The sequence below is a fragment of the Saccostrea cucullata genome, unplaced genomic scaffold (assembly GCF_032062105.1).
Source record: "Saccostrea cucullata isolate Sc308-1 unplaced genomic scaffold, CSIRO_AGI_Scuc_v1 ctg49, whole genome shotgun sequence".
NCBI lineage: Eukaryota > Metazoa > Mollusca > Bivalvia > Ostreida > Ostreidae > Saccostrea > Saccostrea cuccullata.
The window spans coordinates 351,927-423,306 of NW_026925976.1; the positions used below are offsets into that span (position 1 = coordinate 351,927).

At 35.4% G+C, this 71,380-nt stretch overlaps 2 protein-coding genes across 3 annotated transcripts in view; both read left to right on the forward strand.

The window, feature by feature from the left end:
* Positions 1-24,407: 24,407 nt before the first annotated feature.
* On the forward strand, positions 24,408-50,324 carry LOC134270217 (uncharacterized). The gene is made up of 24 exons (XM_062752407.1): positions 24,408-24,563; positions 24,673-24,758; positions 25,763-25,945; positions 26,245-26,484; positions 26,597-26,749; positions 27,370-27,785; positions 28,267-28,384; positions 28,531-28,610; positions 28,896-28,940; positions 37,225-37,314; positions 39,017-39,044; positions 39,194-39,259; positions 39,876-40,181; positions 42,741-42,806; positions 42,887-42,967; positions 43,158-43,409; positions 43,657-43,902; positions 44,152-44,346; positions 44,520-44,750; positions 45,029-45,196; positions 45,465-45,877; positions 49,592-49,709; positions 49,925-50,004; positions 50,132-50,324. The coding sequence occupies exons 1-24, from the start codon at positions 24,541-24,543 to the stop codon at positions 50,156-50,158; spliced, it is 3,711 nt and encodes a 1,236-aa protein (XP_062608391.1). The 5' UTR covers positions 24,408-24,540; the 3' UTR covers positions 50,159-50,324.
* Positions 50,325-66,961: 16,637 nt separating this feature from the next.
* Positions 66,962-71,380, forward strand: part of LOC134270235 (uncharacterized) — a 5,409-nt gene continuing 990 nt past the window's right edge. Inside the window, exons 1-8 of one of the 2 annotated variants that reach the window (XM_062752427.1) lie at positions 66,962-67,100; positions 67,784-67,883; positions 68,497-68,685; positions 69,122-69,334; positions 69,587-69,724; positions 70,071-70,223; positions 70,386-70,807; positions 71,285-71,380. The exon at positions 71,285-71,380 is cut by the window's right edge and continues 19 nt beyond it. In XM_062752427.1, coding sequence (XP_062608411.1) covers positions 67,784-67,883; positions 68,497-68,685; positions 69,122-69,334; positions 69,587-69,724; positions 70,071-70,223; positions 70,386-70,807; positions 71,285-71,380 — 1,311 coding nt within the window. In that variant the 5' untranslated portion in view covers positions 66,962-67,100. Of the gene's footprint in view, positions 67,101-67,596; positions 67,667-67,783; positions 67,884-68,496; positions 68,686-69,121; positions 69,335-69,586; positions 69,725-70,070; positions 70,224-70,385; positions 70,808-71,284 lie in introns of those variants that run through there. The other variant, XM_062752428.1, reaches the window with a different exon arrangement.

A 71,380-nucleotide genomic window follows, 5' to 3' on the forward strand; every position in this document is an offset into this window, starting at 1 on the left:
TCACTTTGAACATTCATAATATATAGTGATTAGCTTAACCCACTCTTGTACATGTAGCATGATGGATTTATTTCCGATTTCATTTTTTTCATCTGGAAACCATTACTAAGTAGTCTAATGTCATCTGTCATAGAACTTTGGTGTGACACCGGGTTTGACAGACTTTACGATAACTAGATTAATTATTTATTACTTTAATAGAATTATACTTGGTTCGGGTTTTAATATTGTTTTCTACCAAGCATGAGTCAATTGAATATTAATGTTTATATTGCTCAAAGAAAAATATTTTTAAGATGGACCACTTCTTGTTCCACTAGACACCTACGTATTACACTGCTTAAAGTATCAGAGGCGGGTGTGTCAAGATAAAATCAAGAAAGCTAACGAATACAGCTATCAATCTCATAATTCATGTACTCAACTAAATTGTAAAAACGGCTAAAACACTTGGACCTTTGAAAAGCCAAATGTGCTTTGAAAGAGTAAGCATCCCCTAAAAATCGACCAGACACATTTGTGGTAAACCTTCTATATAGATCAATAAAGTTATTAAAGACTTACTTGTGATAAGTTTGTATACAGTGGTCTATCAGCTTCTATGGTGTCAACTTTGCGGTTAACCTTTTGTATAAATCAATGAAGATAAATAAAGTTGTTAAAGACGTACATGTGGTAAGTTTGAATACAATGCCCAAACGACTGCAATGCATGAAGCATGTCAGCAAAAATTAACCCAACGATAGGTAATATTTCCAATAAACATTTTCGCCCCCCATTATCAATACCGTTTTAGAAGAAGAATGTTGCTGAAAGCCCGTTGATAACATATCAATTGTTAGTGCCCTACTCCAATTTAAATTAATAGTATTCCAATTCAAATATGTTTTTACAGACAAATTAGTTAGACGTCGTTGATAAGGCTAAAACTATTCATTCGCCATCATGATGTTGTTTGAAATTGATGTCATTTGTAAAATATATGATAACCAACGATGATGTCTTTGAAAAAATTGTTGCGTCGCCCAGTAGGCGCAGTTGTAAGAGTTTTTTTTCAGAGTCCCAGAATAGGGAGTTGATTCTTACGGTTCAAATTCATGACGGGACGTGGAGACCGGTCCGTCAAATGGGACTGAATAAACCGAGGTCCTGTGTCGCAGTAGGACTGGCACAAAAAAGATTCCTTTCTGCTTAATAGTCCTCCTCAGTACCGAGTATACGCATAAATTTGCAGCCCTCCAACAGCAAGTGGTGGCGTCTCAATATCAGTAAAAAAAAAGTCTCAAGAGGACTTTAAAAACAATAAAAATATGATGCAATTTTTGTCTAGGATTAAATGAATGTATTTTCTTCATATATGGATTTAGATGTAATTGTATTTTTACGTCAACTTTTCAACAAAATTAAAATCATGATCTTTCAAAGCTTCACGGAGGAAAGGTGGGAAAGACAAACTCTTATTAGCTTCAGATTCCGTTCATATTAATATTACTTAATATATCTATGTTTAAGAAAAGTACTTGGATACACCTTAATACATGTACAATTCTTGCTTTTTCCTTCATTTTATTTTGATAGCTCTATCTTAGAGTCGCAGCACATCGCAAGGTAATATTTTATAATTTTGCCGGCGTCAAATGATTCGATGATATTTAGTAGTTTTATAAAACTTGGGCTCAAATTTTGACATACAGCCTTACAGTTTGTTGGAATAATTTCATGCAGAGCTTATCCACAATAAGATGTTGTAAACATCCCAAGATTTAAGTACGATAAAAAGAAGATTTCTTCTTGTTACATTTCCTAATAAAATGAGAAGATAACGAACAGTAGTTAGAATCAAAGGACAATTTGATCATTGCAATGGAGATCAAACCAAGGCCATCAGAGATGGGATCCGTTCCATGGAGAAGTAAGCATTCCTTAAATTGTTTCAATTCATCGACAGCCCTTAATCTTAAAAAGATGGGCGTAGTCCCTAGAAATTACAGTATTCTTATTTGCCTATCATTCTTTTAAATAATTAAGTAATTTGATTAATTTTTATAACAATTGCAAAAAAAGTTGTTGAATCAGTCAAATAGTGTTGTGTCTTCACACTAGAATGTAAATCCTGAAAATTGTGTTGTTCATCAATTTATTTTGCACAAACTGTTTGTTATTACAATGCAAAGAGTTTTATAGTTTGATTCCATGAGTCAAGAGATTTCATTCAAATATATAAACTAATTTCAAAGTACACGATTATGGGTGTGAAATTTACGTAGAAGGTTTATTAGTCATTGTAGACATTCAAAAACTTGAGTGCTCCAGGAATTAAGAAAAGAAAATTTCGAAAATATTCAGCTTTTTTTTAATTTATGGCAAAAGTAGTCCCGCCCTTGATTTGTTACAAATTTTACAAAACCAAGAAAAGTAATCATTGCTAGTCATAATTGTGCAAACGGTTTGACTGCTCAAAGGCTAGAATTCTCTCAAAATGTACTGTTATTTGTTTGAGGATAAGTATGAGGTGTAAATCATATTGCAGTACGTGTGTGCTATAACCATTTCCAAAAATAGTAATGATTGATATTTCAGTATGTAAATTTTGAATTTTTTTTTCTTAATGTCAAGTTTGCAATGTATATCATTTTGTAGAGGTTTGTAAGCGTATGTTTTTAAAGTCATAATGAAAATTCATTCTGTTTTACTTGTAAACATTTAAAAGTTCCTCTTGATATGTTTTAGTTGTGACTCAGGAAATATGAGTTTTTGTAACTATAAGATTCTTGAAGTCGTAAACGCAGCCAAAATATTTATTACTTTGATATGAAGCATTGGTAGAACAAATAATTAAACAAAAATAGGGCTTATTCAGCTTAAAAGTAAGAGTATAAAAATTGCTGATAATTAAAGTGTAAAAAAATATCTTTCCAGTTAAATGATATGCATAGTCATGTAAAGGATTGTAAGCGTTTTTACTATAAGCATAATTTTAAAAATGTCAATTTTGGATGTTATTTGCATGTATAATGTCTAATTGAGAATGAAAACAGAGTATCAAAGGATATAAGGAAGTTTTTGATCCTTTGAAAATGTATATTTTAGTATTTTATTAAATATGTCCAAGTGAGTAAATCTAAACATTATGGAACTATCCATATCTACCCACAAAAGTGATCAGTACTTGATCAAGTTCTCCTAACAGAGCGAATTTACGAATTTCGTACACTTTTTCAATCCTAGATTTTATTATATTACTGGACGGTATTTTGTAGTTTGATGTAACGATGGACATCAGTTTTCTTAAATCCTTTGCCTTCAACCAGTTGTATTGGCATGTAATCAAACACAATCATATCAACAATAGCACATGTAATGTCATCCGCTCTTTTCCCGAGAATTTACGGCTTCTCGGAGAATTGACAATATTATCTAATTTATTTAAACATAATAGACCTTAAACGATGTTCATTGAAAACAAATAATTAAAGCCAAAGAAAAAATAAGGGTAGAAGACAGCCGAAGGTGAGAAAAGTCAGGTACCCCAGCTGCTTGGTCACGATAATTGCTGTATAAACACTGCCACAGGTGATAACGGTCATTTAGAGTCGTAGTAAACCCTAATTACTGTATGTACAAGTGCAACGAGCATTTTACGTTTTAAAACAAATTGTTTAATGCATTGATAAATAAGCTTAGAAACATGTAAAAATATACATCCGAGTAACCGAGTACCGATTTTAGTATTCGATACTCGGACGTTCGATCGAGTACCCCGTTAACCGGGTACTCGTTGACATCCCTACCATTTTCACATGCATACGGTGAAATATATATCAGTTGATTCAATATGCAAGACCATGATAAACATGAACAGATTTTACGTTGGGGCAAGGTTAAGACAAATAAGTTGGTGGTACAAGCATCGAAAGTGTAAAATTGCCACCCACACAGTAATGATTAAAATTTCATGCGCGAATAGCACCGAAAACTCTGTGAGGAGCAAAAAATCAGGAACAAAAATTCCCTCTTACCGAAACTTTATCTAAATCTCTCGTTTTTACAATGTAAATGCAAAGTACTTCATAAACTCTTACTTTAGACCCATTGTCGGCCTTCAACTCGCATTGTCAATTACTTGTATGTCCTAAACCATCGATGGACCTTTGTGCGTGAATGAACAGAGAAATACAATCTGTTTTCACGCTCCAATTTAATTTAAAAAGTTTTTAACATTTAACACTGATTAATGATATGTATCAAGAACAACAAATCTAAAACCTTATTACTGCGAGTTAGACAATTTGTTATCATTTATGTAATATTGAAGAATTAAAGGCATTTTTATTATACTCAAGGTTTTTATTTTAATTCAAAAGCTTCAAGTGGCCAAAGTAGTTTACAATTTTAATTGTTAGGATGGTAATAAGTTTCCTTCTGTGACAAACCATAATCTCTTCTGCAATGTTCTTCTACAATATGAATTACAAGTATATTAAAATATCAGGGTTAAAGTTACATTTATGTGTTTGGTTGGGAAGAAGGGAGAGGTACAGATGGGCTGTAGCCATAATTTTCCATTGGATACAATACATCTTAATCATTTTTTAAAGTATTCATCAAAATGAATATATACAATCAGAACATTTGTGATTCCAGGTAGTGATGCAAAACTTTTTGAAAAAGTGGTCACTGCAAATGTTGCAAATATTTATGAATCGGTAAAAGTTTGAGACGCAGCAAGATTTTAATTGACGAAGAACCCTTATCAAGAATCTTTTTAAGGACAGATGATACAAACAAAAAATGGATGCCTAGATTGGTATATACTTTTTGACCTACCGGTAATTTCATTGCAAATGGTACAAATAATAAATTTTTGGAATATAAAGAAATTGTAAACCTTCTGTGATGTCAAAATTCTAGCCTTCTGGAACCACCCTTATTATTCTTTACAAATATTTTTCACTTCATTTCCATTTTTGTGCAATTTTGAATAAAAAAAAAATAAAAACTACGCTATGAAATCTTTTGATTTTATTCATCAAAAAATCGCCCATGTTGTTATTTTCTAAATTTTTACAAAAGTTTTTTTTGTATCATCTGTCCTCAAATTTAAAAAAAATGCAGACTTATAGGTCTTCCAACTGTCTTCGGATTTTTTTTCGTTTGTTCAATCATGATAAGGAGCACATGGTGCGTGTGACTGGCTGACAGGGGATACTTACACCTCCTTGACCCCTGATCCTGTCTCTGATGTTTTGGAGGTCCATGTTTGCTGTGTTCCCAGTCGGTTTTGTATCAACGGATGTTCGAGTTTGATTACTGTTTGTTATATCCATACTTCATTAGTTGCATGGAAAGTGTAAAGATGACAAACTACAATAATCCACGTAAAACCCATTTATAGAAATCAAATAGAACGACTGTCATTGTGTAATGATATCGTTGATTGATAAAACATCGTTGATTTTACAATTTTAATGTTCGATTTGCTTCTTGAAAAAATATTTACATTTGCAAATGTTTTCCTTTACATAACACTACTGAAAGCAAGCGTATTTATAACTGTATAAATACAGGTACGGGGTCAAGAGGTCATAGATGTGCGTATGGATAAACGTTCGACGTAATTTCTCAGTGACGTCATAAAGGGTCGACGCGCTTTCAGTGGATTACATACATGCCGTTGGGTTTGAAAAATAATGCATTTCACACGTTAAAAGTCACAATCAGGCAAATTTAAAGTATGAATAAGTCACAAATTTAAATATAAGTAATAAGGTATCTTTTTTTTTAGTTTTATTGGGATGTAAAACGGGTTGGTCACATGATCAAATCTTCCTGTTGGTCACGTGATCAAATCCCATAAAGCCCGAAGGGCTTTATGGAAGATTTGATCATGTGACCAACCCGTTTTACATTCCAATAAAACTCAAAAAACGATACCTTATTTCTTAAATAAATTGCCCTTTTCCGAGGCATTTTAAGTAACCCTAGTTATTATATCCCCCGCTTAAAAAGTGTGACGGTATAAAGTGATCGGGATGTCCGTCCGTCCATCTGTCTATACGTCCCTCCGTCTATTACACTTTGGGGTACCCATCTCTTATCCTTAACTTTTCTCATACAAATGAATGAATTTTAATGAGACTTTCACTGAATCTTTGTTACATAGCACAACTATGCACCTTTTATTTCACTTTTTCATCGGACATATATTTTTAAAATGTTTTTGATAAACATTGATCAGTTTTTTTCGACGCTTTTTTAAAGATAAATTTGATTAATTGTTTTTATATAAACTTTTATAGCATTTATTTGTGAAAAAAAATTCAAAACATTGCAAACTATAATTTTATTACTATACATAATAATTTAATCAAATTTTAGACAAACATTCCATGTTACTTAACATGATATTTTGCAAAATTTTAGCACACATCATTAATATTTCAAAACCGATGCCAATCATTACTATTGACAGTATGTGCATGAAAAAAAATCATTTCCATTTTATTGACAATTGACGTATTTTGTGTAAAGTAGAAACTTGAAGTCATTCGGTAAATGTATGATCTGATGAATGGTCCTTTTTCTTTTCTATTCATGTGCTAAAATTCTACTAATTTTCCTGTACATGAAAAATCATTGACAGGATAACTGTGATATGATTTTAAAAAGTCATTCGGTAAATGTATGATCTTATGAATGGTCCTTTTTCTTTTCTATACATGTGCTAAAATTCTACTTCTTTTACTGTACATGAAAATTCATCGACAGGATAACTGTGATATGAGTTAGGAAAAAAAACAGTTCATTTTTTTAATTCTTACATGCTTGTGTAAACTTATTATATTAACATTTATGGCGGAAGAAAACAATCAAAATCACCTGTAAAACAAGACATGTGAATTACATTCCAGTGGAAATGGTACTCGATTCCCGAAACGTTTCAAAACGAACATAATTTAGAGAAAACCTGACGAAATTAAGACTATAACTCTGGCAAGGTGGGGGAATATTATAATTTTGATAAAACTGCAAAAATAGTCACAAATAGTGTTTGCGTCTTTGTAAAATAGAAGTATAATTATTTAAGATAATGTATGTATTTAAGTATTTACAAAGGCATGTTAAATGTAGGTTAAATGACCTTATTTAAATAATGAATCTGTCATGTTTAATTGTTTGCATTTTAATATTTAATAAAGAGACAAAGTGAGTCATATATATATTTTTCGTTATTTTATCTTTGTATCATAAATCGAAATATTATAAAAAGCATTACAAAATAAATTTAACAAACTCAACCGCACAGTAAAACAAGTAAATTGTCCAATACTAAAACACTTGAAAACAAAGGTTAATCTAGTTAATTCGTTGAAATTGTCTCTTTCTACGTCACGTCACTTTAATTTATGTAATCATTGAAAAAATTATGAAAAATTGAATTCAAAAAATGCAAAGTTGAAACAATCTTTTTTTTTTATTGCAGGTTCTATCCACATTTTCCATTTGCCTACATTCCTCCTTCGGATTATGACCTGATATCTGCAGACTATTAGAATAAAAAGAAGTGAGTGCTGTAATACTTTCGTGCGCTTAAGACAAGAACCTTTCTTCTGTAATTTTTAAAGGTCCTGAAACCTATAATTTTATGAAACATATAGAGATAACAAACCGAATTCAAGATCAAAACTCCATAAACAATACAAAATATGAGCAGAGCAAACGCGGACCTTCAAAACATCGAAGGTGGGATCGGGTGCCATGGAGGAATAAGCATCCCCTGCCGACCGGTCACACCCGTCGTGTGCTCCTTGTCATGATCGGGAGATAACGGAAAATTCCGTCTTCAATTCAGTGTATAAACTAGTTCTAATTGTAACGGGGACCGTTACAGATGTTCCCCAAACGCTCCCCAAGTCCCTTTTTGTGCCAATTTTCTTTAAAACGTTTTTCAATATGCTTAGTATCGCAGGATTTCATAAAAGAATTTTAAAAGCTACAATGATATCAACTTTTTGTCATTTAACGCATTGCACGCAAACGCACGTGCATGCACATGCAAGGTGATCATGGCATGTTGTCTAAACGATTAACATATCTATATTCCAAGAATCAATAAAAAGTCATAAAAATATTAATGTAACCGTTTTTCAAATACATTGTACATTTTCCGCATTGCGCATACGCAAATACATGCAAGCACGTCTTTGCATTCAATTCTGATAGTAGTATCATGTAGGAGTCCATTATACCTATTCATATTCTAAATTTCATCCTGTTCTGTTGAGAAACAAGAAAGTTATAGGCATTTAAAGTTTCAGCCAATCAGAATGAAGCACATGTAAATTTACGTGCTTTTATGATAATTCTTGTATATCATGCTGTAGATCTTCATAATGTATGACTATGTTCAAAATTTCAAAGGATTATGACGTAAAACAAGAAAGATATTCAGACTTTAGTTTTAGCCGATCAGAGCGAAGCGCACGTGCATGCGCGTAAGATCTTGCTTTTCTGACCATGTCATCTTGTTGATATTACTACATGTAATATATTCATGCATTGTGAGTTTCAAAAAATTCCATCAAGAAATAGAAAAGTTAACGCTTCATCCATTATATTGGTAATTTCACATGTTGCACGTGCGCGCTCTTGCCAGTACACGTGCATGTACGTGCTTTAATGAAAATTCTTATATATCATGCTGTAGATCTTCATAATGTGTGACTAAGTTCAAAATTTCAAATGATTATGACGTAAAACAAGAAAGATATTGAAACTTTAGATTCAGCCAATCAGAGCGAAGCGCACGTGCATGCGCGTGAGATCTTGCTATAAAAACCATGTCATCTTGTTTATACTACTAATATATGCTTACAATATGAGTTTGAAAACATTTCATAAGAAAATAGAAAAGTTACGGCAGTATACATTATATTGGTCATTTCACGTGTTGCACGTGCCCGCTCTTGCAAGCACGTGCGCGCAAAATGACCTTGATTCCGCAAATCTACATAACATGTCTACCAACCCTAAAAAGGTTTTACCTACTTTGGGTGAACAGTTTACAAGATCACTCGCGGACAAAAAAGTACCCAGGAAGAAGAAGAAAAATAATAATAAGAAACAGAGTAAAAACAATATGTTCCCCAACTTCGTTTGGGGAACATAATAATGGACTAACAATTACAGTACCCGCATCGTTATTCTTTACAATTCTATCGTGTTCTATCGTGCGTGTATCCTATCGTATCGTGCGTGTATCCTATCGTATCGTGCGTGTATCCTATCGTATCCTATCGTATCGTGTTTTCCGTTAAACAGGTTTTGCGTTTTCTATCGTGTTTTCCGTTTATCGTGTTTTGCGTTTATCGTGTAGATCGTTTATCAGGTTCTATCGTGTATCGTGTTTTGCGTTTATCGTGTATATTCGGAAACCCTCGCTTTTTATCTTTACTATGTAAAGAAACTACAGAGCTATTCCGAGTTTCTTTTTCGTTTTGTTAATAAAAATAAGATTAATTCAACCGAAAAAGAGAAAATAAAGATTCATCCCTTTCTTTTTCATCAATATAAGAAATATTAAAGCGTAGAAGGAAAAAATAATTAACCGCGTATTTCATGAATGAATAAATTGATTTATTAATGAATAATTAATTAAATAAATAAAATGATTACATCATGCTAAAGCAGAGAGTAATTGTCAAAATTTAAACAGTAACTCTATTTTTCGGAAATGAAGTTATAAGTAGATCGATCACCTGGTCTATTTCTTTAAAAAAAAAATTATCGAATTTGTATGATTTATTTTGTCAAAATTAAATACTATTTAATATGATTATCTCAAATGAATCAGGGTTACCGGGGAAAGATTTTTGGTAGGCTACGATGTTCCCGTACACAAAAAGCAAATAAATAAATAATAAGCAGGATATTGAAATGTATCTTTTTTCATGCAATATTCTGTTTTTCCTTGTTCATCGTCTGATAACGTTAGGAATATGTTTACGCGTCTGACAATTATTTAAAGTCTTGATGTTAAAAATATAATATAACATAAGACAATGATCCAGATGATTTTAACAACGATTTTGACCGTATACGTTCAAATTTTAGATTTAATTTTTAAAGCTAATTATACATTCCTTGACATATGTCTAAATTAATAAAAGAAATCAAAATTATAAAATATACATGAAAATATTCTACCCAATTTATCACACCATGGCTGTTACTATAAAATAGATTTTCATTAATTTTATCTGGCATTAGATAACATTAAAATAATATATACATGTACAGGGGAAAACATGAAGTTTTTTTAACAGCTTACCTTTTCGGCGTGGAAATAAACTCAAAATATAATCCAGCGGGATGCCAAAAATCAAAATAAATCGAAGACCTTTCCTTACAAGAAAACTGACACGTATGTGTAGCTCTCTTATTAGCACGCAGTCTTCTTGTGCGGTCAACCACCCCCTCCCCCTTCTCCCCTAACTGACACTTCGGCCCGTGTGTGTGATCACCGTCCACATACCTGTACTGATTTCTCACCTGGGGTCAATTAGTAACCTCGAATACTACCTGGTTCTAAAGAAACGCATCTACTTATTTACGGAATTTTGTTCCTAAATTGTTTGAACAATTTTATCAAAGATTTAATTCAAAATATATTAAATAATTGTACAATTTATGGATTAAAAAATCATCTTGAATGTTAAATAAAAATTAAAATAAATCAATTTAATGAAATGAAGTCCCTAAACTCACTCCGTTGATTTTTTTTTCATTTCGTACAATGTTTCCATTATGTTTATGTAAATAAGTCTTTTAATAAACTCTAAAAAATATACTGTACTTATGGTACATGCACTTTCGGGTCATCGGGTTTTCTACGTAATACGGACAAAACTAATTCTAGGAAACAATTTCATTGATCGTAGAAACGGATGAAATAGTTCTAACATTCTAAACTATAAAATTAGCTCGCAATATTTTTTTAACGCTATCTTACTATAAAAATAAAACAAAAGGAGTCGTCTGATCCGCCGTGACCATGCAAGACTAATAAATACACCGAATCAATTTATAGTATTAATCGATTTTATTCCATACGTATATGACTTTTTTAAAGAATTCAATATTATATTTGGCTATTTGGTTAGATCTTGTTTATCTAATTCTAAATTGGTTGCGGACCTTCAAAATACCGCCCTTCGAATATGCCTAATATGAGATTACCGGGTCAGTGTAAAATGATTTTTAAGGTTTGATAATTCATTTGCCGAAATAAACCTATTTTTTTTATTATTCGAAACAGTACACACAGAGTTTTATAGCAATGATTTATAATTATTTAGTCGGAAAAGTCGCATTTCACTCTTTTGATATTTGTTAATTATTTTTTCTGTTTTGTATTGTAAAGAAGAAAGTATTTAACCATTCAATGTTCGTTAATAAATACGAGGTTTTAAGTATCTGTAATGTAAAATGTTAACATGTACATCAGTCAGTGCTTAGCGTAAACGTACATGTGCAGTTGTAGCAGATTCAAATTCTCATGACACAGTTTACATGTATTAATGCAGAGCGCCATTATTTTAATAACTATTTAGATTTCTATTCAGGAAATTTAATTTTCTTGAACTATTACGTTCTTGATAGATCTATCATGTTAAATTTATTAATTTTGTTAAAGCCGTTTTCTTTAAACCTTTCTTTCAGCCGGTCTTCTACTTGCATTTTTTCTAAGATATTAATATTTAATTGCGATTTTTGGATACATCGCAGATTGTAAGCTTAAGACATTGAATACAAATATTTAATTTATTGCGTAAATTTCTTCTGTGAAATAACTTGGTACTTGTAGATAAATTTATTAGATAGAAAATTAAAATGTATATTTTTCATAAATAATAAATCTGTTTACAGAGTTTCAAAATTCACACCCTTGAGAAGAAATTAAAAAAAAAATACAGTCTCCATTTCATGAAAATCCATTTAATCACTGTCGATTTTTATATATATAAATAAACAACTTTTGTAAAATTAATACAGAGATCTCAGGTTCTTTTATAATAATTAAATGTACTTTATAGTTTAGATTTGAAGCTCTGCAAGTATTTAAATTCAAGTATGATTTAATTTAAATAATCTTTAATCTTTAAATTTAATTCAAAATAATCTTTTCGTCTTGTCAGAAAACGTTCCGCATTTTAAAACAATCCTATCAGGTTTTGCGTTTATCCTATCGTGAAGATCGTTTATCAGGTCTATCGTGTTTTGCGTTTATCGTGTTTTGCGTGTATCGTTTGCGTTTATCGTGTTTTGCGTTTATCCTATCGTGCGTGTATCCTTTCCTATCGTGCGTGTATCCTATCGTATCGTGCGTGTATCCTATCGTATCGTGCGTGTATCCTATCGTATCGTGTATCCTGTAAAGAATAACGATGCGGGTACTGTAGTATGAAAAACGTTAGTCAGCATTTGACTCAATGATAAATAAATTGTATTTATCGAAGAAAAGACAACAACACAAAATTCTAAACTTATTAAATTTATTATCTCCTAACTATTTTTTTGTCGAGACTAATTCTTTTTGTAAATTCTTTGTCTTAACTTTCCACTGTATCTGGAGGGCTGGGTGTTAACAGAAAGAAAGAAGCTTAGTCTGATAACCCGTTATATATGATGCCACTTTTCTCCGCCCACCAGAGGCTCGCTATACAGCTACTCTGCAGTTATGCGAGTTGTCGCCCTTCCCCCGTATAACAATCACTGCTGTCTTTCTTCAATAAACTCATCTATTTTTTAAATTAATAGATGTTGTCATTGTTGACAGGGTCCTTGTATCGACCATAGAACTTACGAAATGACGACTTTAAATGAGACTGTTGATCTTCTTGTTTTATCAAATTGTTTATCAATAATTTACCTCCTTTTAGACATTGTTCATACGTAGAGCATGCTCTTGCGTATCGAATCAACTGAGATATATATACTCCGTATGCAGGTAATAAAGATATATTGCTGCATAGGTAAGGGAAGTTGACGATAGAAAAGTTAAAGTCGTCATGTTTATCACAGAGCTTGGTTGTTAGATGAGCATTATCGACTTATTCAAGTAAAATATCCAAATATGAAACAAATGTGTCAGACTCTGTGATATCTTTTATCTCAAGCTCACCAAGATATATCGTATCGACATAAGAATGGAAATTACCTTTGTTAATTGACAATACGTCATCGGTATATCTAAATGTCGAGTTGAAGGCCACAGCAAGTGTTTTCTTCTTTTTACGAATAAGATTTTGTACGAATTCTGCTTCATATAAATACAACAATAGGTCTGCTAATAACGGGGCGCAACTGGTACCCATGGGAATTCCAATAGAATGTTGGAAGACCTTGTATCCAACATAGATATTTTTAATCAGAAACTCAAGCATCTTTTTTATGTCAACTTCAAAGTAATTGTTTGTACAATCAGAGGGTTTTTAACAAAATAATTTTGCAAATGACCAATGACAAGGTAAGTAAATTATTTTATTCCATTTTTATTGAAAAAGCAGCTTTCAATGATATAAAAAAAGCATGGACTTTCATTTATCCTAGGGATTGGAAATTCAAATAAAAATTTTAGCATGAACGTTAACAGTGCAAAAATTCTATTGTTTTCAATTTTCTTGCATTTCCTTCAATGTGTCTCTTTAAAGAACACGTGAATTTCAAAATAAAATTTTTGAAATACTGAGATTTGTTCCGGCATATCTATTCATTAGTCAGAAAATTTTGGTTTTATTTAATAGTATTTCACTCTACTGGCTTAATTAAGTTAATCATTCTAACTCGAGTTGTAGTTCCTTTATCACGCAAAACCAAGTCAGTATTTTTTAAAATAACATCAGCTGTTCTGAGTAAAAAAAAATATCTTTAAACTTCAAGCCTTGAATGCGTAAAAATTGATTTCCTAATTTACATTTATTTTCATTAAACAAACAATGCATTTAGTTTTATTTTAATTTGTATATCCACAAAAATTTAAAAACATACTCATATTGTTTTTTGTATATTAGTCAGGCGGCATACCTAATTTTTTTGAATGAATTGTGCATTTCCTGATAAAAGTGTAGAATTTTGTATGTAAGTAGAGTAGTTTATTACAAACATATCTGGATATTGGGCCACTTCAATTGGTACCTTGTATGACCTTGGCGGCCGATTTTCAAAATGGCTGACAAACACAAGCATTTACAAGCAAATTTTTTTAAACGTTTAAAATACAAACAACTTTGCAATATTTATAAATGTACATACATTTGCACAGTCATGTTCTATGATTCAGAAAAAAATGTAAACGCTGATGTTTTAATATATTGTCATCTCATCAGGATTAAGTATGTACCAGCTGTTGCTATTTATAGTATAATCTTTCAAACTGACTATATTCTGAAGATGCCCAACCCTTAAAATTCGACTACATTATATAAATGTTTGATTAACTTGCAGGGTACAACTTGAAACTGTTGTTACTATTTAATATAGTTAAAAAATTGAACAGTCATTCGCAATACTTATTCAGTCATAGGACGGCCATTCAGATTGAATGAAAAGTAACATAAAACATTATCATTGCAAAATTAATTGTGTTAAACATGTAACGCTTGACAAAACTTTTGTTACTAGTATATTGAATACTGGTATGATTTACTGAAATTACATAACATGGACACCTTGCAGCATCAGTTGCATCAGTTATCCTGTAATATCCAAGACTTTTATGTTAAAAGTAATTGATAATATTACAAGACTTAATTAAAATCTGTTATTAAACAAGCTGTAATAAAATCATGATAGCAATAAGCACAGTATTATTTTAATTTGCATAGCAGAAGTCTTAATTCATTGAAAAATAATGGTGATTTACTTTGCCTATTTTAGACAGGTAGAGCTCTATAACTGATTGCCATATTCATCTTCTATGGAATCATCATTGTTTGGGTGGAGGGGGACTTAATATATTTAGATTTCATCAAGTTGCCTTATGCATAACAAGGTCTCAAAGTTTATCCAACAGGATTGAAAAGGCAAAAGGCTTCGGGAAAAATCTGATGGCACAGGTGATCTTCATAAAGTAACAACGCTAGTGATGGACAAGCGGTTAAGAGACAGTGCTGTTTATCTTGAAGACACAGATGAGCTATTAGCAAAACTTAACCCTGGGGACATGCTGGCCTTGGAAGCAAAATATAATACAAAATGCTTAGTAGGCCTGTAGAACCGAGTAAGAACGGCGAAAAATAAAGTGTGTAAGAGTGTTGACAAAAGGGATATAATGGAAGATTTTTTTTTTGCTGAGTTAGTGATGTGTTCTAGATTTAAGAAACAGCACCAGTTTTTAAGCTTGATGATATTGCACAACTATACATGTCTAGAATGGAATAATTTGGCTTCATTCTTAATGCCAATGCTCATACAACTCGACTCAAGCAGCACCTTTGAGCTCATCTTCTGGATATGCCAGCACAGCAGAAAGCAGAGAAAATGTTGATGACATTTGAAGATGACATCAGTAATGCCCTAACTAAAGCCTGCGATTTTGAAAGACAGTGATGCAGTTCACCTTGCAAGTGCAACACAAAATGTTCGGCGGAATATGTTTGAGGACAGTAAACCTTTTACTGGGTTTCAAGCAGGTTGTCAACAAGACTCTGTCACCCACTTTACTTGTCAGTATGATACTTGAGGGTCCGAGCATCAGCGTTCATATTAAAGAGCAAAGGCCTGCTACGCTTTCTATAGTCCAGCTGTTAAAGTTTAACAGCGTCAAACATAAACGAGGCATTTTAAAACCCTCAAGCAGGTTAGAAACAACACTGCTCAGTTCCTGTTTAATGTGGTTTGATGCTGCACTCTCAGAGCCGAAACAAAAAAAAAAACTAATTGACAGACTTTCAATTGGGAACGAGCATCTCATATGATCGTGTTCTCAGACTGTCAGCTCAGTTTGCAAACAGTATATGCAATCTTTATCAAAGAGAATAAGTTGCATGTCCTCCTTAGTTGCGAGGAAGGGTGTTTGCATCAGCTGCTGTTGATAACATTGATCAAAATCCGAGTTCAAGAGTCATTCCGTGGAACAAGTATTTTGCTTATCCAGCATTCCATTTTTGATGGTGAAGGAATAGATAGGGCTACTGTCATTGTTAAGGAATTTGCAGATTCCCATTCCAAATTACTGAATTATAAGGATATGAAGATAACGAACAGTATTCAAATTCAAAGTCCATTAAACAATACAAAATAGGAGCAGAGTTGGGATCAGGTGCCATGGAGGAGTGAGCATTCCCTGCTGACCGGTCACACCCAACATATGCTCCTTGTCACGATCAGGAAATAACGGAAAAATCTGACACACTTTTACACAGATGTTTTTCCAGTCACTAGCAGCATTAAAAATCAGTCCAACCTGTTCCTTGTACTAGTGTATCAACCTTTATCAGGGATGGCCTCAGGCAGTATGTGTATGGAGAGTATCTGTGGCTTGATCATGTTCGAAAGGTTCTTAAGATTGAGACATTTGAAAATACAACGTGGGCGGCATACCACTCTAGTCAGCAGCCACATACAGATCTTCCCATATGTACCAGTGCCTTGCTTCCTCTATTTTCTGAAAGTGCCCATAGAGTCGCGATGGTCAGGCATTCAATGGATGTAATTTCGAAAGCGGTGGAATATCTGAATCCAGGACAAATGTCCATAATTGATTTTGATCATTCACTTTATGCCATGGCAAAAGAAATCCAGTGGAAATGACCAGAGAAATACGGAGAACATAAGATTGATATAATGTTTGGTGTCCTCCATATTGAGATGGCTGCTCTAAAAATTCTGGGCGATTAGTTGCAAGGCATTGGCTGGGTACAGGCTCTGATTCTGGGATAGCTGACTCATTCTTACATGCATCACATGTTTCTCGTACAAGGAGAGCTCAAGAGGTTACCGTCTCTGCCTTGTTCATACTTCAGCAGCATGCTTATGACTCTTACCGTTTAACTTGCTTAGACGAGGGAAACGAAATTCTAGAGTTTGAAGACTGGTGCAAATAAAGACCTCAATCCTGCCCTCATTTTCAATACTGGTCAATTGTTATGGAACTTGAGCTGTATGTATTAACTTTTGATGGATCTCTACGACTTCGCAGTTGTGATTAAGGGAATTATTTCAATGCTAGTTCCAACCCAGTGCATGATGAGACTAAATGAATGGAATGGAAGTTTTGTGTTGAAGAAGGCGTTGACGTGAAAAAAATCCAACACTTATGAATAGATGGTGCCGAGTATGGGTATAAATTTGCACACACACCCCTCACACCACAAGCCAAGGATGAAGTCCTAGTACGAACGAGAAATTCTTAAAAAGGACATAATGCTCACAAATAAACATATTTAAGTCAGAGAATGTGCACATCAAAAGAAGATAGTACATGCACTTTTAATGTTACATAATGAGGGAAAAGTGGGTATGCTTTTTATAAAATGAAATGTCATATCCATTTTATTTCATTTAAAGCATTATAATTTTCTTTTAAAAGATCCAGAGAGTGTTTTTATTTTCTGTATACCATGATAATCAATTTAATTGAGAGAGTTTTAGGTATATTTCAAATATAACAAAAAATACTGGCGGCCATTTTTTTTAAATGGCTGCCATTACCGCCATACCGTGATTTTGCGATGGCCCAATATCTAGATCTGTTTAGACAATAAATGTCTATATTTGTACAAAAATTGGTGCTTTTATCACAAAATGCACAATAGGTTACCTATGCCGCCTGACTATATACAAAAATTATAATTTAGTTTGATTTTGCTCGTTCCTTACATGTTCAATGTCGAACATATATCTATTAGAACTGTATAAAAAAATTACATTTGTACATTTTACAATTATTTAATGTAATTTCGATATTTGACACAATACACACGTTGGAGACGTTTGTTTGTCAAAGAATATGGTAACAATTTTGTCGCATGTGCTAGGACACGTGAAATACCTTATATGTACTTTAAAATGGATATAGGAGTCAGTTAAAGCATATATCTGTACAATATTTAATTGTGCATTAAAAATGTTCAAGGTGCATGATAATATATGTTTAACTTAAATTATTACCTAACGTATTAAACTTAATTCTCATGTGATTATATGTATTCATTTATGTAAATTAAATTAAAACACTGGGTTAAATTTATTTTGGCACGTATGATCGTGGTATTACAAAACAGTACATTATGAAATATATGGCGATAACGAACAATATACAAGCTCAAGAATCCTGGTTAACGAAGTTCGCTCCTACGTTTTCATACGTGACCATAGAATATGGTTTCAACAACTATTGTTGTTGTCACATTAATGTGGCTCTTTAAGATGAAAAAAAGACGGTGTTTCATTCAATAATTCATTTGGATAAAACATATTAAAGGAAAAACTTAATTGCTCAGAAATGCTAAAAGAAGGGCACTGGCCCCATTTTTTGCGTTGATTATTTATGAAGCTATGTGTGTAAACTTAAAACGTATACTTGAATAAATATCAGTACATTTTATAACAAGTGCCATCTTCCTTAAACAATACAAAAAAGAGGCATAGCAAACACGGACCTCCGAAACATCAGAAGTTGGGTCAGGTACCATGGATGATTGAGCATCCACTGACAACCACTGAAACCCGCCGTGTGCTCCTTATTGTCATGATCGGGAAATAACGGGAAATCCGACGCCTAACAATTAGTAGGAAAAACGTCAGTCAGCATTTAACTTAATGATAAATTGTATTTACTGACAAGGTCATTGTATCGACTATAGAAATTACGAAATTATGAATTTAAACGAAGCTACTGATTTTTTTATTTCAGCAACTTATTGTCTGTAGTTAACAGTTAGAAACTGTTCACTCATAGAGCATGTTCTCGCGTTCCGAATCAACTGAAATAAAAACCCCATATGCAGGTGATGAAGGTATATTACTGCATAAGGTAGGGAAGCTGACTTAAAAGTTAAAGTAATCACGCTTATCATCAAACTTGATTGTTATATCCCCATTAACTTCTTTTTCGAATAAAATATCTAAATATGAAATGGATGTTTCAGACTCTGTGGTATCTTTTATTTCAAGCTCACCGGAATATATCGTATGGACATAAGAATGGAAATAGCCATTGTTAATTGACAATTTGTCGTCGATATATCTGAATGTCGATTTGTAGGCCACAGCAAATGTTTTCCTCCTATTCGCGTACAAGATTCTGCACAAATTCTGCTTCATATGAATAGAAATAGGTCTGCTTATAAAGGGGCGCAATTAGTACATATACCCATGGGAAACCAATAGATTGTTGGAAGACTTGGTCTCCAAAATACATAGATATTTCAAACAGCAACGCTAGCATATTTTTTTTAAATGTGAATTTCAGAGTACTTGTGTGTACAATCAGAATGTTTTTTAGCAAAATAATTTTGCAAATGTCCAATGGCATGGTAAGTAAATTAACGAGTTCCTTTTTTATTGCAAAAGCAGCTGTCAATGATTTCAAAAAGCCAAGACTTTCATTTATCGTGGGGAATGGTTGTATATAAAGCTGAAAAGTTGTTATGCTGTTGATTTTGGTTAATTTTTTGGATTTCAAATTTTCCAAAGATTCCTTGGAACTTTCAGTTATTCACAACTGATTCACAACATTTGTTGAATATATTGCCGGACAGTACTCCTAACGTTCCTCCTTCACTACTTTAAAAAATTTAGTGAGGAGTACATATAGATGCATGGTAGAACATTTACTAGAACACGCTATGTATCCTTGTAAGGATTTTTGTCAAGTTTTGGAATATAATATAGATATGGTAAAGCAAATTCATTCTGGTTGTTGGTAATATTAAAAATATTCAAAACTGACATATGATTTTGAAGAATTTCCTTCTTAGAAAGGGAGATATGGGTATTAGTTGGATTGTCATTAGCAGAATCAAATCCAAGTTCTTCTGAAATACAATTTTAATACTGAGCTTTACAAACAAAGGCAATACTGTTACCTGTTTTTTCATCAGGGACCAGTGCATGCTGACCGTGTAATCTATTCTATGTGTAATTACAGTCAGTTTACAAAATACAGTTAAAATAAGACATAACATTATCTCAATTATACGTTTCTATGTGCCATATAACTATATTATTCAATCAATCAAGTGTCATCTTTTCTTTTAATTAAAGATACAAAATTCAAAGTACATGTAAATTTTAATCAGCAAAGGTTTTAACAAGTGAATTTTGCACAGACAATAAAATTCAAATGAAATTAATATTAGTTTACTTTGTATGCGCAAACTGCTTATGGCCTTCAACAAATGTAATTTGTTATTGTATGAGTCAACTTACGAACGGGGGGTCGATCAACTGTCCCAAATTTGACACATCAGTTAAATTGTTTATTTATTTTTGGATGTTTTTTTCTTTTGTATCTTATTTTTCTTCCAAAATATTATACTCTCCTTACCTTGTTACGAGGGATATTCAGTAAATTATTCGCTGAATTTTATAACGTACAACATAGTTAATATTTTTTATTACATTGGCTTTTCCTTATGATTGAATCTTTGATAAATTAAAAATCTTTTATGTGCCCACGTTTCATCATTTAATTTCATTGTGAGAAGCTGGAAAAGAAGGACTATGAGGGTCATGCACTGCATTAAGAAGCTTCATTAAAGCTGCTGTAAATCTTGTTAAGAATCAAAAAGAAATATTTAATGAAATATGTGATGTTTACAGCAACCCAAATCAAAATTTGTTTTTATAGACACATGAGTATGTGGATTTAAATTAACAATTGGCATCAAAAATTGGTACCGTCCATATAGCGATAAAGACAACAACCAATGTAATATTTGCCAAAATTAAACAAAATATTAGTGATGGTGTTTGTTTGACTGTAATTTGGTAGGCATAACTTCAGGGGTAGTTCACAATGTTTTAGAGAAAGCATTTTACAGCAAAATGCTTTATACTCAATGGCCACGCAATGTATTGACAAATGAAAGAAAACGACAACGAGTAAAAATATCGAAACAATTATTTTTGAAAATCAAAAATCGTAATTATCCACATTTGTCTTAAATTCTAACAGGTATGTTATGAAATGAGTTCCTTACTTTGAATTCCAAAGAAAATTTAACAACATGCACGTGACCAAAATAGCTATGGTAGGTGAAGATCCCAAGACCTGCAAGAAAAAAGGAAAGTTTTATATGCCATTTTCTGCAATAGTAGTGGGTCATCCGCGTGGCGCACTGGTTAGAGCGTCAGCTCTAGAGTCGCGAAGTAAGTACTTGATCCTTACGTCCCGGGTTTGATTCCACCTGTGGGACGTGGAGACCGGTCCTTCGCATGAGATCGTATAAACCGAGGTCCTGTGTCACAGTACCCCGGTAGGTGCTGGCACGAAAAAGATCCCGCACTGCTTAATGGCCCTGAACGCCGAGCATAGGACAAAATTTGCAGCTCTCCATGGGTAAGTGGTGGCATCTCCATATCAGTGAAACATTCTCCAGAGGGACGTTAAACAATATTCAATCAATCAATATTAGTGGTCTTGTTGTTCAAATTCTAATTTTTGGAGGCCGTTCAATTTCTGGATGAGTCTAGAAAGCAAAATGTAAGCAAAAATCGATCGAAATGTTTATGAGAAGAAGGAGCCAGAATCAAGAACCTATTGCACTGATTTTCTTTATGACAAACCCACACGTCCTGAACAGTAATGAAGTTTTTTAGGGAGAGGGGATTAACAGAAAGTTAATGGTTTTTCTCAATAACAATGTTCGCCAATCTTTCACCTTCGACTTGTTTCATTTTCCAAACTTAAAAAAATTCTTTTTAAGAAAGAAGAAAAAATACCAGGAAATCATAGGATCTGTCGTATTCCAATATACGAAGGGTTTACTCAAAAATGTGTTCTAAAAATTAGAAATTGGATAAAATGTTATATGTGTTTTAATTAAAAGAGCATATTTATGGGAAATAATTAAGACAAAATCAATGAAAAGCGGGGAGGGGGGTTTCTTTTCGAGGATCAAGGACGCAATTTATTGATCAGTCCTAGTATATTTTCAAAAATCTTTGTTCTTGAGGTTTGATAGATGAGCACAACTTTTCCATAAAAATACAAATCAGGGTTCTTTATAAAGTACATCCTTGGCGGAGAAGTCTTGTATACTAATATTATACTTTTTCGATTTGTCCCATCCCTTTCTTTTCCTACAAATATTCCTTGCGACCAATTTTTTTTGTATTAGAGTAAAGTGCGATGATGCCCAAAAGGCCCTGCACTGTACCGGAAAAAGAAGAAGAATGAGAGAACAAATGCTATGACAGTAAGCAATGGATTTGTAAAGTACATGTATTACCTTCTATCACTTAATTCATTACCTCCGCAATCGAAGGATATCGTTTAAAGCATATATATGTATTTGACTTTAGGATAAAGGAGCTGTAGGGTCGACTATATTTCTACTGCTAAGCATATTCCCTATGATCAAAGTTATTGCCTCAAATTCTTTCACGTTTAATTGTAGGTTAAGCAATATATCGGAAGATCATATACATCACACATAGAAAGATTCTTCGAATTTTGTTGAGAGTTTAAAATGTAATGTAATTACAAATATTTTATTAAACACAGTTATATGACAGAGAAGCAGAAAAGGTTAGAAAAAATCTAAATGATAAGGTTGTCTTTCTGGGTACTACTTTCTGTTCTGGTAGACAGACCTTTGCTTGCTGTAAAAAACAAAAAGAAGATCTGAAAAAAATGGAGGTATCGAACAGTATTCAAGCTCAAAAGTGCATAAAACAATACAAAATAGGAGCAGAGCAGGGACCTCCAAAACATCAGAGGTGCCATCGAGGACTTGAGTTTTGAAAACAGACTAAATCTCTGTCATACGATATTTTTTTTATTCTTCCATTATGGAGTTTTTCTACTTAAGTTGTATATTCTGCTGATCATTATACTAGAGCAAGACTAACTGCCTAAGGACTTGCGTGTGGACCCAGTTGTGTTGGAAGACTTGGTCTCCATAAAACTTCATAATGTATTGTCAATTAGAAACTAAAGCATGTTTTTGTTTCAACTTCAAAATACTTTCGTGTACCATTTGAATGTTAGTTAACAAAATAATTTTACAGTTGGTCAATTAAAAAGTAAGTAAATTTAAGAGTCATTGAAAAAGCATCCGTCTAGGATTTCAAATCTTCCTAAAGTTGTTTTCCGGTTTTAAGTATCCTTATATGATAAACATCACGTTTCAAATCTAGTGTTGTAAAGTATTTCTGAAGTTTCTCCTTCCCTGCTGTTGATTGTTTAGTGCATAGTAAATAACGATGGTAGGATAACCACATTAAGTTCACCACTTAAGTGGTTTCAGGATAATACATTATTCGACTTTAAATGAACAATTTTATTTTGTTTATCCTTCTTAATAATATATTTTTGTACATACAGGTACTTGTATTGTTTCCAAAAGACCTTTGGGTTGATATATTGCTTCCATTAATACTTTATATATATATATATCCTTCCAGTCTGTCAACAAGTTCATTCCATACTTCATCGAAGATCACCTAGTTCGTTGAAACATATTTTAATAGACCTTAGGGAACGAACGAACGATCAATTATTTTAACATCCATATATTGTATAATTTTATATCAGAAGTTTTGTCCTCAAGCTTAATACACTTTTGATAAGCTATTTTTAATCCTCAACCTAAGCATATATATATAAAGAGGCACCACTAAATATAACTGAAACGTCATTCATTTTAAGGGAACTTAAAAATTCCTAAAACTACTGAACACAATTAAATGATTGTGGTTATTCCGTGATAAACGCCCGACTTTGAAAAATCGCCCATCTTGTGACAGCTGTTAAGTTCTTTTCTCATTAACATAACATTTTCTCAACCAATTTGAATCTGATTCTTTTATGTTAAATTAAAATTATAAAGGTGTGCTGGCTTCAAGATAACCCTTGCTTATTTTTATTTTACGTGATCCCATAGGAGTTCTAATGAATAGTAATTAAACCACGGTAATGATTTCATTAAGATTTGGGATGCAATATATTTCATTTTCTAATATTTGATTGCACACACTACAGGTAAGATTGGGATAGACTGTTTTCTGTTTACTTTCTTTAATTAAATACGTCAATTATTTGATTATTTTGCATCACGCCTTTTACCATTAGCTTTACTTATTGTTTATGCACCTTCCTCATTTCAAATGAACATAAAAACAAATGTATCATTTATTCTCGTAATTTCACTCATTATTATTCATGTTCAATTACGTAATTAATCTTACGTTAAACAATAGGTTCTTTCGTTTCGCTAACGCTTATATTATTCAAAAACGAATATAACAAAAACATCTCAGGATTTATTAAACTCTGGTAAGAGAAAGAGACAACTTAACAGGTACTCCTCCATGACAGATGTTTATCATCAAAAGTAACGACATGATACTTTGAAAAAAGGGAAATGTACAGCGGTGATGTGATTTTTCAAATTGTGTAAAGTTTTACGTTGCACCATTGCAGTTTCTTTAATATTGTTTCAGATTTACTATGATTAACCCTGAGTTTAAAGTTCTAATTATTTTGGGGATTTCGTTGGCCTGTTCAAGTCTTGTGGCTGGTCAAGTAGGTAAGAATGCATTTTCTTGAAGTATTCTTCTTTCATTTATATTTCAATTGTTGCAATTGTGGTTTTATATAATGCTTTCTTTTGTAATTCATATTAATTTTAAAAATGTGATGTAAAAAGAGTTTGAAGTCATGCAATTTTTTTTTATTCAAATAATTCATTTCCAACTTATTGTTCATATACAGTTTATAACAAATAGAAAAAGTTTTTTAAATACCCAGATTTACTCTAAATTCCACGTTTTTGATTTGATCTTTTTTAATTCATCTAGATATTAAGAGAATTTTTAACACAAAATGTAAACACGTGGTTATTAAATAAACATATGACAAATGTGGTCTTTAGACGACAGAGAAAATTAAGGAATAGGGCATGGCAAGGAAAGTAAATCACGCATATGACATATTCCATTTAAATATTGTCGGATCACGTTCTCTTAGAGAGGTGAGGTGTGATATATCAGACTGATTTACTACTCAGCTATAATTTCTGATTTTGTTCACAGAATTTCCAATTATTTCAAGGAATCCATGAGTCCAGTCCACCTATACATAATCTATAATAATATTTAATGCATGTAAACTTATTTGTAAAATATAGGATAACTCGAATCTTTTTCCTTGACTTACTATAGCAACACTGTATATATTTTAGGAAAAGTGAATTTTATTTTTTCAAACAGAGTTTAACAAATCCATGTTTCAATAAATTTACATTTTTATTAAGGCACATAAGGTACAGTGTCTATATAAAAATGGCATGAGAAGAAGGGGATTTCGATTATGTTATAGATACACGTACATGTATGACTTATGACACTAAATGAACTAATAAATTTAGAAGTATTTTAATTTTGCACCTTAATTGATTGAATTAATCTAAATTCTGGCCATAGGTCAAATCATGCCAACCCATTAAAGAAAGGATGTTTTGTCTATTATTTGTTTATGCAGAATGCAGTATAACAGATTTTCAATCATGAGTATGTTCCTTGTGTTTTGTAGGATGTTTAGAAGAATGCGGTGGACTTGAATCTTGCTTGACTCCGGCTAATTTTACTCACTTCAGGCAATGTTCATCAGTAGGGGGAGCATGTTCCTGTGTACTTTTGATGTGCTCATTCGGCACATGTTTTAATCCAGCGGCGGGTGTGTGCGACACAATGTCTAAAGGACTTTGTGACAACGGTAATGTTTAACAAATTAAACAATACTGTAAAATGACTCATTTTCATAATGGTTCGATTTTTCTTTGTTTTGGAGTCATTATGAAACTCACTAATTCATGTCCCCCACCCAATGGTATTGGTCATATTTAAAATTCAAACGAAGTTCAAGAGAAATCAAATCCCCCACGAACACAACATTTTCCCCCAAACCATAAAAGTTTGACCTATTGAAAATGTTATTATACAGTAGGTAATTTGTTTTTAGATAAAAAGAAATTACTGCCTTAGCTATACTATATTTCAACTTTGTTACTTCAGATCCCTGTGCCAGATTTGAAATGGGCTACACCTACCCCAGCATGTTTAACTGCAGAAGCTTCTATCAGTGTAACAGGGCTGGACGTTCTGTTCCAATGTGTTGTGCAGACGACTTCAGATACGATGACATCACTAAAGAATGTGTACTCGACAGAAGCTGTAATATTTCATGCAGTCAACGTGAAGGCCAAGATTATTCTCGTCTAAGCCAGGAACAGCTGATGCGAACAGACCCATACGGTATACTTTCATTTTTGACTGTGTCAGTTATGGAGCGTGTTGACCAGCAATTCTATTGCTAAAATATTGAGAACAAAATTAGCAATAACCTGTGAATTTTTTGTGCTTTTAGAATGTGTATTGAGGAGAGTCCCTGGAAAACCTGATAAATATTACAACGAAGTAGCTAAACTGGAAATGGATTGCGCAGAATCAACATTTTACAGTCCCGAGAAATGTGCCTGTGACGTTGTAGCGGGGGCTAACAACCTACTTCGTCCAAGAGGTGACGTTAATTTACAATACAAACCCGAACCACAATTCTTACATTCTGTGATAGTCAGTATATGCCCCTAAATCGGATTTTGATGGCGAAAGTTAAATACGACGTCTTAAAAGTGATATATAAACTCATCATTTAAAGATTGAAATAAAATGGGTTATTTAACGTCTGTATTTTGAATAACAAATATTGAGTACAGGTCTGATCAGACTTTTTCTTTTGATATTATATGTAGAATAATATTATCAATAAAACTTAGTGCCACATGTTTGCGGTAAAAAATATTCAGTCAAAATTAAAAATACTTGATCTATTAAGTCCTCATTCTTAATTAATGAAGGGGAAGTTTACGGCTTTACACTGACAAAAAGTTTGATTATTCATTTTGCAATTCATAATATATTTTATTATTTTGGGTTTCATAAATACAATATACATGTTTAAAATTGAGCACGTTTCTAGAGAATGTTGAAATTTTAATTCACAGAGGACAGAGGTATACCTTAACTGCACATACCTCTTTCCTAAAATTACCACCACACCCTTCTGATCAATAAATTCCTATCTATTTTAATCCATAAAAACTCTGTTTTGCTGAGTGTTCATTTCTCTCGCTTATCCAGGTTGTCGTCCCGTGTTAGATGTGGATTTTTCAGGGAGTACGGTGAAGAACATTGGAACAGCTTACCTCAACGTCAGGAACGTTAATATCACATCCTCTGGAAGACCGGGTGTAAATATTGGACAGTTCAACGGAGTGAATTCTTTCATAGGACTACCTCAACTCAACGGTGTTGCTTTAGACAGACTATTTATCCGTTTCCGGTTCTTTAGCTCGCCATCCAGTGCAGGGGGCGGAGAGTCTCCTGTAGCAGACCAGGTTCTTTTTTCTAACTGCGATGCCTCTTTAGCTGTACCAGAACAAGACATCTACAACAGATATTCCCTTGCCATCATATTAAATCAGCCATCAAGTACCTTGTCGTTTATTGCGGAGTCAGATGCCGCTCAGAAAGCACTAATTCGGCTACCCTTTGCGGTAATTATATATTTTAACTTTTCTAATGTATACAGTAAAACTCGTTTAGTACGAACACGTATATTGCGAATTCACGGATATAGCTTTTATTTTGGATCCCCTAGCTATATAACTTTACACGGATATAACGAATTACGGATATAGCGAAGTAATTTCACAGTCCCAGAGACTTCGCTATAACCGAGTTTTACTGTATAGATTGTATCGCAAGTGCCTACCGGTTGAGAAGCAGAAAACCTGCTCCCTGGAAATATACGTGTTTTGTCATCCGTCTTTTTTTTTTTCAGCTCCTCGTACAGTTTTGTCCAATTTCAATCAAATTTTATACACAAGTACACACATATCTAAACTACAAAATTCTATATATCGGTTTTCATTTTGACGATCTGTTTTTCTATGACAATTAAATACGAATATGTTTTGTAAGGTTATTACATTTCCATTCATATTTATCTCAACATGATTTCTAACATTGATACAGGATGGTGCATGGAACAATGTAGAAATGATATATGACGGAGAGGCACTGACTGCCCGTGTCATGTCTATCACGGCTGATGGAACTAATTTTGAAGAGACGGACACTAAGCCCCTAAATGGTAAAAATTGTCTCACTTTCAGACACTGTACTGTTTCATTTAGTTCATCCCTTTTCCTATTGATATAGTGGCAAAATATCTGGAACTATATTTTTCAAACGATGGAATAGAATATGTCTTAATTTGCAATTTGATATACTTTTTAGGAAATCTAGTTGCCGCAAGGCGAGATCCAAGAATAGGAAGCTGTAGTATAGATGATGCTTTCCTTGGTTACTTTGATTTGGTATGTATTCTATAACCTTTTCTAATTCAAATTAAGGTAGTACGAGCACCATATCATTTTTTTTAATAAATGCATATTTTAGTCTAAGATGACATTTAAATTAGGTCCAATCCTTTTAAACTTTCTGAACTTAAATAAAACATTGCATGACTTTTTATAAATTAATAATTCGCGGAAATATATTCATAATTATGAATTGTTAGAAAATATTTTAAGATCCTTTTGAATTATAACAAAATGCTTTCTTATTAGGATTTTTCTAACTTTGCTTTGCTTTCTTTTCAGGTAAAGCTATTTAGATGCATTCCCATGCGACGTAACCCGCCTATGGCATAACTTTTAAAACTTATCTGAAGTTTTTAAAAAAAATTGTTATCATTTTTTATCTATTTAATTCACACCAGTTTTAAGACACTATGAAAATTGATTCTATGTAATAAAATATGTTGATTTTATATCTTCTTCTATATTCCGCCTCATAATTAATCAAAGTACAGGGTGATCCAAAATATCTATATATGATTTTCAAAACTTTGTCAATAATCTTTCATATTTCATTTATACATCATTTGAAATGATCCTATCATTTTAATAAATATAAAAAAAAACGCATAAAAATTGCTTTGACGTTTCGTCATAAAACTGGTATTGTTTATTTTAGATACTTTAAATCAGAGAGCTGTAGAAATTGTCCAATTATATTTTGAGACACATTCATCCAAAACAGTGATTCGTATTATGAGAAAAGGTTATCCATTGGGAACTTAGCTTACAAAACTGCAGGTTAATAGGTTAGTGAAGAAATTTCAATAAACTGGTTTAAGATAAGAACGTTTGAAAGACATTTGAAGGCCCAGTACAATGAAAACTGCAGTTGTTAAAGAACTGATGATGGAAACTCCACAAAAATCAGTGAGAAGTGTTATGAAAAATTCAGGGAACAGGCCCAGTTATGGAAGTGTGTGCAGAACTTTACTGTATTACATAAAACTTTTTCCTTGTACAGTGCCTATGATTTATTTCCTACAAGATGGAGAAACCCCAGACACATCATCAGAAAAAGTTCTTAGACGGTTGCAGAAAAACATTCAGTAACCAACTGATTTCGTTCAGGACTGACTGTGTTTGGCAACCAGATTTTTCTGATTTAAGTCCACAGAATTTTTTTCTGTGGTGATTTTCAAAGGACAAGGTGTAAACTTCAAAGCCAAATACCCTTGTGTATCTGAAATGAGCAATTCAGAAAGCTACACCAGAAATGTAATCAAATGTAATCAATAACTTAAAAAAAAGACGAACTCGTCATTGAACAAAATTAGAGCATGTGCTGTAAATAGCAGCATTATTTTGAGACTGTTTTATTATTTAAAGGAATGTGTATAAAATCTGTGGCATGTATTGTATAAAATGTTATAACTTATGTTAAAATTTGAAATATTTCAAAAAAGAGTGTCATGATTTTGTAAAGAATTATTATCACTTGAAATGGTATCAGATATTTTGGATCACCCTGTACATGATGAATCTGTGTGCATCTGATATGCTCTAGCATATTAATCAAACCATCGATTGGCTTTTTAAAACTCAAATGATCTTTTGATAGAATTTATGCAGATATATATATTTTTTATCTTCTTTAGAAAGAGAAAATGATTTCCTTCATATTTATTATCCCAGGATAACTTAATTACATAAAATATGAAGATAGCGAACAATAATCAGGCTTTCAATTTTAACTGAATTAAGCTTTTACTTAATTGAATCAATAAAAATCTACACCAGAGCAAATACGGACCTTTAAAGTCATCAAAGATGGATCAAGTGCCATGAAGAATATGCATTTGCTGTTGAGCGGTCATATACGTTGTCTGTCCTTTGTAATGATAGGAAATGTGGAAGAATATGTTGACAAATTAGTGTGTAAATAATGACTTTCCAATAAGTAAACAAAAAAAAAAAACACCAGTCAACATCTTACTTATAACATATAGTTTTTGCTGACAAGGTCATTCTATCGACAATATAATATGCAAAATGTAAACTATTGATATATGTACGTTTTGTCTATTTATTTGTCTGTAACTTGTAACTTTTTAAAAGTAATTTGTACGTTTAGCAACCTCTTGCGTATTGAATAATCTTCGAGAAATAACTACCACATTCATGTTATGAGAGTACATTACGTCATAAGTATGGGAATATGGAAGTCATCACGTTTTATCATACAATTTTGTTGTAGACTACCATCAACGTCCTTATATAGTTAAATATCCAAATGAAAATAGATGTGCCAGACTTTTTTGTGCCTTTTATTTTGCGATCAAATATATAACATATATGTTTTAAGATTCAACAATCCCATTGTAATACAGTTATAAACATTGCAACTATGAAATTTTCATTTAGCTTAGATGATCTTTGGTAGTCTCTTTATAATGAGACCGGTATTTAAAATCACCACAGTTTTCGACTAAAAACGATATTAACAATTGAAAATGAAATAAAAATTTCCAAAAATTACATACATGTAGTACTTATTGAAACAATTTAATTTTTTTAAAATGTAAATAAGAAATAAGCTACCAATTTAAAACATTTTCCAGATGTAAATACAGGTTGGTCATGTAATCAAAACCAAGGTTTTATGGTATATTTGATCACAAGACAATTCGTATTTACATCCAGACAAAAGTTTCAAAATGATGCCTTATTACTTATATTTACATTAGAGACTGATTTACAATGTCTTCCATGAAACTTTAATTTTTAAACACATAAAATGATTTATGATTTTTTCAAAACTCAATGGAAAGAAGTTGAATGTGTTGAACTCGTCGATGATTTATGGCGTCACTATAATATAACCTTCTACGGAAGCCCATTTAGGACCTATCAAAAAAATATTTTTGAATTCGTTATAACGATTTTTAGAATTCGTTATAACGAATTTAATTTGTTATAACAGATTTATTGAATTTGTTATAACGAATTTAATTTGTTATAACAGATTCATTGAATTCGTTATAACGAATTTAATTTGTTATAACAGATTCATTGAATTCGTTATAACGAATTAAATTGGTTAGTACAGATTTGTTGAATTCGTTATAGCCAATTCAAGAATTTGTTTTAACGAATTTTTGAATTGGTTATAACGAATTCAACAAATCTGTAATAACAGATTAAATTCGTGTTAACGAATTCAATAAATATGTTATAACAAATTAAATTCGTTATAACGAATTCTAAAAATCGTTATAGCGAATTCAATAATATTTTTGATAGGTCCTAAATGGGCTTCCGTAAACCTGCAAATCTTAGGACTACGCAATAAATATAAGGACTGTGATGAGTCTGTTTAATAAGCCTTCCTTAAACGGTGTTATATAAGTAAAAACATTTCCAAATGTAAATATTTTACCATGTAATAGAGAACTTTCTCTATCGCGATAAACCTGTATCTTCTGTTTACCAATCCACAGCAAAGGATTTAATGTCTTAGATTGTTCAGATTGTGGCATCAGTTTGAAGAGAACCTTGGATATTTTAAGAAATAACATAAAAATCTATTAATGAAACTAACCGAGAAAATTGATAATTTATTGTTCCTTAAACTAAGGATGGGATATATATGGAGATAATGAACAGTATTTAGGCTAAACACTCCAATATACAAAAAAATGGAGCATAGCAAACACGGAATTTTAAATCATCGGAGCCAGGATCTGGTGCCATGCAGGAGTGAGGATCCCCTGTCGGCGTTTAAAAATTATGTGTTGGTCGGATGTAAGCGTTAAGTTGATAAAAATCTAAAATTTGATTGACGCAAAAATTGTAACATGATAGGTTATTCAGCTAAGTAAGCTCCCCAACCCCGATCATGGGTATATAGTACTATACTTGAATTCGCGATTACTTAACTTACCGGAACTCTTTTGCAATGGAGGTAGGATGGGGGCAAATGTGCTATTGAATACAATGGAAAATTGATCATTGTGGTATTTATAAGGACAAACAAGTAAAAAAAAAAACCCTGGTGGTATACCCTGCTAAACAATAGCTGAACCAACCTGATCAATTTTTGAGAGGAGCTAATCCAAAAATGTTACATTTATAACGATATCTCAAACTAAACTCTTCTCATTAAATTTTCATGGAAAATCGTCACATTTTAAAGCTGATAAAATATTCTAAACTTTCCTTATTTGACAATCTACTATTTGGATTTAGTCCTTGGCTATACATTGTACTTTCGACATAAAATTATTCGTATTATTCAATTGTCACTATTGTAAACAATGTCATGTGCCCCAGAAACCTTGCGATATATGGAGCTTTCTCGACTACTCCGCAAAAGAGCGGTAGTAAGTTAGATAACTGCGAGGTACTCGCGATATAACGTTTTGGGTATTAAATCGCATCGATGACACTACATTCTAAAAGTGAAGATAGTGTTTTGTACATCGCAAAATTTTAATACCCTTTTGATAATGTTTCCATATCAATTAAACATAGGTAATCAGAGATTATAAAGCTCACCTCAACGAAAGTTGTCTTTAAGTAAGGCAATTTAAGTCACACAATTAACCAACAAAAAGTGTACATCCAAAAATGCAAAATTTATGCAATTTTGATTTGATACTTTGGAATAGACCTATATAAAAACTTCAAACTAGTTCTTCATCATGAAAACGTAATTAAAATCCAGCATCTGAAGCAATTTAAAAATCCCTTGATGCATCATTTGTGCAAGTTTGGTTTATATAAGCCTTATAGTTTCTTGGTAATAGACCTGCACCCATAACTTTAACGAGGTCCATTATCTGGAAAATGTCTGTCGAATTCAGCATCTGAAGCAAGTCAATTAGTGTGCATCCTAAGATGCATCATCCATGCAAGTTTGTTCAACATAGAGCTCAAAGTTACTTGGAATTGAAAACTGTATAAAATACTAACCTTTTCACTAATCCGGAAAATGTAGGTCAGACTCAGCTTATATGTACCATCCATGCAAGTTTGGTCATTATAGGGCTCAAAGTTACTTGGAAATGAATCCTGCACCATAAACTTTAACCTGTTCACTTGTTCAGAAAATGTAGGTCAGATTCAGCATTCGAAGCAAGTCTGGTAGTATGCACCCTAAGATGTATCATCCATGCAAGTTTAGTCATTATAGGGCTCATAATACCTTGAAAATGAAACATGCACCATAAACTTTAACCTATTCACTTGTTCAGAAAATGTAGGTCAGATTCAGTATCCGAAACAAGTCTGGTAGTATGCATCCTTGGATGTACCATCCATGCAAGTTTGGTCATTATTTGTCTCATAGTAACTTGGAAATGAAACCTGCACCAAAAACTTTAACCTGTTCACTCAACCGAAAAATGAAGGTCAGATTCAGTATCCGAAGCAATATATCCTAAGATGTACCATCCATGCAAGTTTGGTTACATAGGGCTTATGTGAAATAGACCTACACCAAAAACTGCACAAAAAAATGTTAACCTGCTCCAAAAACATTAACCTGGTCATTCCTTTGCTGAAATTGCAGCATCTGAAACTATGACTGGTACAATGAAACACACTAGAAACATCTTCCATGCATGTCTAATCAATATAGGACATAGAAGTACATAAAAAGAAAACTGCTTTTCGATGATTTTGACACCGACACCGACGCCGAGGGTATTACATAAGCTCACCAACTTCGTTGAGGTGAGCTAAAAATTCAACCTTTAGCAAAACAATGAAAATATCATCTTCAAATAATATGCTAAAATTATTTTTCTAGATTATGAAATATTCATTTAAACATTGCATTTGTTTTTAAAACAATCGAGGTATGTTAATATTAGAATTAAATATGTCCAAGGCATTACTTCTAGAACCATGGGTGTGGTCTGTATGTCAATATTTTACTGAGGGTTGATTTTTCTTACCTTTTTGATGACAACAATCATTAACCTATGCATCATGCCCATCATGTTGTGAAAATCAAGAAAAAAGAAGTACATGTTTTGAATGGCCTTGTATTAAAATGCAGTGAATTGAAATGCACATACCAAAATTTTAATTAAGAGTAACAATGATTTTTTTTAACCTTTTATGAAAACTACAATCATCACTAGTACTGTTGCAGTGTACCTGATGTATCTTAAAGAGTCATAATGTTAAAAATATGATTAACTTAATAGCATATTCGAAATATTCATACATATACGAGGGTTTTTCAATAGATAATGTCACCGGTGCTCGGAGTGAAACAAAAAATACTTTTCAATGATTTTGTCAAAATTATTTCCTTTAAATATGCTCCTTTAGTTGAAATACATGTCTGTAACACTTATATCTAATTCCTAATTGTTTTCAAAACACATTTTGAGCACGGCCCTTCGTATACTGGAATATGGGAGATCCTATGATTTCCTGGTTTTCTTTCCGTCTTTCTAAAGGGTAATATTTTCAAGTTTAGAAAATGAAGGAAGTCAAAGGGTGAAAGATATGGCAAATATTGTTGGTGTAACAAAACATTAACTTTCTGTTTATTCCAAAAATACCTTTATTATTTAGATGGTGTGGGTTTGGTCATGAAGAAAATGAATGTAGTATATTATTGATTCTGGTTCCTTTTTCTCAAAACATTTCGATTTTTCGTAAACCTTTTGCTTTCTAGGCTCGTCCAGATATTGAACGGCCTCCCAAAATAAGAATTTTAACAATAAGACCACTACTATTGAGGAAAATGGCTTTAAGCTTTCTTTGTCGTCTTGCAATTCTTTGCTCTACTCAAACCTTTGCTGTTTTGGGTATGAAATCTTGTTGTAAATTTTTCTTTAGGGGTTCAATGCATTCAGGAATCATTATCTGATAGATTTCACACAAACGTGGTTAAGTACAATTCCTGATTTTTTTAATAAATAAAACGCTAACACACAGTCGTTATCACTCATTTGTGCAAACATAGGGTGACCATTGATTTTCAAGCTCTTTTACTGTAATTCTTTCTTTTTTAAAACAGTGTAAACCATCCCAAAAATTATGTCTACTAAATTATCTATGTCTTTTAAAGTCAATGAAACATATCAAGATAATTTGATGAAATTTGGTAACTTTTACATTGGTTGTTGTAAGTCTTTGTTGCCAAGGAAGGTACCCATTTTTATGCCCATTTGTTCATTGTTTGATTGTTGAAAGCCACCTGCCCATGTGTCTAAAAAATGAACATTGGTTGCTGTAAACTTCACATTTTTCAATGAACATTTTTTTTGGATGCTCAACAAGTTTTACAACAGCTTTAACGAAGGGTTTAACTTTACTTTTGTTCACTGATTCTTTACCATCCGCTTTTAATGCAGTGTCTCGAGTTTCCCTTGTTTTCCAGCTTCTTACAATGACACTAGAGGAAACGAGGTTACATCAACGGTAATCAATTTATTAAAGATTAAATCATGAGATAAAGTAAATGCCAATGTTAACTATTTTCTATCTTGTACGTTACAGAGTTCATGACATAATTCATTGAACAACCTTCGTAACTAGAGCTTGGATTGAACAAATGTGCACTACCTGATGGTAAATCTAAATTAATATATTTATTATAATATTGCTATTCCTGAGAAATAGAATTTTAAAAATTTTTGCTCTATGTTGCTTAATATGGATTTGATCCCCTTTTATGAACCTATCTTTACGCAGGGGTCATGATTAAAACCAAATGATTCTGAGTACTGTAATGTAGTTAATTAATTCTGATAGTGGCCTTCGACTCGACAATTAAATATATCAGCGACGTATTGTCAATAAACAATGGCAATTTCATATTTGGATATATTACTTGAAAAAACGTTAATGGATACGATATACATGTACTTTTCTGCTGACTTTGAGGTGCAGCAATATACCTTCCTCACTGCTTAAGGAGTTTATACGTTTAATTCGATACGCAAAAGCATGTTTCATATTTGGATATTTTACATGCACATAAAAAAGAGACGTTAAAATGGTAAGTTCTATGGTAACAACAAAGCAAATACAATTTATGATAAAATGTTGACTTTAACTTTTCATTATTTATACACTGAATCAACTTCCCGATCATACGGGTGTGGTGCAGCAATATACCTTCCTCACTGCTTAAGGTTATCCCCATATGTTTATATATCAGTGGGTTTTTTTTTCAGAAAAATTCGATACACGATTTTGAAAAGGGTATGGTCCTTCATTTAAACGAACTTGAATTCTTCATCTTTATATGGCCTTCAACTTATAAAAATTTTAATATTTAACAATTGGTAAGTTACTGACAAACAAGTTGATAAAACAAGAATATCAGCAGTCTCGTTTAAAGGTATAATTTCTTAAGTTCTGTGGTCGATACAATGACCTTGTCAGCAAATACATTTTATCATTTAGTCAAATGTTGACTTATTTTTTCATACTTATTGTTATTCCATTATTTATACAACTTTTTGTTTTATACTAAATTTAACTTTAATCGGAATATTCAGTCTACCTGGTCATTAAATGGGGTTTGAACTTTTACCGATCATGACAAGGAACACATGGCGGTTTGGGTTTTTTTTCACTGATCACAGATTTGTATTGTTTGTAGGTTTCTGAGACTAATCACTGTTCATCATCTTCACCATCACTGTTCATCATCAATCACTGTTCATCATCTTCACATTTTTTCATCATGAAGGTAAAACTGAAAAAAGCCTGAGCCATCCAACAGAGAGGGCTAAAATACGCTTTGCCTGCTGCCCAATCCCATCACATTATGAGAATAACATTCTGTATACATAGAGAAAAAATAATCTGCTAGTATTTAAACACTTTATTCAATTTTCTAAATTCCTTTTCATTATCTTCAATTTTATACCAATATCAAAACCTTGTATCAAATATTAAGAAGTCTCGCATTTTTCCTTAATATTTTCAATTTTAAATCAACTCATTTTAGTACTATTAAAATCAAAATAAATGACACATGCCTTGTTTATTATCATAATCGGGTGAACAGAAAAACTGTATTTGCGAACAAAATATATGTTGAGTAATATCAGATGAACATGCAGATGTTCTTCAAGGACAAATGAACATATAGATGCTTAGCAAATACGATTGATTACATAGAAATATTTCGCATATTCTCAAAGTAAAGTTTCAAAACAATATTAATCTATGAACAGGACATAAAATGGGATTTCTGGAAATTCCTTAGATGTGATCATGTACCTAGGAGGAAAAAACATCCCCTGTCAACCAGACATCTGCCGTAAAACAGTCTCTTGTATAAATACGAAATATATGCCTGTAGATAAAACTACATGTGGGGGAAAAGATTAACTTAATTGTATTTCTTTTATTTAGAAAACTCCTTCTCATGCTTTATTCTCATTGTCCATTTCCTTTGACCTTACGTAAAGGTCGTGACACAACTTAAATTCATTAGCAACATATTAATTTACCACCAAATTTGCATCTATTGTCTTGATATTTCAGTGTGAAATTCACAACTCTTATTGAATTTTTTAAGCTCCATTTAGATCAGGAAACAATAAATTTATCATTTTAATGAAGGCTTTAAAGTTATAACTTAGAATCGATTAAGTGTTACACAAAGGCAGATAGACAGAAGAAAGACAGAATTATTATGACAAAATATTATACTGCACTCTGTTCTGTGTCTTATTCCTTAAATTAACAGTTCATGTGTGATGCATGACAACGAGCTTAGTCTAAAGACTATTTCTTTTTTATTTTGCTGGCCTTATAAAATGAAAAACAAGATAAGTGACCACAAAAGTTGGCTTGGTTCAAACACTAATTCATGCGACCTGTTAATTCCTGTACATTTTGCATCTTGGTTTAAAACGTGATAACTTTAAAACAAACTTCAGTACTACGTATATGAATATCTTCATTGAAAGGGAGAAAATACGCAAACACGACACACATATTATTAAATTCAGTACATTTTAATTGCAAGTGCGTGAATTTTAAGATGGCATTTGCGGTAAGACGATTTGATAAATGACATCTTCCAACATAATTAAATTATTCTAATTTAGTGAATGGTAAACATGTCACTGATACGAGATGTTGTCGTCGGCACACCCATCATCAAAATTTGCAAAAACGTAAGAAAAAGTGTATTTTATTTTTTTTTATGTATAAAGCTATCAAAATAAGAAACAAAATCGTACCGGATATATTGATCATCGTGTACAACTTAGATAATGTTTAATGAAATCATCATTATCAATTTTAAAAACCTTGACGTGAGAGTGCTTGCGGCTAAATGACAGAGGAAATCCTTTATTACGTATATTTATGCATTAAACAATTCAACTTATAAAATTTGAATGACAAAACGCTGGAAAATTCTTTCAAAATAAAAGAAACAAATGGGCATGCGTTTTTTGGGAGGTAAGAAAAATTCAATCCAATTCAAATACTAATTATTATTCATTTGATATTTGGAAGGGGCTAATTATGAAACAAACTTGTTTAAATTGATTTCTTATTCAAATAAAAAGCAAAATTCTATTTCACGTATTTTGATTTGTATATTTTAGAAGTATCGGTGAAGACTCTTCGGTATTTTATTTACACCATTTGTGTCTCTCTGCTATACGCACAAGGTAGGAAAAAAATTAGTACAAAATAAAACTTTGTGTTAACGTTGCTAATAATTAGAATTTATAACTAACACACATTCTCCTTATTTTTATGAGTATATGATATGTTTAACTCAGATTTCCTTAACTGAGGTAAATTGGATCTTTTTCCTTGTCCCTTTATGAATAAATAATGTACTTTTGCTCTCCCTTATATAATTATTTAAAAAACAAATGTTTTGCTCTCCTTTATTTAATTATTTAAATACAAACAAATGATACCAAAACTATTTTTAGCATAGGTTGAACTCAATGTTACCTACCTTACGAGCTCAATATTTTTCTATTGAACTAGTATTCTACATGTTCAAATTTTTCATTTTCATTTCATTTAAAAATCTCCAAGTCTACAATTCTCTTTCGAGACATTTTTGTCATACCAGATCCCACCTTTGATGTTTTAAATGTCTGCATTTTCTCTGTTTTTCAGTTTGCATTGTTTCAATGAACATTTCAGTTTAAATTTGGTTCGGTATCTCTATATTTCATTTTACAGTTTTTGAACCATAGAAGTTAACATACCTGATTATTAGTTACTACTGATTTTGTTTTTAAAGCTTTATATTTGGATATTTTACAGATCTTCCAGTGGTTACTTTTTCTCAAAATCCTTACAACGTGATTCAAGGAAATGACGTCACAGTTCTGTGTCTCGTGGACTCTCCTAACTCTCCGATAGAGGAGGTCAACTGGATGAAAAATGACGCATCATTACCAACAGATGACAGATACACCGTGAACACTGGAGCCGGCAAAAGGTCCAGTGATCTAGTTATCAAAAACGCCAATCCCCTTGATGAGGGAACCTACACGTGCAGTGCTAGGAATGGGGTCGGTCTTGGATCAATGGACACGCTTCTCTCAGTAACTACAAATGTCGCTACGGGTGAGTGAACAGCCAATGATATTTATTCGACATTATTATCTTTATACTTGACATGTGCCCTATCAGCCAAACAAAAGCAATAGTCCAATTTGTTATTGATGACAGAAGTATTCTTTAAGAAATCAAAATCTGAGAATTTCAAAGATAGTAAAGCATAGGTAACAAGATGTATTATCAGCGATGCTAACAAAATTGAAAAAAGGGAATACTACAGTTCAACCTAATTAACAGTGATAATCGAATACTCCTGTAAGAATACGGAAAGTGGAAAGGACAAAAAACAAATAAGTGGAAGCTCCAAAGTTGGGATCAGGTGCCTAGGAGTTAATAACTCTTCTCGTCCGGTCACACTCATCTTGAACTATCAGTATGGAACAGGCAAAAATGTAAAGGTTTTATTAATTGATATGAAATCTGTTAGTCAAAATCCGTCCCGAAGATATGTTTCATTTGCAAACGAAGTCTAACTATCGATAATAAAATTTACAAAATAAGGCTGTTGACAGTCCTTAAACATTAACCTTATTAGTCAGTGACCTGCCTTGATTTGAAAATTTATCTTACTCAGAACTTGGGCGTTCTAACATGCAATTATTTATTGGAAACATAAACAGTAATTACAGGTGATAATGAAATACAACTCTATTTTTAGGGGAAGTTAACTAATGGAAAAAAAGCTTAAGTATTCGGATTATTTTAAATTAATATATAGTTGATTTTTTTCCATTAATTTTCAAAGTCGACAAAACGTCAAACTATCAAAAAAAAAAAAGCAGTAGAACTGTAATTTCTTTCCTTTTGAGCTCTTGTGTGTATTTATATCTATATGATAATTGTTGTTTACTGTTGAAACACTTATAATATATCAAATATTGAATTGCAAGATAAAGGCAAAATATTTCTACATCTATGGCAGATTATTGAATAAATTCTAAACCAAAAAAAATAAGAAAAAAGAACATGATGAGTGTTCAACAGAGGTTGGATCAGATGTACGAGGGCTGTTCAATAAATAATGTCCTCGGTGCTCGCAAAGAAACAAAAGACGTTTTTCAATGATTTTGTCTTCATTATTTTACTTATTAATCTCTTTTAATTATAACACATGTCCGTAACCTTTTTCATCCAATTTCTGATTGATTTTAGAACTCTTTTTTGGGTATGACTCTTGGTATACTGGAAAATGGCAGATCCAATGATTTTCTGGACTTGTTCCTTCCTTATCAAAGGTGTTTTTTAAGTTTGGAAATAGAAATAAGTCAAAAGGTCAGAGATCTGGCGAATATTGTTAATGTGAAAAAATATTAACTATCTGTGTATCCCGAAAACCCCTTTACTCTTCAGGGCGTGCGGATTTGGACGCTGTCATGAAGAAATTTAATGTAGTGGATTCCTGATTCTGGGTCCTTCCTCTAATAAACCTTTCGATTTTTTTGCAAAAAATTGTTTTCTAGCCTCATCTAGAAATTAAACTCTCTCCCCGAATACGAATTTGAACAACAATACCACTAATATTTAAAAACATTGCATATAAATCTGTCTTTGTGCTCTTGCAATTCTTTGCTCTCGCCAGACCTTCCCTGTTTTTGTCAAGTACATCTTATGGTAATAATTTTTGTTTTGAGGATTTTAAGCAATAGATTCAAGTTCCATTATCTGTTTGAATATCCAAAAAAACGTGGATAACTCCAGTTACTGACATTTTAAAATAATTCTTAAGGCATTTATACACGCTGTCGTTTTCACTCATTTTTCAAAATATAGGGTGACCTTTGAGTACTAAGCTTTTTTACCGTCAAAGGTTTCTTAAAAAACAGTGTAAACTACCCCCGATGTGATGTCTATCAAATTTGCTATTTCTCTTAAAGTCAGTCCTACATCATCAAGTATTTTTTGTTGAAATTTGGCAAACAGTACATAAGTGTTATAATTTTTTTGTTGGCAAGGACGGTACCCATTTTTGATGCCCATTATATAATTTTTTATCATTGAAATCCACCTGCTCATTTGTCTATAAAACAGGTATTGGTTGCTGTAAATGTCACATATTTCAGTGAATATTTCTTTGGGATTTTTAACCAGTTTTATAGCAGCGTTGTTTAAGCTTTTATTTTCACTCTAGTTTACCGATTCTTTACCATTCATTTATAATGCAGTGTCTCGAAAACCCTTGTTTCCCAGCTTCTCACAATGAAACTATGTGATGAAAAGTGGTCACATGAACGGTTATAAATTCATTTAAGATTCAATTATGAGAAAAAGCCAATTTTAATGTCACATGATATCTTTATTGTATGTCATACAGTTCAGGACATTATTTATTGAACAGCCCTCGTAAGGACGATAATCCCGCAAAAGAGAGCTAAGATTTATTAAATATTCAAATAAATTGCCATATATCTATACAATTTTTTCTAACATAGATCCAGCTTTGTTTGGCATGTGACAAAACTAACAAAAGATCTAATCTTACCTATCTTACATATTGAGATCACGAAGAGGACTGACTGAGTTCCAATTCTATATATCACAACCTTTGTCTTTTGGTCTCCTTTGCAGGCGATGTCGATCCATTTGGAGGTGGTCAATTTGATGTTTTTAGTGGAATCCAGGGAGACAGAGTTGGTAAAGTATACATGACATTCATTGATATAGTCATCTACGTTAATATCATATTCTAATCAGCCCTTTTTCATCCGTTACAGAGTCGGGGTCAAATATCGTCAACGGGGAAAATTTTAATGTCTTTGGAGACGGATTGGGGAGTCAACTCAGTGGCATGACAGGTAAAAGAAAGAGAGGAGAGTAAATACGTTTAAAATGTTGTTTTGATTAATGTTTTTAGGTAAATGTAAATCATATATTTATATTTAAATTATATATGGTTTTCTCAAATTCTCGTGTAGAAACAAATACATTTGTTAAAAAAAGAACTTTATAATTTTTGCCAATAACAAATACCTTTTCGTGTTTTAGGAAGCCTATCTTCTCCCGGAGCATCTTCAGTGGTAGATAATCCTCCTTCTCAGGTAGATATCGGCAGCCCCTCCGTGGACCAAGTGACGTCAGCTGTGGACCAAGTGACGTCAGGCACCAGTTCTGTAGATACAATAACCACTCCCATTGTAGAAGGCGCCATTACAAATCAAGCCTCTGTTGCGGAAACTACGGGAACTGGAGATGTAGCAGTCACAACTGATATGGGTGTTTTAAATCCTGCCGAGTCGAGTAAGTATCATTAAAATCACACATTGTCTTATACCATAAGATTATTCTTATTAACATATGTAGTAGTTTTTGTACTCAATGTTTGTATTATTAATTATGTGTAGTGATGCGATGTTTTTCATTAATGCCCTTTCATCAGGTCACTGTACAAACGTTTTGCAAATGAATATTACCCAAATCAATATATTCAACATGGGTCAAATCAATTACAAAAATACTTATTAATCTTTTTAATGCTTTAATTTAGCATCAGAACCTGTTGTGGCTGCTGGGGAAACTCCTGACCTCGTGAAATCGAATGCAAATCCTCTTGTAGTTGGAGAAGAAACCCCTACCATGTTGAACTCAAACGCTACTCCTGTTGTAGTTGAAGAAAATAAGTCTAGGACATGGGACGTGAATAAGCCCGAGACTCAAGAGGCCCCGGCTCCCAGAAGAGATAGAATTATAGGAGGGATCGGAGGCGGTGGCTTTAACAAAAACGATAATAAAGGTATGGTGCTAGAGACAAATCTTTGATACTTGTACTGAAAGGGGATATGATGAAAGCAATTTTTTATTAATTATTTAACATTTGGGTGTTAAAATGAATTGTAATTCTCTTCTTCCGAAAAATCTCTCTACTACACATTAGCCAAACAATGAAGTTAGATTATTCAGTGATAATAAGTGGGTAAATAATCTTAATAACATGTAGCGGGTTCTTGTGTGTCGTAAAAGCATTGATACTTGATTATTTTAGTGGGATCTTGTGCTTCTGAATGCCGTACAAACACTGATTCTTGTTACCGACCTGTAAACTGTACCCACTACGAGACTTGTTTTGCACAAAGAGACAGTCGTTGTGAATGTACAAAGATTCGATGTGCATTTGGTACCTTCTGGGAACCACAAATCAACAATTGTGCCGCTGTAACTACTGTACAATGTGAATCAGGTACTCTTTCTATCTTTTTTGTTAGTTTACTCTGCTGTGGAACAAATTGTAAAGAAACTTTAATTTAAGTCAACCCATGGGTTGACTCAGTTGGCTCATAATCCGATCTTTGTAACAAAAAAATTATTGGAAATGAAGACAAGTACCAATCATTTGTAACCTTGTTAAATCAGATCCCTGCTTGAAAATGAAGCCTACAGAGACCTACTCCAGTGGTATTAACTGTAGGAGTTACTACAGCTGTACTTGGCAGAACACATCTCTACCTCAATGCTGCGATAAAGGGTTTGCTTTTGACGAGGCATCAGGGAGGTGTGTGGCTGATGAGAACTGCTATATACCGTGCTCGGTAGAGTCTGCCAATTTCGATAGATTGCAAGTGACAACAAAGGCACCGAAATACGGTAACTATTCTCAGATTTTACATGTTGAAATAATATGATTTGATACATGCGTGAGAATTGTTAAAGAACTACAAATTTGTGTCAATACGGTTAGTAATATATTTTTAAAATTATTTTTGTAAAGCTTTGATGCACAATTTGACTAAACTATATAAACTATAATTTCCCTTATCTTAATATTATTACTGAAGAAGCAAGTTCAACTTTCCAGCTGGTTCTATTTTAAATATGATATTATTGCAAGAAAGAAATTTAAACCTGATCTCTTTTATCTTTAGAGTGCTTCTTCCGTCCAGTAAAAGGTAAACCGACTAAGTATTGGAATGAGGGAGCGAATCAGGAACAGGATTGTGCCCCTCCTCTTGTTTACAGACCGGATATTTGCGTATGTGGTAACCCTCTTCAAACTGACCAAGCTCCAAAGGCCATCAAACCACCAAAAAGGAGTAAGTTCATAAAGGGCAAATGACTTCTTTTGAACTATAATTAAACTGTATAAACTCTATCATTACCTGCTTTTTCATTTTTAAATATGTTGATGCATGTATTTAGAAGTAGAACATGATTTGAAAAAAGTTTCGTTAGAGATAATTTTCGTTGCTCATTAATATATAATTTATGATTTAAACTCCAGACATATATTTATATTGAGAAAAAATTCTTTACTCACCATTTTTGGCGAGAAGTCCATATGTACATTTACTTCTTTTTCAGAGTGCGACCCCGCAGTTCTCGTAGATTTTACGGGTAACTCCGTCGTGAACAAATCACCAAGTCGAATTTGGATCGAGTCAACTTATACACAAATCACGAGATCCAAGAAAGGAGCTCAATACGGTCGTTTTAATGGGATTTCCCGAATAGCCATTCCTTATTTATCCGGGAAGGCCATTCCTAGCTTGGTTGTGCGTCTTAGGTTTTTCTCTACTGGTGCTTCCGGTCCAGATTCACAAGTGTTGCTCTCCAACTGTGAAACACAGACTGTCAAATGGAATTCCCCGGAAATAAACAAGGACCTTTCTCCTTCTATAGCCATTATTCTGAATCGTAAGATGAACAAGCTGATATTTTTAGGGTCAACAGAAGACAGAGCATCTGAACAAGCCCTAATGCTTTTACCTTATGTGGTAAGTATGGAACATATGATAATAAGGTACTCAATTCCAAATTATTTAAACCAGACATTAATCAAAAATGTCAATTGACATTTTTTAAAGCCATGTTTTAAACCTTATCTTTGATATCTGCAGTAAAATTATATGCATGTAATAAAACTACTGCCTTTGATCCATGTGCGCGCGCGCGCCGCGCGCGCGCGCGCGCGCGCGCGCGCGCGCGCGCGCGCGCGCGCGCGCGCGCGCGCGCGCGCGCGCGCGCGCGCGCGCGCGCGCGCGCGCGCGCGCGCGCGCGCGCGCGCGCGCGCGCGCGCGCGCGCGCGCGCGCGCGCGCGCGCGCGCGCGCGCGCGCGCGCGCGCGCGCGCGCGCGCGCGCGCGCGCGCGCGCGCGCGCGCGCGCGCGCGCGCGCGCGCGCGCGCGCGCGCGCGCGCGCGCGCGCGCGCGCGCCGCGCGCGCGCGCGCGCGCGCGCGCGCGCGCGCGCGCGCGCGCGCGCGCGCGCGCGCGCGCGCGCGCGCGCGCGCGCGCGCGCGCGCGCGCGCGCGCGCGCGCGCGCGCGCGCGCGCGCGCGCGCGCGCGCGCGCGCGCGCGCGCGCGCGCGCGCGCGCGCGCGCGCGCGCGCGCGCGCGCGCGCGCGCGCGCGCGCGCGCGCGCGCGCGCGCGCGCGCGCGCGCGCGCGCGCGCGCGCGCGCGCGCGCGCGCGCGCGCGCGCGCGCGCGCGCGCGCGCGCGCGCGCGCGCGCGCGCGCGCGCGCGCGCGCGCGCGCGCGCGCGCGCGCGCGCGCGCGCGCGCGCGCGCGCGCGCGCGCGCGCGCGCGCGCGCGCGCGCGCGCGCGCGCGCGCGCGCGCGCGCGCGCGCGCGCGCGCGCGCGCGCGCGCGCGCGCGCGCGCGCGCGCGCGCGCGCGCGCGCGCGCGCGCGCGCGCGCGCGCGCGCGCGCGCGCGCGCGCGCGCGCGCGCGCGCGCGCGCGCGCGCGCGCGCGCGCGCGCGCGCGCGCGCGCGCGCGCGCGCGCGCGCGCGCGCGCGCGCGCGCGCGCGCGCGCGCGCGCGCGCGCGCGCGCGCGCGCGCGCGCGCGCGCGCGCGCGCGCGCGCGCGCGCGCGCGCGCGCGCGCGCGCGCGCGCGCGCGCGCGCGCGCGCGCGCGCGCGCGCGCGCGCGCGCGCGCGCGCGCGCGCGCGCGCGCGCGCGCGCGCGCGCGCGCGCGCGCGCGCGCGCGCGCGCGCGCGCGCGCGCGCGCGCGCGCGCGCGCGCGCGCGCGCGCGCGCGCGCGCGCGCGCGCGCGCGCGCGCGCGCGCGCGCGCGCGCGCGCGCGCGCGCGCGCGCGCGCGCGCGCGCGCGCGCGCGCGCGCGCGCGCGCGCGCGCGCGCGCGCGCGCGCGCGCGCGCGCGCGCGCGCGCGCGCGCGCGCGCGCGCGCGCGCGCGCGCGCGCGCGCGCGCGCGCGCGCGCGCGCGCGCGCGCGCGCGCGCGCGCGCGCGCGCGCGCGCGCGCGCGCGCGCGCGCGCGCGCGCGCGCGCGCGCGCGCGCGCGCGCGCGCGCGCGCGCGCGCGCGCGCGCGCGCGCGCGCGCGCGCGCGCGCGCGCGCGCGCGCGCGCGCGCGCGCGCGCGCGCGCGCGCGCGCGCGCGCGCGCGCGCGCGCGCGCGCGCGCGCGCGCGCGCGCGCGCGCGCGCGCGCGCGCGCGCGCGCGCGCGCGCGCGCGCGCGCGCGCGCGCGCGCGCGCGCGCGCGCGCGCGCGCGCGCGCGCGCGCGCGCGCGCGCGCGCGCGCGCGCGCGCGCGCGCGCGCGCGCGCGCGCGCGCGCGCGCGCGCGCGCGCGCGCGCGCGCGCGCGCGCGCGCGCGCGCGCGCGCGCGCGCGCGCGCGCGCGCGCGCGCGCGCGCGCGCGCGCGCGCGCGCGCGCGCGCGCGCGCGCGCGCGCGCGCGCGCGCGCGCGCGCGCGCGCGCGCGCGCGCGCGCGCGCGCGCGCGCGCGCGCGCGCGCGCGCGCGCGCGCGCGCGCGCGCGCGCGCGCGCGCGCGCGCGCGCGCGCGCGCGCGCGCGCGCGCGCGCGCGCGCGCGCGCGCGCGCGCGCGCGCGCGCGCGCGCGCGCGCGCGCGCGCGCGCGCGCGCGCGCGCGCGCGCGCGCGCGCGCGCGCGCGCGCGCGCGCGCGCGCGCGCGCGCGCGCGCGCGCGCGCGCGCGCGCGCGCGCGCGCGCGCGCGCGCGCGCGCGCGCGCGCGCGCGCGCGCGCGCGCGCGCGCGCGCGCGCGCGCGCGCGCGCGCGCGCGCGCGCGCGCGCGCGCGCGCGCGCGCGCGCGCGCGCGCGCGCGCGCGCGCGCGCGCGCGCGCGCGCGCGCGCGCGCGCGCGCGCGCGCGCGCGCGCGCGCGCGCGCGCGCGCGCGCGCGCGCGCGCGCGCGCGCGCGCGCGCGCGCGCGCGCGCGCGCGCGCGCGCGCGCGCGCGCGCGCGCGCGCGCGCGGCGCGCGCGCGCGCGCGCGCGCGCGCGCGCGCGCGCGCGCGCGCGCGCGCGCGCGCGCGCGCGCGCGCGCGCGCGCGCGCGCGCGCGCGCGCGCGCGCGCGCGCGCGCGCGCGCGCGCGCGCGCGCGCGCGCGCGCGCGCGCGCGCGCGCGCGCGCGCGCGCGCGCGCGCGCGCGCGCGCGCGCGCGCGCGCGCGCGCGCGCGCGCGCGCGCGCGCGCGCGCGCGCGCGCGCGCGCGCGCGCGCGCGCGCGCGCGCGCGCGCGCGCGCGCGCGCGCGCGCGCGCGCGCGCGCGCGCGCGCGCGCGCGCGCGCGCGCGCGCGCGCGCGCGCGCGCGCGCGCGCGCGCGCGCGCGCGCGCGCGCGCGCGCGCGCGCGCGCGCGCGCGCGCGCGCGCGCGCGCGCGCGCGCGCGCGCGCGCGCGCGCGCGCGCGCGCGCGCGCGCGCGCGCGCGCGCGCGCGCGCGCGCGCGCGCGCGCGCGCGCGCGCGCGCGCGCGCGCGCGCGGCGCGCGCGCGCGCGCGCGCGCGCGCGCGCGCGCGCGCGCGCGCGCGCGCGCGCGCGCGCGCGCGCGCGCGCGCGCGCGCGCGCGCGCGCGCGCGCGCGCGCGCGCGCGCGCGCGCGCGCGCGCGCGCGCGCGCGCGCGCGCGCGCGCGCGCGCGCGCGCGCGCGCGCGCGCGCGCGCGCGCGCGCGCGCGCGCGCGCGCGCGCGCGCGCGCGCGCGCGCGCGCGCGCGCGCGCGCGCGCGCGCGCGCGCGCGCGCGCGCGCGCGCGCGCGCGCGCGCGCGCGCGCGCGCGCGCGCGCGCGCGCGCGCGCGCGCGCGCGCGCGCGCGCGCGCGCGCGCGCGCGCGCGCGCGCGCGCGCGCGCGCGCGCGCGCGCGCGCGCGCGCGCGCGCGCGCGCCGCGCGCGCGCGCACCTGAATATATTGACAGTGGCTTTGAAATTTTAGATACCCGAGGAGGAAAAATTCTACGAATTGTTTTAATTTGTTAATTTTTACTGCAATGCGTTACAATTTACAATCAAATAAACTATTTGAAGAAAAGATTCTATTTAATTTCAATGTTCAATAGTTGACAAAACAGTGCACACATTATAAGTGCTTACCTCTCCATGGCACCTGATCCCACCTCTGATGTTTTTGATGGTGTATTTTTTCTGTTCACCCAAATTTCATTTAGTTTTGAGTTTGATTACTGTCTATTATCTATGTATTTCATGTACTTTTGAACTGATTCTAAGACTAATCAATGTTTTTTTTTTCTTTTTCTTACATAGAAAAAGACTTGGAATAACGTAGAAGTCCTGTTTGATGGGTCTGAGTTATCAGCAAGGGTACGAGTAGCCACTCCAGATAAACAAGCTCTAGAATTTAAAAATTCAACAGTACTTACAGGTAAACCTTTAAAAAACAACTGGGGGTACTCTGTATATTATACGATGCTTTGATTATCTTACTTAATTCTATGCTTCAAGAAAATCTTGAATTACAATTTTTTTGCAGGTTTGAACATCATTCTCTCAGTCTGAATACCTAGGCGTTTGGATTTATTATGAAAATATTCTATACCTATAAATCTAGTTTAACGAATATGTATGTTTTCTACTTAGGTCGACTAACCCCTGCTCAGAAAGCTATGCAAATCGGTCGTTGCAATGATCAAGATGGCTTCTTCGGCTTCATAGACATGGTGAGTGTATTGTGATATTCTTTTCATTTTTAAGTATCATATGTTGAAGAATGTTTCTTTTTTAAATCAAGAAGCATATTTTGTCTGCCAAGGCATTTAATTATATAAATATTTTTTTAATTTTCAGATCAAGATCTTTGATTGCATTCCTTGAAAAGTGCCTAATTTATAACATTTTAGGTGTTTTGTACATAAATACTCTTTTGTAATTAAAAATACAATGTTCTCTATTTATTTTCAAGCATTGTGTAAATTTTCCATACATATGTCGCATGTATCAATTAAATCATGACATTTTTGTCATTCATCTATTATTTACACTAGGATTGTTTGTGATTTTATAGGATCACGTTACGTAACATACACTGCAATGTTATTAACCTAAAGCTTTGTCACTTCATCATGATATATGACAATACAATTATATATGTTAATATTCTTCGATTTAAAATGCAACTCTGAACAGATAGGTCGCCCGCGTTGCGCAATTGTTAGAGCGTCTGCTCTCGAGTCGCAGAGTAAGGGGTTGATATTGATTTTGCGGGTTCAAATCCATTCCACTGCGAGATGTGGTGACCAGTCCTTCGGATGAGACTGTATAAACCAAGGTTTCATGTCACAGTAGGTGTTTGCACTGCAAAAAGCTCACTCCCCGCTTTATGGCCCTAAGCGTAGATTAAAATTTGCAGCCCTCCACTGGCAAGTTGCAGCGTGTCCATATGTGTGAAAAATTCTCGAGAGGGACATTAAACAATGTAAAAACGCACAATCAAACAAGCAAACAGACGGGAGTCCATAATATTGAATATTTACTCAGAAAAAATACAATTGAAATGAAATGAAATGAAAATGTCCATTATTTAGTCATCCAAAACAAGCCCGATAAGCATTAGGACACAGAGAAAAAGAAGTCTTAATTCCTACCTCCTTTGTATTTATTTTCATGTCAACTTATGAGTCTATCCACTTACTCCATTTTTTATTTTTAATGTTTGGACAGTAAAAGGGAATTAACTCTATCTTAACGATATAAAGGCAAAAAATGACAACTACATATTTTTAACATTATTTTAATGTTTACAGTTTTCATTTTCAGTTGTTTAAAGTTTTGTAAATACTGGAGACGGATTAAGAAAGTATATTTCACAGATGATTTCAATGTAAAGAAAAAGTATACATGCAATGATATTGTTCTTACTTCACGCTCTTTTTTAGTCATTCGAAAATAAATTAATACTGTAGCTTCCCTTCTAGGAAGTGGCAAATGCAAAATAGAAACTTGAGATGAACTGCTCTAAAGGAGTTCTAAAACTTTCTCGGTTTTGATTTTTTTCACTTCCCTAATTTTATGAAAAATACGAGGGACGTTCATTAAATAATGTCATTAGCTCGACGACATACAACAGAGAAATCATATGACATTAAGCTTGGCTTTCTCTCATTATTGAATCTTTAATGAATTGATAACAGTTTATGTGACCACTTTTCATCGCATTATTTCATTGTGGGAAGCTTGAAAACAAGGGCTATTCTAGAAACTGCAAGAATCAGTTAACTAGAGTAAAATTAAACGCTTCATTAAAGCAGCTGTAAAACTTATTAATATCCCAAAAATATATTAACTGAAATATGTGAAATTTACAGCAACCAATGTCTGTTTTATACACACGTGAACAGGTGGATTTCAGTAAACAAAAATTATATAATGGGCATCAAAAATGGGTACCGTCCTTCGCAACAAGGACTTACAACAACCAATGTATTTTTGCGAAAATTCAAAAAAAATTATCACTGATTATGTTTTATTGACTTGAAGACACACAGCAAAATTGATAGAAATCATTTTGGGGGTAGTTCACACTGTTTTAAAGAAACATTTGATAGTAAAAAAGTTTAATACTCAAAGGTCACCCTATATTTTGAAAAATGAGTGAAAACGACAGCGTGTAGGAATATCTAAACAATTATTGTACTTATCCACGTTTATCAGAAATTCAAACAGATAATGAAACTTGAATCCATTTTGCTTTAAACCCTCAAAACAAATTTACAATAGGATACACTTGACAAAACGGCAAAGGCCTAAAAGAGCAAAGAATTGCAAGAGCATAAAAACAGATTTATATGCTATTTTCATAAATATTAGCGGTCCTATTGTTCAAATTAATATTCGGGGAGGAAGTTCAATTTCTGAAGGAGTCTAGAAAACAATTTTTTGCAAAGAATTGAAAGGTTTATGAGAGGAAGGAAGCAGAATGAGGCATTCACTACATTGAATTTCTTCAAGACAGCGTCCAAACCCACGGGCAATGAAGAGTAAAGGAGTTTGGGGGATAAATAGAAAATGAATGTTTTGTCACACTAACAAAATTTGCCAGATCTTTCAACCTTTGACTTTTTTCATTTCCCAAACTTAGATAAACATCTATCAGAAAGAAAAAAACAAGTACAGCAAATCATAGGATCTGCCATATTCCAGTATAAGAAGGGTCACACTCAAAAATGTGTTTTAAAAACAATTAGAAATTGAATAAAAATGTCACAGACATGTGTTTTAGTGAAAAGAGAATACTTTAGTTAAATCATTCAGACTTAGTTATAGAAAAGCGTTGTTTTTGTTTGTTTGTATTGACATTATTTATTGAACACCCCTCGTATGTACTTAAAATGTATCAGAACATCCCTCTGATATGTTTGGTAACAAGAAGGACTGAGTTTTTTCACATACATGTAAGATATTTTTTGAGAGAGAGAGCATGCTTTTTTTTTTTACATTACTTACATATATCAGTATATTATTTCCTTCAAAACCACAAGAATAAATATTATCATTATCAACATTTATTATTTCCGAAAATTGAAAATAAATTTCGACCTATAATACAACACTTTTATTTAATTCTTTGAGGATATTCTAAGCTGCTTAGCGTATTATTAGTTGCTAAACTTGCTTTGATTTTTAGAACCTGAAAAAATATTATTTATAAAGTAACACGATGAGAATATTTACCTCTAAATTAAAACTTTATAAATTCGTATGAATCAACATGATCAAGGTGAAGATAAATTTCTATGTATGAAGTAAATTATATGGAAATGCTACATAGAAAATGTTTAGAGGCAGGATTAACGTATGCTGGAGGATTGTTGCGACATGGCAACAATTACGGTTAGGAAGCTTTTGTAAATATACATAGCAGAGGTTCTCTGCTCTATGGTTTAAGTGTGCATTTAATATTCCATGGATTAATACATTATACAGGTTTTTTTAAATGAAATTGTTAAGAGTGACAGTGTATCAAGAAGCAAGAAACTCATTTAGAAACACAAGACACGCTTTTTTTTATTCTCAAAGCCATCTTAAAAAATGTACATCGGTGCTTCATAGGAAATGTTATAGTACAAACATCCTACAATATAATTAACACAAAACCTTACTTCAAATGCCATTTTTAAAGGAATTCGGAAACAATATCTTTTATTAGATAAACTGATGATCGAAATATGAGCAAATTAGAACAATTTTTTTATTCGAAACAGATACATAGAATTAAGACTAGAAGATGTAGAATGCAATAAAGTAGACGTCAACCATCTCCTTAATTAAAATTCAACATTTCGTAAATCCTATCGTCGATAGAATGACCTTGTCGGCAAATACAACTTTTTCATACATATTGTTGGGTCATCAAATACACAATGACTTGTCTACGGATTTTCAGTTTACCCAGTCATAATATAAAGCACATGTGTGGACGGTGGGCAGAGTATACTTATTTCTTTACGGTAACTTATCCCAACTCTGATGTGTTTAGAGGTCCGTGGTTGCTCAACTATCTTAATCTTTTGGGTTTGCTTATTAGAGTTTTATGAAGAGACTTACATTAACATTCAACAGCTGACTTTTACATTTTAGTAATTGGAGTTTTCTCTGTTTAAATTGTAAAAGTCAGTCGTCGCTTGTAAAAATAAGTCTCTTCATAAAACTCCATTAATTATAATCGGTAAAGCATATAGAAATAACAGCTTCGTTGCAAATAAATCTTAATACAATGCCTTGATATGATTTACAGGGCAATTTAAATATTCAACGAAATAATTAGTAAGTTATGTCAAGTCATCAATTTTCTCTAAGAGTACCTTGACAAATGGCTCCAAATATATTGCTCTAGGTCAAATCAATGAGAAAAGATTGATAATTTGCGTTTTTTTTCCTACTGAACTTACGGCATTTTTTTTCAATTATCGATGACATATAATTGAGGTAAAAGAAGTAAATAATCAGGTTATTTTTCCACCAATGTATTGAGGTCATACATCCTATTTATCATTCAAAACGCACGCAATTCAAATATGCAACATATTTATTGAACATATTTTCATTTTACCATTTATTTTGGGCTTTTTCTGATTCAATATTTTCAAATCATTTTTATTTTCTAATTGAAAAGTCGGATAATATATTTAAAAAAATGATTATTTAAATACATATTGATTATGACACAATTCAAAGATATTTCCAGAAGAAAACTTATACTTTCTGAAGAGTCCCTAACTTCGACATCTTATATTAGTATACCGAAACAATATCCAATATCGCAAATTTAACTTTTCTGATGAAAAATATATATCCTTTGAGGAAACTGCATAAAAGAAACGAATATTAATCCATTTATATGTATCCATTTTCAACATGAGATGTCTGTTTTACTCAACCAGGAAAATATTATCAAAGATTGCAAGATATAACATTAATAAATATTAATACCGTGGTTTTAAGATGTCGAAGTGAATCAAAGAAGAATTTGATGACTTTTCTTCTGCATATTATGTGAAACCTATAACCTTGAGTACGACCTGTTTTGACACCGGAGTTTTTGCGGTTCATACATGTCAATCAAGGCTAATGGGTGTTGATAGATGCAATTGATGTCTTCAATGTATTGCTATAGGGAATTGTCTTTTTTTTTTCGATACATCAAGCACCTGTATTTTAGAATTGATTGACTAAAAAGTGTAATTTTAATTTTTTATAACATGAAAACCGCGAACTGTAACATACAAAAACTTGTAATCATTTTTTTTTTTCGCCTAGTAAGATACTCGCTAAAGTAAGTTTTTGAAAAAGTGTCTTTCTTTCGCTTTGCTTTAAACCTTTAATCTTGAATAACAACTTAAAAATTAATATTTTGAAACATTTCGTTTTTCCATGAATTTAACAAATAAAAGAGAGTATAACGAACAGTATTCAATATCAAAGAAGATTGGGGGATAAGGCGGGCAGAATGCCTATAGCGTCAGATATTAAGAAATCACATTTGATATGTAAATTGAGTATTTAAATTTACTTCTCATTATTGAAATTTATGAAATTATGAGAAAAAAAAATTTCTGAGAGAAAAAAATCTCTTAAAAGAATTTCATTTATTAAAAATATTAGATGGTATACTAGTACGTGGGATTCGAACCCCCAGCAATAGAATGCAAAAGTATCATACTGCTTTGAGACTAACGCGCTTACCACTATGCTACATGGCTCATGATGAGTAGGAGCATTTAAATCATGTTTGTGATTTGACCCTTGACTGAATGGACTTGAAGTTTTTCTCGGAAATAAGCGAATGTTTTGTCATAAAAGTGTACTTTTTAAGGTATAGTGGGTCTTCGCTCCCTTTGTTTTGTAAACCAAAAAAATATTTATTTTATCGCAAACTTTTAGGATTATCTTTCAAAACAATGGAGCGAAGACCCACTCATATTGAAAAACTCTGTTAAAGTATGAAAAAATTATCGTTTTTGTTCTTTTATGTCTGTGTTTGCTTTTTCATAGGCAAATATTTTCAGTCTTTGTGAGATTTTTGTAACTTATAGAGATTTTACATTAAGTATACTTCAATATTAGATGAAATATGAAATAAGATTTGGATATCATTGAGATTATTTTTTCACTTCTTATCTGTCGCGCTATAGGCATTCTGCCCGCCCTATCCCCTCATCTTCTTTATAAAACAATACAAAATAGGAGCAGAGCAAACACGGACCACCGAAACATCGGAGGTGGGATCAGGTGCCATGAAGGTGTGAGCATATATCAAATTATATCATCCTCTATATTGATTGTCCTACATACATAACTTTTATTTCGATTAAGAAATTCATATTTAGCTTTGCATTATTTATTAATCAAGTGTCTGTTTGTAATTATATTTGCAACCTTTAAGTTAAGTTAAAGTTGAAAAATGTAAATAAAAGATCACATACAGTACAGCTCACGAGTTTTTGCCACCCCACGGTGGAAAATACACGGTGTAAAATACTCCGTGTTACACCGTGTACACGGTGTTCCACGGTGTGCGTATATTGCGATTATTCCAGAGACGCACCGTGTAACACCGTGGACATAACCGTTTCCTTGGGGACCCTCCGTGTTCCACCGTGCGAGAAAATTACGAAAGAAAATAGTTTATAAAAATAATTTCAGTTCTAAAATTTTGAAATTATAAATCATGATTATTTAATAGCTAGAAAAAAAAAATCGAAAATGTAGATCGAATTAATACAAACAGCTCGTAAACATATATGTGAGTTCATAATATAACAGCTTCGAGGTGTAAACTTTGGTTCGCCATTGACGGTATGATTGCCAAGTATATTGAATAAATTTAATTTTATTTCTGTTGAATTCATATTTCATATTTATTTGAAAACAAGAACAATTAAACATGTCTATTGTGCAAATTATTATATTTCCAATATAAGCGATAAATCCGCATGTACAATTCCAAGTACAAGTACATTGTCGTTTAGTTAACTTATTCAGTGCGAAACATAGACATGGGTCGATAATTTTAGCGATTATTGTCTCTGTAAAATACAGTAATCCGTATAAAAGGACATTCACAGATATTAAATATCTCAGACAACTAATTCAACATTATTTGATTTCTTCATCGTAAATAAAAACAGTGAAATAAAAAAAAATGTCGAGTCAGTATATTCTGATATTCATCCAGATTATGAATATATACCCTTATTTTGCAGAAATAATTTTATAAATAGTGTAGACCACATATCAGTGAAGATACTACTAAAGTTGCTATGTGCGATGAAGAAAAAGTGCATACAAGAAAAATAAACCCTAATATTCACGATAAATTCTTATACGTGATTTGGTAGTTGACTACTTGTATACATTCACAAGAAAATCTGGCAGTTGTTTGTACGCATTGATTTAACCTGATATTTTGAGACATAGAAAAATTCAATTTCTTTCGAATATATGGAAGTATTTTTACCTGCGTATCGGGTATTCTTTTTCTTGTTTATAAATCGTCTGCGATCAGTACGAAAACTTAAAAAAAGAAAGAAAAAATGCTCGAACTTCTAAAGCAGCATTCTAAAAATCCCCCCACAAATCATTTATAATATACTTTTTTCATAACAATTAAACTGATTTTAATTCAGTTGTATATTTTAAATTATTAAGAGAGAGAGAGAGAGAGAGAGAGAGAGAGAGAGAGAGAGAGAGAGAGAGAGAGAGAGTGAGTGAGATTTTACTTTCATGTTCATCTTTCCGTTTTTTTCACATTCTCATATATACATAATATTTGTAACTCTCTAATTTTTTTTTCTTCTAGAAATCAAAGTTCCCGGGTATATATTCTCGTGTAAATAAGTGTACCTTGGTCATTATATTTCACACACTTTCAGAAATGCAATAATTTCCAAACGTATACTTCTCGTAACGGCAAACATTATTTTCGTAGACTAGTGTTTACTACTTTTTGTTAGTGTAAGTAATTATTTCAAAAAGATTTTCTTTATTTTAATCAGTTTTTATTTTCTTGCAAAGTGTGTAAAAAGCAATACGAGAGAGAGAGAGAACCCGTTCTTACATAGTCTGTATTTTTTTTTTAATTCTTCGTTTTATTTAAGTTACGGAAGTCAAAACTAATCATTTCTATAATTCTATTCCATTTCCACAACTTTGGTTCATATTAATTAAAACCCATTTAATGCAATCAATTCGTTCTCTATACATGTGTATGCTGTAAGCACGAGATCCTAGTGCATCACCTGCCAATCAAAATCGCATGACGCTAGATGACCTTGAAAGACTGTTTACGCGGAAAGAATTCCTCCAGTGATTTGAAACATTCTCATGGTCAGTTCTGAGTTCACACCTGTTTGAAAAATATATTGGGTCTCTGCCGGTGGGCAAGGGGCGCCATATGTTTATCACACCTTTCAAATTCTTTAGCTCTGATCACAGCAAGTGTATAACACACTCAACCGATATCAAACGAAATTCATCATCAAGGTTTCACTACAACAATGTTTATGTACTTTGTTAATTTAAGTATCCTTTTTCAGACACAAATAATAAGGCATGTATTAAAATTTTTAAAAACACAAGTAAACATAAATTTGCAGACTTCTGATAAAGTTTTAATCAACTGATTTGTATAACTTTCTAGAGGAAGGGGGGAGGGAGTAACAAACCATTTCTAAAATCGCTAAATATTTATATGTTTTCGCAAGCTGTTTTTTTTTTTAAAATATTTTTCATACGATATATCTCAGAATGAAGTAATATTTGTACTGAAGTTAGTAGATTTTATTTGCCAAAAATTCTGCTGGTGATTTTTGTATTCAGCGTGTAAGATGATCACTACTTTAATTTATAAAATTTATCGGATTATCATCTCTGCCCGTTCAGTAGATTTTGCCACATTTAATATTTATTTCCATATTTTACATTTATTATAGGTTTTCAGTGTTAGTCTAACTGCAATAATCCTTATCTTAACTAATGATATGCCGAGTAATAATCACTTCAAAGAAATTGATAGACTTTGAATTCTGTAAAGGATAGGACATGGAAACTGTGCAAATACGTATAATATGCCGTCTCTTTTGATGAGAATTAATTTCTTTTTTAAAGCGATAATCATACTTTTTTTACCTAACACTTTCTGAAGTTTAGTGCAAATATGTCAATCATTAAGTTACAAAATGTATTTTCAAAACATGTGAAGTCATGTAAATTACGAATTCATGCTTTCTGAAAAAGAACATTTTAACTTTGTAATGAGTACATGTATGAGGCAGCAGTAACACACACATTATTGGTCAGTATAGAGGCACGGATGTAGAAATTGTTTTAAGGGGGAGAGTGCTAAGGGGCTTTTTAAAGAGGGGATTGAATGGGGAAAAGAGTTGTAATTATAAAGTACGTTTTACATATACATGTACAAGGATGAAGTATGGTTTTTAATCGTTGGAGGTTGATCAACCTCGGAAAAAGTATTTGTATGGCCTGAAAGTTTTTGAAAAAGAAAGGAAAATATATCTCCGAACCCAAAAATCCTATTTTGTAAATGGGGTGGGGTTTCATTTTGTTTTCGCAACCAAATTTCTTTATATATTTCAACATTAGACTTTCAGTTAACATTTTTTATAGTAAAACACGACAAAAATTTGGGACTTTCTTCTTTTTGTTTCTTTTTTACAAATCCAAGGGGTGGGAGTGGGGGTTGCAACCCCGTACCCTCGTCTGGATCCCCCACTGTTATCCGAGAGAGAGAGAGAGAGAAAGAGATTAAAAGGGGGCTTCATGTATCATATTTTTTAATAACCCCACAGGTAATTTTAAAATGAATAATTTTTCGTCTGTTTTTGTTACAAAATTAGAGGATTTTTGTTATTATATACATTGTATATAAATAAGTACATTTATGTGTAAAACAGGTACATGTTTGTAGAATTCACAGGGAATGTTTGACACAGGAATTTAAGAACTGAGCAATGCAAATTTACAATTTAAAAAATCCTAAGGAGGGATGTACATGTAATAGTGAAAATGGGGGGATGGGGTCAACAATAATATGTGGGTAACGTCAGGACCAGGCACGTGTGTATACAGGTGTGTCATCTTGCGTTCATTCGCCTACGGGTGTTACTAATACTTGGCGCAGGCCTAAGAGGTTATACGATACCGACGAACTTGCTCAACAATAAATGTACACGCTACTCAGGCACGTAGCATCGTTTTTGAAAGTGGTGGGGGGGGGGACAACCTGAGAAAATTTTTTTTTTTACTTACCTGAAAAAAAGTTGACAAGCAAAAAAAAAAAAAAAAAAGGTAGACTTGCCCAAACGTCGAAAACCTATTTCGGTGGTGGTGGTGGGGGGTGGGGGAGGTAGTTTTTTCCTATATTTCCCTGCCATAAATATACTGTGGTAAAAAGTTGGGGGGGGGCAACCATCTTTTCAATGGACATTTTCTATAGTAAAGGTAATGTTGGGAAAAAAAGTGGGGGGCCCCCTGTTGCTACATGCCTGCTACTGACGAAGTTGCCCGATTATGTCACTCGTTTCTATGTACTGCTACATCTCCATTATAGATTTGGCGCTTTCGTACAATGGTCTTACAAGCGATATTGATTCGAACCATGATGTTGTTTAACGTTAATCCATTGTAAAAAATAAGTAATTGGTACATATCTGTGAATTATTATAATATCGTTTGTCATATTCATCGATTTAATGTCTATTTTTTTAAGACTACAGAACTCTTCCGACATTATTATAATAAGAATAAATAACAAATAGAAGTATAAACACATTAGAATAATGTATTATCCATTACTATACTGTCTCTTAAGAAAGTAAAGCACAATTAAATTAAAACAATAAACTATTGTGATATTATTTTCAAGAATTCAATACCAACAATATACTTTCTTTGAACATGTCTTCCAAAAACGTGCAGTGGACATTGGAATATTACTTTGATTTCTTATAGACCTGCTTTGAGCGATTTGTTTGAAGAATTAAAGAATTATATATATTTTAACGAGAACAGGAAGAAATGCACCGGGTTGCATAGTGCTGACACATCGACTCGCACCGTGGAATAACTCCGTGTCGCACCGTGGACGAACATTGCCGCACTTTCTAGGCACCGTGTCACACCATGTGCACACCGTGTCGCACCGTGGAGGAACATTATCGCAATTTTTAGGCACCGTGACACACCGTGTTCACACCGTGTCACACCGTGGATCGGAGACTGAACTTCAAAGACGCCGACGTTTCTAAAGTTCCACGCAAAAGCGTGGAAAGGAGGTCCACCGTGGCCGGTGGAATCCGGCAGAAACTCGTGAGCTGTACTGTATATTTGTTTACAATGTTTTATTTCACAATTTTACAAACATTCGAGATTCTTCCCTATCAAACACGACAAGATCACAAGAAGATTTTGTTTAAGACTGTTAGCGTGATCTCCCTTTATTCAAATATATATCGATTTGTAAATGTAAAAATATCATCTGCATTACCTTCACAGAACAAAATAATCCAAATACAACTTTAAATTGAAATGAATTCCATAAAAATATGCTAGACCTTAGCATAAAAATAATGGGCACAAGCAATCAAAAAATACATATATGAATACAATCAATTTTTCATAAAGAATAATATAAGCCTAATATTCTATCTTAATTAAATCAAAATCAGAAACAATGAAACATATGGAGATAACAGTATTCAAGATCAAAAGTCCATAAAACAATACAAAATACTTAGAAGGATTTGAACAAACACGGACCTCCAAAACATCAAAGGTGGGATCAGATGCTATGTAAGAGTGAGCATCCCCTGCTGACCGGTCACACCCGTCGTGTGCTCCTTGTCATGATCAGGAATTAAAGGAAAAATCCGTCGTCAATTCAGTATATAAATAATGGACTTACAATAATAAGTATGAAAACGTCAGTCAGCATTTTGCTCAATGATAAATTGTATTTGCTGACAAGGTCATTGTATCGACCAAAAACGTACGAAATGATGACTTTAAACGAGACTTCTGATATTCTTGTTTCATCAATAATCTACCTCGTTTTCGAAAATGTTCATATGTAGAGCATGCTCTTACGTATCGAATCAACTGGGATATATAAATTCCGTATGCAGGTGAAGAAGGTACATGTATATTGCTGTCATCACGTTTATCATATAGCTTGGTTGTTAGATTACAATTAATGTCTTTTTCAAATAAAATATCTAAATATGAAACAGATGTGTCAGACTCTGTGATATCTTTGATCTCAAGCTCACCTGAAAATATCGCATCGAAATAAGAATGGAGGTTATCATTGTTAAGGACAGATGATACAACCTGGATTGGTATATATGACCTATTTTTGTTTGATACAATAAAATTTCTAAAATATTAAGAAATTGTAAACCTTCTGTGATGTTCAAAATTCTATCTTTCTGCAGCCATCTTTTTTAATCTATACAAATATTTTTCACTTCATATTCCATTTTTGTGTAAATACTAAATATGAATGAGATTTTAAAAACTTATCGGTCAAACTTGTTCATTTTACTCGTTGAAACATTGTTAAGGTTGTTATTTTCAATTTTGATGACAAAAGTTTGTTCGTATCATCTGTCCTTAATTGACAATACGTCGTAGATATACTTAGAATGCAAATTTCGAGTCGAAGGCAAGAGCAAGTGTTTTCTTTTTTTCACATATGACTTTGGACAAATTCTTCTTCATATGAACATAAAAATTGGAGCTCCAATAGATTGTTGGAAGGTCTGGTCTCCAAAAACCAGAGAGATATTGTCAATCTGTAACTCAAGCATGTTTTCGATGTCAACTTCAGAGTACTTGTGTGTACAATCAGAATGTTGTTTTTATTTTGCCTTCATTTCTACATTTAGATATATCGATGATGTTTTATATTATTTATTAACTACAGACACTTCAATGTCAACTCGATATATCACAGGGAACTTGAAAGATACCAAAGGGTCTGAAATAACTGTATCAAATTAGAAACATTAATAGTACCCCTGAAAAATTTTCATTTTTCTATCGTTAACTTCCCTTGCTTGTGTATAGCAATATACTATTTTCTCCTGCATATGGAGTTTATTTTCCCAGTTGATTCGACACACAAGAACTCCTCTACGTATGAACAATTTTCTATAAAGAAAAAAAAATATTGCCAAACAAAATATTGTGATAACAAATATATGAAGAGTCCCGTTTAAAGTAATCATTCCACAGGTTCTATAGGCGATATAATTATCTTTTAAGCAAGTACAATCTATCATTAAGTGGAATGCTGATTGAAGTTTTTCATACCAATGGATTTGACCATTGTTCACAACCTGAATGTTCTCCTGATTTTTCGAGGTTTTTTTTCGTTCACGACAAGAAACACACTCCGAGTGTGACCGATGGACATGGATGCTTACTCATCCATGGCACCTGATCCTACCTCTGATGTTTTTACAGACCCGTCATTGCTTTCCCCGAGTTGTATTGTTTTAATGGATTTTTGAGCATAAATATTGTTCGTTTTCTCAGTCTTTCAATATTTGAGATAATACTTAGTAATATTAAACTTTTATTGATTTCTAGCATTGAAAATTCCTTTTGCAATCGTGTACAAGTATTAATAAATCGTATTTTAAATGTTCTCCTTGAAAAAAAAAATTAAAAGGGACATTGGACCATTGTAAAAATCTATCAAATCAAAAATTGGCAGAGGATAAGTTAGGAAAAAGTAAATGGTGCTCACTAAGTACGTAATTAAAGAGTAATTTCATCTTTGATTGGTTTTCTTATATATCTTTGTTTGTAAGGGTTTTTATGAAATTTTGGAATCTAATATAGATACAAACAAACACACATTGTCTTGTCCAGCAAAGCCAAAATTTGTTAACTACTACCTATTCAATAAACAGTGACCGGGTGAAGGGTGTTATCTCTTCCTTTGCACCTGATCTTACCTGTTGAATTTTAAGGGGGTCCGTGTTTTTGCATTGTGGGTGTGACTAATTTACAGGGGATGATTACTTCTCCTAGGAACCTATAATCCAACCTCTGGAGTTTCCATGGGTCCGGGTTTTTATCACTTTAGAGATTGTATTGTTTAATTTTTTTGAGATGGATCAATTTTTATTTAATGCCCTTTTGATTGAGTTCTATTGTGTTGTAGTTTTTTAGATCCATCACCATTCGTAACGTTCACTTTTTATCCCTTCTTTTGATTTATTGTATTAAAGTGGTTCAATGGGTTTTGTTAAGAGATTGAGATTTTTAAAGAAATATATATCAATCAACTTTGAAGAATTGTCTTCATAAAACACTTCTGTAAGCCAATGGCCAAACATGAAAAGCAAAACACAAGAATGGAACAGAAAAATTGAGATCGATGTACGACTTTTAAACATGTAAAATAAAGTCATATAGATAAATTATGGCCGAACAAGCTCAACGACAACTGGAACAATACAAATCAGTAAAACATCAGATATGGGGTTAGGTGCCATGGAGAAATAATTATTCCCTGTCGACTGGTCAACAAAATGATCACTGATCAACGTCATAATTGTTTTAAGTAACATTAATCGTAAACAGGACAATTACACTGACTCCTAAAGATTAGGTGGCAGGGAAAAGTACATTCAGGCAATCACTTTCGAGCGAACACTCCCCAGACACTGTATAACAAAAGAAAGTGGAGTAATCCGTATTTAAAATTAGTTTTAAAAATATCTAAGAATTACTTTAAAACGTCAGTCAAAAGGCGACTTAAATATATTTTTTTCGATGGTTGAATTTGAAAACAAAGGCATTTTACGCCTAAGGTTACAAAAGTTGAGAAAGTTAATCTGAAAGAGATTGCAGACATTGCTGTAAAATCAACTTACAATGAAACGAGAGTAGCTAGTCTCCATTTTGAATTTTTTTTAATATCATATTATTCTTTATCATACCGAAGCAGTCGAAACAAAGTACATGTGTAGAGGAAAATACAAGTTATCTCATTTATCTCAAAATATATAGTTATTAATGTTTCATAAACGTATATAGCCAGCAAACATTCAAACTTGAAACAAATTTGGGACTACTTGTATATACCGGAATACATCGAATAATAAATGAATGATAATAACTATAGTCATTTGATAATATTTCGGCAATATATACTGAAGGCCATGGGAATAGTTTTATTCTACTGTAGAATTGTTTAAATAGAGTTTGCTTCATGTTACTTTAGAAAGATGTTTGTTTGTAAAGGAACACAAATTGATCGGAATTCTAGCAGATTTTTGGAAGATTTGGTCTCCAAAAATTAATTGTTGTTAATGAGGAACTTCGGTATCTTTTCAATGCCAGCTTCAGAATTAACAAAGCTATTTTGTAGATGACCAATCTCAAGACAAGAAAATTTATAGGTTCCTTTTTTATTGAAGAAGTTGCTATAATGTCAAAAACCATTGCACTTAATATTTTTATGTGAACTTTTTATACAAAATGTTAAAAACTATTAATTAAAGAGAATTTTGTTATTTCATTTTTTTTTTCTATAAGTTCTTTGAACTGTTAGAATTGTTTAAATTTGATTATCACCAGCTTTTGCATATGCAGTACCAATGTATGCAAAGGATTGTTATACGTTTAGATGCAATGTCGGGTGCAAGAAGTGCATTACATTTATTAATTATTTGAGGTGATTTACTTGGCGTCACCCACGATTTGTGGATTAAATTTTTTTTTCGGAAACATTAATCTAGAAAAAAATGACTTTAGGAGAGTTTAAAAGGAACAGAACCTCTGTGACGCACGCGCCAAACGACGTAATGGTGTTTACCATTTGACAATGAAAGGCGCGTATAACTGTTCACTCATGTATAAAAATACAATGATCAAGTCTTTTTGTATTTAACTGCAATTAATTAATTCACATTTTGAAAAAGGGCAAGTTTCAAAACGTATTTTTTTTTAATTAAATTTGTTTCTGTACAATTAATTTACATTTATAAACATAATACATGTACGGCACCCATCCATTGTCTGGCCTAAATGATTTAGTGTGCAGCATATATTTGCAGCAATCAAAAATACATTAGCCTAGGAATTTTAGTGTTAATTAGTGTGCACAGTTTTTGCAAAAAATGCATGGTGTCTTTTATACATTACCAAATTATATCCTTAAATTTAACATGTCAGGTGTAAATTATCAATATGATGAAAGTAAAACATAATTACTTTCTTTAATTCATTGTAAGAAAGTAAAACAAACAAGATATGGTGTACAAACAGAAACATTGGAATTATATAAATATAATAAAAAATATTAGTTATTTGTGTAAAAAAGAGGCATTGTAATTCGTCTCAAACATAATATAAAAGTATTATTCGTATATTTTCCTTGAATCCAGTAGCTTAACTTAAATTAAATACCAAACAAAAAAGAAAGAAAAAAAAAAGAATCAAGAAGCTTCTTTTTTGTCTAACACAATTTTTATTAACAGTGGTTTACCAGTAACCATATCTTTAACTATATATAATAAAATCAACAGCGTTTTGCAGGTATGGAAATTATGAATTGTACCATTACAAAGTGGTACCAATTGCAATTAGCAATGACCTGACGCCTACAGAAATAAGGAAAACGCTAGTTCTATTAAATTCCAAGTTAACTTTCATGGGAAAAATCTATCGTTTCTGTTAAACCTTGTATTGAAAAAAATCAGTTAAGTTTGAAAAATATTTAATTTGCAATTTATTTTGCTGATGGTTTCAAAAATGAATTCCAACTGCATTTTTACAGTGAATCAGATGTACGCCATAAATTAATTATCATAATTTATGCACATTGCTGTTATAAGCCAAGTTCCTGTGACAGATAATTTGAAATATTTTTCAAGTCTTTTTTTGTGAAAACATATAAAATATAGAAACTGCGTAGGACAATTAGCCCCAAAAATTAGCTATTGAAGAGAATTACCAGCAATAATAAAAAATTAATTTATAATATTTTTCTCTATCTTTGAGAAATCCCTGCCCAGTGATGTAAGTAAGGATAGCCTAGGGCACCATTCCATGAATAATTATTATTGCTAGAACAATTATACGTCGGGCGTATTGCGACCAACAAATATAGAGAGTTATACGGAAGCCACGGGCGCGCTGTGGTTTATTCTTTCTGTATAAAAAAATCAACCAATTCAATCGGATCGACAGTTGTTAATTTCAGTCACGGAGTTTAAGCAAATAGGTAAGTACTTTCTTATTCATCACAATTGAATAAAATTAAACATTTAATGGAGAAAATTAATTAAACTTTACAAAATTACTCTTACCTAACAGAGTAAATTTAAATTACATAAATATTAGACATAGTTTCAAGAATTATTTGACTAAAAATGTTTAAGATCAAAATAAATTTCGACAATTATTTCATTTTAAAATACAGTTTTCGTGGTACTGTTTACAATTGCAAGATTCTCTTTGTATTTTTTTTTTGTACTATTATAGAATAAGTGGGCTGCACTATAAACAACCTTTAACGTGTTGTCTGACATTTATCATTGACAACTGACATGACCATCTCACTAAATCTCCCTCGATCCAAAAATGCATATTTTTTTTCTCTTGGTATATAAGAAATATGTATTCAGAGTTGAGTCATACTGGTATTCAATTCTTCGATAATTTTTGTACGCTTTTCAGTGGTGTTACGTTAATGAATAATCAAACTAAATAGTCATAATTATGACGTCCATGCAGCAATGCTTCTTGTCTGCGAACACATAAGTAATTATACAGTCAGAAGAAATATAGGTAATAAATTTCCGTCTGAATTCATTACCTAAAGTAGAAAAGAAACTTCGTTGTCTGCACTGGCCATATATCATTTGTGACTTACACTTAACTTCCAACTTTTTCTCTTTTCTTTAGATGATGAAGATGTACTCAGGTTTGCAGTGTTTAATTGGTTTAAGTCTGGCGTTAATTGTGAAGTCTCAGACCTCCGACCTAAACACCATAGATCCACAAGGTAGGACCAGATTCCATTCTATGTATGATTTTTCTGCAACATGCTTCTTCTGATTCGACCTTTGTCGTTGTGTTAGGATAGCTTTTTCTTACCTTTATATCGGGAGACAACTTATCTTTATAGGGTTACTCATTACTGTTCTCTGGGGGTTTGCAATCGTGCTTTAAAATTGGCGAAGAAAAAAAAATTGCTGGAGTGGATTTTACGGGTCTCCATTTAAACAAAATTAGCACTCGTCAAAATGGCTCAAATTCCTAGTTTTCTACGCAAACCAACTCAAGAAAATTTAATTACAAAAATGACAAATATTCACCTTCATTTTCAATGTGATTTAGAGTTTATCAACTTAGTGAGTTATTTGAGGCTCCAGAAAGAAACAAAAATGGCATTTTGAAATGAGCTACACCAAATTGTTTCAGTTTTTCATGTTCTTTCTGTGTTAATATATCTGCCTTTTATATTGCAAATTCCAGTCCCAGATTCAATTCTGCAAAAATGCCTCCTTTTTACATTACAATATTAAACAGATGGTTAGAATTGTTTGTAATACTGCAATGCAATTGCAAAAACCTCTTCTTTGAAGGAGAATATTTTTTTGTATTTTTCCTGACAGCCCTATGTAGTCCCTGTAAAAATCGAGGATCGTGTGACGTGGCCGTTGTGGGTGAGTGCACGCAGTACTATAGCTGTCGGATGGTGGACAATAACTGGTACTTTGTGAAAATGAATTGTGCTCACGGAACTCATTTCTCGGAAGAATCAGGGGGATGTTTAAAACCAGAGGACGCTAATTGCCCATATGGTAATTAATCTTTTTATTCAGTTTTAATTAATCAGCGGTGAAATATATGATTATTTTCTATTTTTGCATCTGTTTTGAAGCATCAAAATGCAAAACATTCATTTTATGTTAGAATATATACAATTTATCGTTGAAATATGTTAATCACTGTGAAACCAAGATTGTATTTCTTTGTCATCATGTTTTTTTTTTTTTGTTTACATGACATCATTATATTTGCTAGAACAATGCAGAATGTGCTTTATACAAAAAACAAATAATTTATCTATGTACGTATAGACTTTAAACAAGTAAAATAAGAAAAGTCTCAGGGCAGCACCTTGCTTTACGGGGGTCGTACGAGTAAAACTATTTTAATGATAAAACGCTTAATCTCGCTGATATTTTTCAATGCTCAAAAACAGTGAATAAACAATAATATGTAATTTTTTGATAGATCCCTGTGCTAATAAGACCAGCGGTTTCTACAAGCTGGAGGGTTTCTGCCGTTCATACTGGGAGTGTAAAAGCAGGAATTTCGGGGGCATTTCTGAGGCCCATTGTTGTCCCCTCAATCAAACCTTCAGTCAGGAAGGGAAATGCGTAGATGACCCAACTTGTGACAGTTTTGAAGAATGCACCACTCTCCCAGGCGAGGGCCTTCTTAATGGTATGTTTAAGGTCAAATCCGATTCGAATGCCTAAACCAGGGACCTATATACTTGTATGTACTATGTAGGTCCCTGCTGAAACGTTAAGTTAAATAGTTTCATGAAATGGAATTTCTATGGAACTGACTTAGACACGTAAAATTTATGGTCATCAAAATATTTCTGAAAAGAAATCAGAAAAAAAAGTATTCGCATTTATCAAATAAGAATTTGTGACCTTTTTCACACATTTGACATTTTCATATTTATAGAAGTGGTCTGCCCTGAGGGAAAGTATGGAGCAGGTTGTAGATATACCTGTTCAGAGCACTGTATTGGAACTTGTGATTCTTTCAATGGAGAATGCTCATTGTGTGCCAAAGGATGGATGGGCTCGAAATGCATGGAAGGTAAATAGATTATTATGATCCCTTTTCCGAGTTCTGTCTTTTAAAATGTAATACAGTGAAACCTGTATAATCAGACATCCTCTAGAAGACAAAGTTTGTGTCGGGATAATCAGGTGTCTGATTACAGAGTAAAAAAACATGGAAAACAGTAAAACTGAAATGAAATAAAAGGTTGGAATTCACAGTGAAACGGATAAGTGTCGGATTATACAAGATTAACTTTTCATATTCTTTCCACACACTTTTTTTTTATTCAGAGTATGATATATGTCTTGCAGACTTCTTAGGTGAATTTTGATAAGAGCGCACGCTGGCAGTGTTAAAACATGGTATATTTCCTTTTCAGAGTGCCGTTACAAGAGTGTTGTAGATAATATTTACCTCTATATGGAAGATGTCGGTAACGGAAATGAGATCAAGAGAGCTTGTGGATTAGGAACAATGTTTAACCAAGACAAGTGTATCTGTGATAAAGATCCAAACTACGTCATCAACAAAGGTGATTACGTCACTTACAGTGTCAAAATATATCACCTCACCCCCCAAATCCAATAACAAAAGACATTTCTTAATCAGGTCCTTTGTTTCTCTTATCCGTTAAGAATTCTATACATGTAATACCATGGAAAATATCTTATCTAACTCTTTCTTTTCTTTAAAGAATGCAAACCAGATGTGGAAATCGCTTTTGAATCCGGAAATACGATCAAGAATACCATCGACTGGAAGTGGATCGGGGGTCAGTTCCGGTCCATTCCGGAAACCGTACCTCTGGGAGGCAACGTTTACAAAGTGGGCAGATTTGATGGCACAAAAGCCAACCTGTACATTCCCTTCTACAACAGAAACACAGAAATGAGGAAACAGTTTGCCACCGAAATCCTCTTTAACCCGGATAATGGCAAGGGCGAAAAAGAACAAATTCTGCTCTCTAATTGTCAAAATGCTAATAAGCGGGCCCTTGCACCATTTGAAATTAAACTTTTAAAAGACACTCAGGATATTCAGATTAATCTAGAAGGTGTTCCAACCGACGCCAATAATGCAGTGCCCGCTTCTTACTCCATCACAATGAAATACAAGGTAACGTATTTAAAATACCCTTCTTGTGTTTTGCGTCTTAAGCTGCTACAGTGAAACCTTTATAATCTAACATGCACAGAGGCAAAGTTTGCTTCGGAATAGACAAGGTTATGGATTACATAGTTTACATGGGTGTCGGATTAGACAGGTTTCACTGTATTTATGTTAAAGAAGTATATTTCAAAGGTGAAAGAAAGCATTTACGTGTGTGTAGTAGAAAAGAATGATTTTTCTCATTTCATCAATCAAATCAATTAATATCTATAAAAAATTTACTTTAAAGCAAAAAAATGAATAAAATGCCAGTCGCTAGATTTCACAGAGTTAATCATCAAAGAAACTCGAAAACAAATGATACGCATATATCACGAAGTTAAATAATGCAAATGATTAATTGAATGCACCGATGAATAATAGGTAATATTGCTCAGGGTATAGAAATGAACTTATTGCGATATGTATATTTTTTTGTTTTAGCCTGATGACTGGAATAAACTTGAGGTTGTGTTTAACGGAGCGAAGAGTGCCCTGACGGCCCGGAATATGGATTTGTCAGGCGGCGTCATCAGTGAA

Bases quoted from the DNA above. Each gene is read 5' to 3' on its own strand.
- LOC134270217 (XM_062752407.1), top strand. From the start codon at position 24,541: ATGACAGATGTTTATCATCAAAA. The intron at 39,260-39,875 runs GTAGGAAAAAAA...GATATTTTACAG, and splicing joins CTCTCTGCTATACGCACAAG to ATCTTCCAGTGGTTACTTTT. The intron at 45,197-45,464 runs GTAAGTTCATAA...CTTCTTTTTCAG, and splicing joins CATCAAACCACCAAAAAGGA to AGTGCGACCCCGCAGTTCTC.